The sequence below is a fragment of the Lolium perenne genome, chromosome 4 (assembly GCF_019359855.2).
Source record: "Lolium perenne isolate Kyuss_39 chromosome 4, Kyuss_2.0, whole genome shotgun sequence".
In the NCBI taxonomy this organism is placed as follows: domain Eukaryota; kingdom Viridiplantae; phylum Streptophyta; class Magnoliopsida; order Poales; family Poaceae; genus Lolium; species Lolium perenne.
The window spans coordinates 267,399,738-267,471,826 of record NC_067247.2 but is presented as its reverse complement, the minus strand read 5'-3'; the positions used below and the strand labels follow the sequence as shown (position 1 = coordinate 267,471,826).

At 47.2% G+C, this 72,089-nt stretch overlaps 1 protein-coding gene across 3 annotated transcripts; it reads left to right on the top strand.

Moving 5' to 3' along the window:
* The first annotated feature begins 63,575 nt into the window (after positions 1–63,575).
* LOC127294892 (putative potassium transporter 8) lies at positions 63,576–69,364 on the top strand. Of its 3 annotated transcripts, none has more exons than XM_051324799.1 (10): positions 63,576–63,594; positions 65,017–65,125; positions 65,243–65,477; positions 65,566–65,811; positions 65,911–65,964; positions 66,658–66,918; positions 67,046–67,098; positions 67,195–67,318; positions 67,689–67,943; positions 68,097–69,364. In XM_051324799.1, the coding sequence occupies exons 2-10, from the start codon at positions 65,096–65,098 to the stop codon at positions 69,188–69,190; spliced, it is 2,352 nt and encodes a 783-aa protein (XP_051180759.1). In that variant the 5' UTR covers positions 63,576–63,594; positions 65,017–65,095; the 3' UTR covers positions 69,191–69,364. The 3 variants fall into 3 exon arrangements, with proteins under 3 accessions (XP_051180759.1, XP_051180756.1, XP_051180757.1); XM_051324796.2 differs by lacking the exon at positions 63,576–63,594 and adding an exon at positions 64,606–64,899; XM_051324797.2 differs by lacking the exon at positions 63,576–63,594 and adding an exon at positions 64,606–64,899 and having other exon boundaries at positions 65,014–65,125.
* The last annotated feature ends 2,725 nt before the right edge of the window (positions 69,365–72,089 follow it).

Here is a 72,089-nt window from a genome sequence, read left to right as displayed (position 1 = left end):
GTGGGAACAACATACCAATTGGCGGATATTTTCACTAAGCCTTTGGATGAAGCCCGGTTTGTTAACTTGAGAGGAGAACTTGGTATTCTTGATCCTAAAAACTTAGATTGAATAACTTCTTGCACTATATTCTTGCATTTATCTTGCTATCTAGCTTATAGGCACAACACATATGGGGATAGTCATCTTACCATGTCTTGGTATGATGCATACCTATGTGTGCAACATAAATAGACCCAATGTCATTATATGGACCCAAGCATGTCTCTTCGAGGTCTCATGACATTTGTGCTTTCACATAGGGGGAGGAATCCCCCGCCCCTCATTAAGCCTCAATTGCAACTTGATTTGACTATATAAGGCTCAATGATCTTATTGCAAAAATCACTTAAAAATGACTTATGATTCTTGATATATAATTTGAATCATGCCCATTGTTGCTATTTACATCTTGTTTGGATTTTCACTCCAATGGGTATGCCTAGAGAACTTTGTGTTTCCAACCCCATGTCTATGCTCATCTCATCATCGTCTATCTATCTATATGTACATGTCATCATCTGAGCATTCATACACATTTACAGAAAGAATAGGGGCAAAACGAGGCAAAACGGGACAAAACTGGGCAAAAAATAACTGTGGCCGGTCTCTGGCCCGGTCGGACCGGCCTCTGCGCCGAGCCATCCGGCGCCTGGTCCGGTCAACCGGGCGGCCGACCGACCGTGCGGCTGGTTAAGTGGGAGGAGGTTACCCCTTGGGGGATCTTCTTCCTCATTATCCCCCACCTCCACAACCTCCATGGCCGCCGCCTACACCATCTCCACCACGTCCTAGGCCCTTCCCTCCACTAGATTCTCCCCAAACTTCATCCAATCGTAGATCGGGTTCTCCCAAGCATCTTCACCAAGGGATTTTGTCTTCCTCAAGCCACATTTGGAGATCTTGGGGATTTTGGCCTCAAGCCCTCTCCAAGTGTTCTCCTTGTTTACTTGAGCAAAGAGAATGATGTCTTCGGGTAAATCTTCCTTCCATTCCCTCTCCCTCTCGCTTTTCCTCTCCCATTGCACAATTTTGAGGAAATTTGAGAAAATTAGGGTTAGGGTTCGGGTTAGTAAGTCCTCATGCCATTAGAGTGTCTCACACCACTATACACATTGCTCACTCTATTGCTATAGTCTATGTTCAAGTCTATGAGTTTTTGCATGATTTTGTGGTTGAATTTCTGGGCAAACATCACAAATCACCAGCATCCGGTTTATGGCCCAGTCAACCGGCCTCTCAACCGGCCGTTCCGGCGTGTGGCCCGATCGACCGGATGGGCAACCGGCTCGCCCGGTCTGTCGTCCAGTTGGACTGGCCTGTGCGCCGGATCGCCCAGTTCTTCGCATAATCTCATCGAAACACTTGAATATATGATATGCTTTTTGGCCTCCCTATTTACTGATGACATGTACACTTACCCCACTGCTCTCCTCGCTCTGTTTTGCTGATTCACAAATGATTGGAGTGGTGAGGACCGTGGCACTCGTGCCAAGAGAGGAAGGCCTGCGGAACCTCCAAGTCGCCGCTCTAGCGGCCGCATACCCTCTAAAGCACCTCAGACTACTGCCACTGGCAGCTCCACTCAGGGAAGAACCAAGACAGTTGCCCCTAAGAGGAAAGACAAACAGGCAGCCCAGGAGGATGACCTTACTGAGCAACTTCCAACATTTAATGTTGGCACAATACATGTTGGGGGATGGAGAAGACTTCGAGAGGCCAACCCATATCAGTTTGTGGACCGCACTTACATTCATGGGGATAAGTTTTTCTGGACCAAGACACAGCAAGTGATGTGGTATGAGTACTACAACACCCGTGAGTGCATGAAGAATGGCACCATTGTGATGCCCAAGGTCATAAAGGATGTTCTAACAATGCATGAAGCCACAAAGTATAGCTTTGTGGTTCGGACTTTGAAGCGGATGGGGTTGTTTGATCTCATGTGCTTGACGCCTTCTGATGAGTCCTATTGTCCACTCCTGGTGAGGCAATTTCATAGCACTGTGTTTTTCCATGATGACGCAGCTCGGACTATGACTTGGATGATAGGCCAAGAGAAATATACTTGCAACTATCTTGATTTCTGTGAAGCCATGGGGTTTGGTGGTGGTCGTGCTCGTGGTTTCAAGATACACTCTCAGAACACGTTCAAAAAAGGGGACATTGCCTTCTGTTATCCTCCGGAACCCACAGCTGGTCCTCCCACTATCTCCAGCATGTACTACTCCTACCTTGTTCTCGCCAAGATATTCCATGAGAATCTCATCAGCAAGTCCGGAGATACAAGTGAATGTCGTGCATATCATCTGAACTTGATGTACTACTGCCACCCTGAGCGCCAGAAGACCATTGATGGCTATGATCTCCTCTATTGTGAACCGAGGCGCTCTGTTCGCGAAAGGATGACTCCTAACTATGCTCAGTACGTTCAGCTGCTCATCAACAAGGTTGTGCCAACACCTCTCAATACTCACGGTGAACGAGTCAAGATGGAAGCCGTCAAGATACCTATCCAAGGAGATAAACCGGATGTCCCTTCCATGATGCCTTCTGAGCGCCAGTCTAAGGCAAGTCATGACCCTGCTAGCTCCAGCTCCTCTAGGCGCCCACAACATGGTGTCTCACGGTTCCTCTCCAGCTTATGGCAGATGTGCAAAAACACCAATGATGTTGCACATCCGAGTCTTGCTTTGAACCAAGAGACAAGGAGGCGCCAAAATGAGTTCATGGCTGCACGGAATGCCCCTGTTCCTCCCCCTGGTCCTGAGATGGAGCCTGTGCATGCTTCTAATTGGGAGATGCCTCCCATTACCGATGAGATGCTTCAGAACTTTGATCCCTCCATGTACACTTTTGGTGGTCCTCCTCCTAGGCATAGAAACAATGATGATGAAGACGAGGACCAGTATGATGAAGAGGATGCTGCTGATGATGATGATGATGATGAGGATGATGATGGTGATGGTGATGACCGCTCTCCACCCGCCGGGACCGAGTTCTATTGATGGGAACGCTAGCATCCCTACTTTCTTCTTCGCCTTTTTGGTGTTCCGATGCCAAAGGGGGAGAAGAGAGTAGAGTCTAGGATTACGGGGTCCTTGGTTGCACAAGTCATGGCATGGCTTGACATTTTATTTGCTTCTTATTCGCCTTGTGCTTATTTGGTTGTTTCTTCATTCCAAGAACCATTTGCTACATTAAGTAATTCATGTATGGTCATGTACTTATATGCTTAGATCTCTATGTTGAGATGACTATGTGCTATGCTTATATATCTTGATATTCACATGTCCATTCCATGCTTGTTTCCTAAAGATATTGGGGGAGCTTCTCATATTCCACAAATGGTGCACTTTGCATTCAAACGCAAATTCTCCAAGTGCACACATTATGGGGGAGCTGTCTTAATATCTCATATAGAATCAAGCTTTAAAGCTTATCATAATATCTACATGTGACTCTAGCTCGGTTTGTCATCGTATACCAAAAAGGGGGAGATTGTAAGGGTATTTTACCCTTATACATTATTTTGGTAACTATGACACCGTGCTAGAGTATTTGGACTAATACATGTCTACTAGATGATTCCCAGGTATTAGCCAAAGAGGTATAATGGTGTATCAATGACCCCCCACTTCAATGAAAAGGCAACAAGGTTTTCCAGAGCATGGCCGATCCCTGGCCCGGTCAGACCGGCTGATACGTCCAATTTGCATCACTATTTTATATCATAATTTGTTGTTATTCATTGATATATTTCATATTTGGGGATAATACTTATGTTATTTCATCTATTTTGCATGTTTCATGATTATTGGAGGATCGAGCACCGGAGCCAGGATTCTGCTGGAAAAAGCGCCGTCAGAATGCAATATTTCGGAAGATCAACAGTTGACGAAAATTATACGAAAAATCCTATTTTTCCAGAAGACGAAGTGAGCCAGAAGGGGGAGCCGAGGGGAGCCGAGGTGGGCCCACCCCATAGGCCGGCGCGGCCCAAGGCCTGGCCGCGCCGCCCTGTGAGGAGGGGGCCCACAGCCCCCTCTCGCCTCCTTTTCTTCGCGTATGCCTTCGTCCCGAAAACCTAAGCTCCAGAGGGTACCTCGCGAAGAGTTACAGCGCCTCGCCTCTGTAGGCGGAGAACACCAGAGAGAAAAGAGCTCTCCGGCAGGCTGAGATCCACTGGGGAAATTCCCTCCCGGAGGGGGAAATCGACGCCATCGTCACCGCCATCAAGTTGGACATCATCTCCATCACCATCATCATCATCTTCATCATCATCACCGCCGTCTCCACCGCTGCACATCGTCACCGCTGTAGCAATTTGGGTTTGATCTTGATTGTTTGATAGGGGAAACTCTTGAAGGAGATATGCCCTAGAGGCAATAATAAAGTGGTTATTATTTATATCTTTATGTTTATGATAAATGTTTATATATCATGCTAGAATTGTATTAACCGAAACATTAGTACATGTGTGATATGTAGACAAACAAGAAGTCCCTAGTATGCCTCTTAAACTAGCTTGTTGATTAATGGATGATTAGTTTCATAATCATGAACATTGGATGTTATTAATAACAAGGTTATGTCATTGTGTGAATGATGTAATGGACACACCCAATTAAGCGTAGCATAAGATCTCGTCATTAAGTTATTTGCTATAAGCTTTCGATACATAGTTACCTAGTCCTTATGACCATGAGATCATGTAAATCACTTATACCGGAAAGGTACTTTGATTACACCAAACACCACTGCGTAAATGGGTGGCTATAAAGGTGGGATTAAGTATCCGGAAAGTATGAGTTGAGGCATATGGATCAACAGTGGGATTTGTCCATCCCGATGACGGATAGATATACTCTGGGCCCTCTCGGTGGAATGTCGTCTGATGTCTTGCAAGCATATGAATGAGTTCATAAGAGACCACATACCACGGTACGAGTAAAGAGTACTTGTCAGGAGACGAGGTTGAACAAGGTATAGAGTGATACCGAAGATCAAACCTCGGACAAGTAAAATATCGCGAGACAAAGGGAATTGGTAATGTATGTGAATGGTTCATTCGATCACTAAAGTCATCGTTGAATATGTGGGAGCCATTATGGATCTCCAGATCCCGCTATTGGTTATTGGTCGGAGTGAGTACTCAACCATATCCGCATAGTTCTCGAACCGTAGGGTGACACACTTAAAGTTGGATGTTGAAATGGTAGTACTTGAATATGGAATGGAGTTCGAATATTTGTTCGGAGTCCCGGATGAGATCCCGGACATCACGAGGAGTTCCGGAATGGTCCGGAGAATAAGATTCATATATAGGATGTCATTTTATGTGAAATAAAATGTCGCGGAAGGTTCTATGGAAGGTTCTAGAAGGTTCTAGAAAAGTCCGGAAGAAACCACCAAGGAAGGTGGAGTCCACATGGGACTCCACCTCCATGGCCGGCCAGCCCTAGGTGGGGAGGAGTCCCAAGTGGACTCCCCCATAGGGGGCCGGCCACCCCCCACATGGGAGGTGGAAATCCCACCTTTGGGTGGGAGTCCTAGTTGGGCTAGGTTTCCCCCTCTTATGGAAGGTTTTTTGTTCGGGTCTTATTCGAAGACTTGGACACCAACACTTGGGGATCCACCTATATAATGAGGGGCCAAGGGAGGGGGCCGGCCACCCCAAGACCACAAGCTGGCCGCCCCCCTTGAGTGGCCGGCCACCCCCTCCCAAACCCTAGCCGCCCCCCTCTCCTCCATATAGCCCGCGTAGCTTAGCGAAGCTCCGCCGGACTTCTTCACCGCCACCGACACCACGCCGTCGTGCTGTCGGATTCAAGAGGAGCTACTACTTCCGCTGCCCGCTGGAACGGGGAGGTGGACGTCGTCTTCATCAACAACCGAACGTGTGACCGAGTACGGAGGTGCTGCCCATTCGTGGCGCCGGAACCGATCGTGATCAAGATCTTCTATGCGCTTTTGCAAGCGGCAAGTGATCGTCTACCGCAGCAACAAGAGCCTCATCTTGTAGGCTTTGGAATCTCTTCAAGGGTGAGACTCGATACCCCCTCGTTGCTACCGTCTTCTAGATTGCATCTTGGCTTGGATTGCGTGTTCGCCGTAGGAAAATTTTTGTTTTCTATGCAACGTTATCCTACAGTGGTATCAGAGCCGTGTCTATGCATAGATGGTTGCACGAGTAGAACACAATGGTTTGTGGGCGTTGATGCTCTTGTTATCTTTAGTTTGAGTACTTTGCATCTTTGTGGCATAGTGGGATGAAGCGGCTCGGACTAACTTTACATGACCGCGTTCATGAGACTTGTTCCTCGTTCGACATGCAACTTGTATTGCATAAGAGGCTTTGCGGGTGTCTGTCTCTCCTACTATAGTAAAGATTCAATTTACTCTTCTATTGAAAACATTAGTATCAACGTTGTGGTTCATGTTCGTAGGTAGATTAGATCTCTCTCGAAAACCCTAAACCACGTAAAATATGCAAACCAAATTAGAGACGTCTAACTTGTTTTTGCAGGGTTTGGTGATGTGATATGGCCATAATGTGATGATGAATATGTATGAGATGATCATTATTGTATTGTGGCAACCGGCAGGAGCCTTATGGTTGTCTTTAAATTTCATGTTGAGTAGTATTTCAAAGTAGTTGTAATAGTTGCTACATGGAGGGCAATCATGGAGACGGCGCCATTGACCTTGACGCTACGCCGACGATGATGGAGATCATGCCCGAAGATGATGGAGATCATGTCCGTGCTTTGGAGATGAAGATGAAAGGCGCAAAGACAAAAGGGCCATATCATATCACATATGAACTGCATGTGATGTTAATCCTTTTTATGCATCTTATTTTGCTTAGATCGCGACGGTAGCATTATAAGATGATCCCTCACTAAAATCTCAAGATAATAAAGTGTTCATCCTTAGTAGCACCGTTGCCAAGACTTGTCGTTTCGAAGCATCTCGTGATGATCGGGTGTGATAGAATCAACAAGTGCATACAACGGGTGCAAGACAGTTTGCACATGCGGATACTAAGGTGGCCTTGACGAGCCTAGCATGTACGTACATGGTCTCGGAACACGTGATACCGAAAGGTAGAGCATGAATCATATGGTTGATATGATGAACACTTTGAGTGTTCGCCATTGAAGTCACACCTTTTCTCGTGATGATCGGGCTTAGGTGCGGTGGATTTGGTTCGTGTGATCACTAAGACAATGCGAGGGATATTGTTTTGAGTGGGAGTTCACCTAGATTTTTAATTATGTTGAATTAAAATTTGAACTCAATTTGTCATAAACTTAGTCTAAACTATTGCAAATATATGTTGTAGAGATGGCGTCCCCAATCAATTTTAATCGGTTCTAGAGAAAGAGAAACTTAAGAGCAACGGTAGCAACTTCACCGACTGGTTCCGTCATGTGAGGATTTTCCTCTCTGGCGGAAATCTGCAATTTGTGCTTGATGCACCGCTAGGTGACCCTCCTGCATAAGATGAAACCGATGAAGTAAAAGCTGTTTACGCGACTCGGAAAACTCGGTACTCTCAAGTTCAGTGTGCCATCCTGTGCAGTCTGGAATCCGATCTTCAAAAACGTTTTGAGCACCATGATCCTCATGAGTTGATGAATGAGCTGAAAGCTATATTCGAGACTCATGCGACCGTGGAATGCTATGAAGCATCGAAACATTTCTTCAGCTGTATGATGGAAGAAGGCAGCTCCGTTAGTGAGCACATGCTCGCCATGACCGGCATGCGAAGAAACTCGATGACTTGGGAATAGTGATTCCTAATAGACTGGGGATTAATCGTGTCCTTCAATCACTGCCACCAAGTTACAAGAACTTTGTGATGAACTACAATATGCAGAACATGAACAAGGAGTTACCTGAACTCTTTGGCATGCTAAAAGCTGCTGAGATTGAGATCAAGAAAGAGCACCAAGTGTTGATGGTCAACAAGACCACCAGTTTCAAGAAACAGGGCAAGTCTAAGGGAAAATTCAAGAAGGGTGGCAAGACAGCAGCCACGCCTCCTAAGAAACCCAAGAACGGCCCTAAGCCTGATGCTGAGTGCTATTACTGCAAGGAGAAGGGACACTGGAAGCGTAATTGCTCCAAGTATCTGGCTGATCTGAAAAGCGGCCTTGTCAAGAAGAAGAAAGAAGGTATATCTGATATACATGTTATAGATGTTTATCTCACTGGTTCTCGTTCTAGTACACAGGTATTTGATACTGGTTCGGTTGCTCATATCTGTAACTCGAAACAAGAACTAAAGAATAAACGAAGACTACTGAAAGATGAAGTGACGATGCGCGTTGGAAATGGATCCAAAGTCGATGTGATCGCTGTCGGCACACTTCCTCTACATCTACCTTCGGGATTAGTTTTAAGCCTAAATAATTGTTATTTTGTACCCACGTTGAGCATGAACATTATATCTGGATCTTGTTTAATGCAAGACGGTTATTCATTCAAGTCTGAGAATAATGGTTGTTCTATTTTTATGAATAATATCTTTTATGGTCGAGCACCACAAAAGAATGGCTTATTTCTGTTAGATCTCGATAGTAGTGATACGCATATACATAACATTGATGCTAAGCGAATTAAATTAAATGATAATTCTACTTATATGTGGCACTGTCGTCTTGGTCATATTGGAGTGAAACGCATGAAGAAACTCCATACTGATGGATTACTTGAATCACTTGACTTTGAGTCACTTGATAGATGCGAAGCATGTCTAATGGGAAAAATGACAAAGACTCCATTTTCTGGTATGATGGAGCGAGCTACAGACTTATTGGAAATCATACATACCGATGTATGTGGACCAATGAGTGTAGCATCGCGCGGTGGTTATCGTTATGTTCTAACCTTCACAGATGATCTGAGTAGATATGGGTATATCTATTTCATGAAACATAAATCCGAAACTTTCGAGAAGTTTAAGGAATTTCAAAGTGAAGTAGAAAATCAACGTAACAAGAAGATCAAATTTCTACGATCTGATCGTGGAGGTGAGTATCTGAGTTATGAGTTTGGCATGCATTTAAAGAAATGCGGAATACTTTCACAATTGACACCGCCGGGAACACCTCAACGAAACGGTGTGTCCGAACGTCGTAATCGAACTCTCTTAGATATGGTTCGTAGTATGATGTCTCTTACTGATTTGCCGTTATCATTTTGGAGTTATGCATTAGAGACAGCCGCATTCACTTTAAATAGAGCACCATCAAAATCCGTAGAAACGACACCGTATGAATTATGGTTTAACAAGAAACCTAAGCTGTCGTTCCTGAAAGTTTGGGGTTGCGAAGCCTATGTAAAGAAGTTACAACCGGACAAGCTAGAACCCAAATCAGAGAAATGCGTCTTCATAAGTTACCCTAAGGAAACTATAGGGTACACTTTCTATCACAGATCCGAAGGCAAAATCTTTGTTGCTAAGAACGGAACCTTTCTTGAGAAAGAATTTCTCACTAAAGAAGTGACTGGAAGAAAAGTAGAACTCGATGAGATTGATGAATCTATACTCGTTGATCGAGTAGCGCAAAGATCGAAGTTGTACACTGTACCGCCTACACCGGCAACAGAGGAAGCTAATGATAATGATCATGAAACTTCGAACGAGGAAACTACGAACCTCGCAGATCGACAAGGGAACGTGCCACTCTGATTGGTATGATCCTTGTCTAAATGTCATGATTGTGGATAACAATGATGAGGACCTACTGACGTATGAAGAAGCGATGATGAGCCCAGATTCCAACAAATGGCAAGAAGCCATGAAATCCGAAATGGGATCCATGTATGATAACAAAGTATGGACTTTGGTAGACTTACCTGATAGCCGAAAGGCTGTCGAGAATAAATGGATCTTCAAGAGAAAAACAGATGCTGATGGTAATATTACTATCTATAAAGCTCGACTTGTCGCAAAGGGTTTCCGACAAATTCAAGGAGTTGACTACGATGAGACTTTCTCACCTGTAGCGAAGCTAAAATCTGTGAGGATTTTGTTAGCAATAGCTGCATTTTTCGATTATGAGATTTGGCAGATGGATGTCAAAACGGCGTTCCTTAATGGAGACATTGAGGAAGAGTTGTATATGGTACAACCCAAAGGTTTTGTCGATCCTAAAAATGCTGACAAAGTATGCAAACTTCAGCGTTCAATCTATGGACTGAAGCAAGCATCAAGAAGTTGGAACCGACGCTTTGATAAGGTGATCAAAGACTTCGGGTTTATACAGTGTCATGGAGAGGCCTGTATTTACAAGAAAGTGAGTGGGAGCTCGTAGCATTCCCGATATTATATGTAGATGACATATTATTGATCGGGAATGATATAGAACTATTAAGCGATATTAAAGGTTATTTGAATAATAGTTTTTCAATGAAAGACCTTGGTGAAGCATCGTATATATTAGGCATCAAGATTTATAGAGATAGATCAAGACGCCTAATTGGGCTATCACAGAGTACATATCTGGACAAGATTCTAAAGAAGTTTAGAATGGACGAAAGTAAGAAAGGGTTCTTACCTATGTTACTGTGCAAGGTATTGAGTAAGACTAAAGTACCGGCTACTGCAGAAGAAAGAGAAAGGATGAGTAATATCCCCTATGCCTCGGCAGTAGGATCTATCATGTATGCCATGCTATGTACTAGACCGGATATAGCACATGCTGTTAGTTTGACTAGCAGATATCAAAGTGATCCAGGAATGGAACACTGGACAGCGGTCAAGAATATCCTGAAGTACTTGAAAAGAACTAAGGATATGTTTCTTTGTTATGGAGGTGACCAAGAGCTCGTTGTAAACGGTTACACCGATGCAAGTTGGAACACTGATCCGATGACTCTAAGTCACAATGCAGGTACGTGTTTATATTGAATGGTGCTGCAGATGGTGGGCAAGCTCGAAGCGAGTGCACGGTGGCGAAGTCTTCAACAGAATCGAGTACATAGCGGCTTCGCAGGCTTCATCGAAGCGGTATGGATGAAGAGGTTCATTGTAGAGCTCGGTGTGGTTCCTAGTGCATTGGACCCATTAATCATTTACTGTGATAACATGGGTGCCATGGCCAATGCACAAGAGCCAAGGTCACACAAGAGGCTGAAGCATATCAAGCTGCGTTACCACTCGATTCGCGAGTACATCGAAGATGGAGAAGTAAAGATTTGCAAAGTACACACTGATCTGAATGTAGCAGATCCGTTGACTAAAGCTCTCCCTAGGGCAAAGCATGACCAACACCGAATGCCATGGGTGTTAGGTATATTACAATGTAATCTAGATTATTGACTCTAGTGCAAGTGGGAGGCTGAAGGAGATATGCCCTAGAGGCAATAATAAAGTGGTTATTATTTATATCTTTATGTTTATGATAAATGTTTATATATCATGCTAGAATTGTATTAACCGAAACATTAGTACATGTGTGATATGTAGACAAACAAGAAGTCCCTAGTATGCCTCTTAAACTAGCTTGTTGATTAATGGATGATTAGTTTCATAATCATGAACATTGGATGTTATTAATAACAAGGTTATGTCATTGTGTGAATGATGTAATGGACACACCCAATTAAGAGTAGCATAAGATCTCGTCATTAAGTTATTTGCTATAAGCTTTCGATACATAGTTACCTAGTCCTTATGACCATGAGATCATGTAAATCACTTATACCGGAAAGGTACTTTGATTACACCAAACACCACTGCGTAAATGGGTGGCTATAAAGGTGGGATTAAGTATCCGGAAAGTATGAGTTGAGGCATATGGATCAACGGTGGGATTTGTCCATCCCGATGACGGATAGATATACTACTGGGCCCTCTCGGTGGAATGTCGTCGATGTCTTGCAAGCATATGAATGAGTTCATAAGAGACCACATACCACGGTACGAGTAAAGAGTACTTGTCGGGGAGACGAGGTTGAACAAGGTATAGAGTGATACCGAAGATCAAACCTCGGACAAGTAAAATATCGCGAGACAAAGGGAATTGGTAATGTATGTGAATGGTTCATTCGATCACTAAAGTCATCGTTGAATATGTGGGAGCCATTATGGATCTCCAGATCCCGCTATTGGTTATTGGTCGGAGTGAGTACTCAACCATGTCCGCATAGTTCTCGAACCGTAGGGTGACACACTTAAAGTTGGATGTTGAAATGGTAGTACTTGAATATGGAATGGAGTTTGAATATTTGTTCGGAGTCCCGGATGAGATCCCGGACATCACGAGGAGTTCCGGAATGGTCCGGAGAATAAGATTCATATATAGGATGTCATTTTATGTGAAATAAAATGTCGCGGAAGGTTCTATGGAAGGTTCTAGAAGGTTCTAGAAAAGTCCGGAAGAAACCACCAAGGAAGGTGGAGTCCACATGGGACTCCACCTCCATGGCCAGCCAGCCCTAGGTGGGGAGGAGTCCCAAGTGGACTCCCCCATAGGGGGCCGGCCACCCCCCACATGGGAGGTGGAAATCCCACCTTTGGGTGGGAGTCCTAGTTGGGCTAGGTTTCCCCCTCTTATGGAAGGTTTTTTGTTCGGGTCTTATTCGAAGACTTGGACACCAACACTTGGGGATCCACCTATATAATGAGGGGCCAAGGGAGGGGGCCGGCCACCCCAAGACCACAAGCTGGCCGCCCCCCTTGAGTGGCCGGCCACCCCCTCCCAAACCCTAGCCGCCCCCCTCTCCTCCATATAGCCCGCGTAGCTTAGCGAAGCTCCGCCGGACTTCTTCACCGCCACCGACACCACGCCGTCGTGCTGTCGGATTCAAGAGGAGCTACTACTTCCGCTTCCCGCTGGAACGGGGAGGTGGACGTCGTCTTCATCAACAACCGAACGTGTGACCGAGTACGGAGGTGCTGCCCGTTCGTGGCGCCGGAACCGATCGTGATCAAGATCTTCTACGCGCTTTTGCAAGCGGCAAGTGATCGTCTACCGCAGCAACAAGAGCCTCATCTTGTAGGCTTTGGAATCTCTTCAAGGGTGAGACTCGATACCCCCTCGTTGCTACCGTCTTCTAGATTGCATCTTGGCTTGGATTGCGTGTTCGCCGTAGGAAAATTTTTGTTTTCTATGCAACGTTATCCTACAACTCTCTCGGTGTTGATTTCTACTTGTTATTGATGCTATTGAGTGAAACCGTTGAACCAAGGTTTATGTTCAGATTGTTATTCATCATCATATCACCTCTGATCATGTTCCATATGATGTCTCGTGAGTAGTTCGTTTAGTTCTTGAGGACATGGGTGAAGTCTAAATGTTAGTAGTGAAGTATGGTTGAGTAATATTCAATGTTATGATATTTAAGTTGTGGTGTTATTCTTCTAGTGGTGTCGTGTGAACGTCGACTACATGACACTTCACCTTTATGGGCCTAGGGGAATGCATCTTGTACTCGTTTGCCAATTGCGGGGTTGCCGGAGTGACAGAAACCTAAACCCCCGTTGGTATATCGATGCAGGAGGGATAGCAGGATCTCAGAGTTTAAGGTTGTGGTTAGATTTATCTGTTGCTGCCAAAACCCACCGGCGGGCAGCGACGGGCAACACCGTAGAGCCGGGAACAACCTAGGGCTGCGGCTGGCCGAGGTCCCTCCGAGCGACGGCCCGCAAAGCCTTCTGGTACACACGTCCGATGATGATGCAAGGGCGTGCCACCTGACCTATACCTGGTCAGGAAGGTGATGGAGATGCCTCGCTTAGTTTCCTGCATGGCATACACGTAAACATTAAATACGAGCCTCGATCGGCTCTCAGGTTATCCTGTGAATCGGCTCAGGGAGCCGATCCACCCATGATTCGTACGAGGTGCACGAATATATGGCGGTCCTGCTTGATCAAGATAAAGCTAATGAGATCTACGACGATTTAGGGTTTTCACCGCATAATCGGATCATCCTACTCACGATTAGGCCTCGCGGCCACGCACGGTGATCGTAAGCCGATCCTAGATAGGGCCTAAAAACCAACACGAGGTTGATCCCCGGAACATCCTGCCTAGGACTAGCAAACGACACCCTACGTGCTGCTGGATCCTCCAACCCTTTGTAAGGCCTAACTATTGCAGATATTAAACTAATCCTTGATGAACAAGGAGCAACCGTAACGGATCAGATCTACTAAATAATGATCAAGCGGGGTGCCGCCCCTACACCTAAGATAGGTGTAAGGGCGGCTAGATATGCAAGGGTTGCACTACGATAGCATGTTTATACGAAGAACTATGCTAACCCTAACACATCTATGATAACTACGTTGCTCGCCATCAAAAAGGCTTCAGTATGAGCAACGCATGAACAACGTGGAGCTTGTGCTGCCTAGATCGCAAGATGCGATCTAGGCAGCATGTTGCTTACCGGTAGAAACCCTCAAGACGAAGGAGTTGGCGATGCGCCGAGATTGATTTGGTTGGTTGAACGTTGGTTGTTGTTTATTCCATAAACCCTAGATACATATTTATAGTCCAGGAGACTTTCTAACGTGGGAATAATCCCCACCGTGCACGATACAGACTCTAACTTTTAATCTAAGATACAATCTACCATAATTAAAGATACACGGGCAATCTAGCCCAAACTCTTCGTGCAAGGCCGCTTCAGAGATCTTCCACGTGTGATCTTCCAAGCCCATCTCTCTTACGGCCCACTTCCTGATTTGGCCAAAATCTGGTGATAACACATGCCCCCCTGGTTTTGGCAATGATAATTTCAAAACCACTCTGTTTTTCCTTCGAAGGGTCATGTCGTGGCAGAGCAGACCTGTCGCAGTATTCTTCATCATGATGCCCTGTCTTTCCAGCTTCTCTGCAAAATTCGATAGCTTTGGCATCACTTCCTCGAAAACTGCAATGGTATTAAATTTCCACCAGGCTTCTCATTATTTAACCGTGCCGATTGATTAGCCCACTTCATCCCCTTCCTCTGTTCCAGCGATTGGCACCAAAAAACCCTCTTCCTCTGTAGCGATGCCTTCCTCTTTCTCTGTCTCCTCCGGCCTCTCCCTCCAGTCCTTCTCTTCGAGCGAGCCGGAGTGGAACTCCGACCACGCGCCAGTGGACGACCTGCCTCTGACCGATGGGGAAGAGGACCTCAAGTTCCTCATCGATGGGGAGCTGATAAGCGAAAGTGAAGACGACCTCCATCCTTGGGCGAAACCCACCTCCCCCGACGGGAAGGGGGAAGAAGTAGAGGAAGAGGAAGGAAAAGAGGAGGGCGGCCCCCCTTCCCCCGCTAAGCTTCTGCCGGCCAAGCGATTCCGCGCTTGGGCGGATAGTGAGGACGATGATAATGATGAGGAGGAAAAGGAGGAGGATGAATCCTCCTCCTCCATTGGGTATCCGCTGACCAAGCGCTTCCGCTCCTGGGCGGACAGCGAGGATGATGATGATGACGAGGAAGACGAAGCTCCGGCCAAAGGCTGGGGTAGCAGCGACGAGGAGCTTCCTGGGAGCAGCGCCGACGACATCGACGACGGCGATGATGAGGACAGCGACGACTAGTAGAGTAGGACTAGTAGTAGCAGTGCACTAGGCGCTAGATCCTTCTTTTGAGAGCCATCGGCTCTTTCTTGTAAAGCCGCTCCTTTGAATTAATGAAAATTGTTCTTTCAATTAATCCAATTTCATTCCTTCCGCCCGTCATGCCAAGACTGATAGCAACGTATCGGATTCCTTTTCTTTTGGACGCCCGTGAAGCCGGACTCACATGTCGATTAGCCCGTCAGTCAAGCACTTCTCAAATTCAGGCTGCGATTTGATATCTGACCATAATTTTTCGCAATCCCTTAGTGTAAGGGTATTTCACCCTTATCCATTATTTTGGTAACGATGACACCGTGCTAAAGTATTTGGCCTAATATGTTTATAAGTACAATCTCAGGTATTAGGCAATGAGGCGTAAATGGTGTATCAAAGGAACAAGAAGGCTAAAGGTGACCCCCCATTTCAACAACAATCAAAAAGGGGTTACAGGAGAAATCCGGTCACCTGCCCGGTCCAACCGGGCCAGCAACCGGCCAGTCCGGCGTGGTGGCCGGTCAACCGGGCGGCAACCGGGCTCCAAAGGAGGAGCCAGCAGATCCGGTTTGCGCCCGGTCAACCGGGCTCTCGACCGGCGTGTCCGGTGCTCCGTCCGGTCCACCGGGCGGCAACCGGGCGCCAACCGGCCGCCAACCGGAGGAGCTCCAGGACCAGCAAAAGGCGTCCGGTCACTGGCCCGGTCAGACCGGCCTCTCAGCCGGGCTATCCGGTCTGTGGCCCGGTCGACCGGGTTTGTCGAGGAAAAGCTGAGGTGGCAAGTGGCAAACGGCCATATTTCGAAGAACACTATAAATAGCCCTTCTCCTACCTCTAGACAGTTAGGCACTACACTACAAACTGTTCTTGAGCTCTCTCTCTCATACTCCATTGCTAGAAACACCAAAAGCCTCAGATCTCCCTCCTCCTCCACTCAAACTCAAATCCCTCCGGGGAATCATTAGAGGAGGACCCGATCTACCGTTCTACCAAGCCAAATCTCATTCCCCCTTGTATTCATTGAGAAGCTTGCTTCCTAGGGTTCCTTGGAAACCCTAGGTAGGCAAGAGGAGTCCGAAGCATCCGAGCCGTGGATTTGCTCCGGCAAGATTGTGAAGGTTTGGAGGCTACCTCAAAGTCTACCACAAGTGAGTGAGCTATTCCTTCGTGGGATAGGCTCCGGAGAATAGGGTGAGCCTTCGTGGCGCGGGAATCCTTCGTGGGACCTCCACTCCTCCAAACGTGACGTACCTTGTTGCAAAGCAAGGGAACACGGGAATACATCCTCGTCTCCGCGTGCTATCGGTTATCTCTAACCGAACTCCTTACTTGTGATTTAACTGCCTGTGAGAGCCTTCGTGCTCGAGTTAGTTGTATCCTCATATAGGTTGCTTCACCTAGTTTGCATTAGGCTCATCTTTATATTCCGCAAAGCCTAATATTGCAAAGAAAGAATTAAAATTTGTAGAAACCTATTCACCCCCCCTCTAGGTTTACCATCTCTATACTTTCAATTGGTATCAGAGCCTGGACTCTTATTAAGGGCTTCACCGCCTTAAGAGTGAGATGGATAAACTCTTCGAGGGTCTAGATGAAGACTCTAACCTTTCGGTTAAAGAGATGAAATCTAGATTCTTGGCATATGAGGCCGAGAAGAAGAAAAAGGAGGATGAGCTACAAAACCAAATGGCAGAAATGACTGCCATGCTTAAGAACCTAGCTGCGGGTGGAACTTCTAGTGGGGCTTCGGTCTCTAAGGAGTCCTACCATGATGTTAACTATAACTATCCTAGAAACACTTCACCCATGCCTCATATAAACCATAGTGGGACCGTTCCCCATTACGATGGAACTCACTTTCCACATTGGAAATCTGCTATGGAATCTCATATTCGCAGTAGCAGTGTGGAGCTATGGGAGCTCATTGTTCATGGACATCGGGAGCCACAAGATCCCACTCGGTTGACCTCCACCGAGTTCTACAACCGTCAACTCAATGCATCCGCACGTGACAAGATTAGAAGTGGCATCAACCGCAAGCTTCTTGATCAAGTCGATGACATTGTCTCCGCTAAAGAGTTGTGGGATCGGATCGTAGTACTATAAGAGGGAACCGATTTGATCCAATCAGCTCTCTATGAGACCGCAAAGCAAGAGGCCTACCAATTCATGATTCGAGATGGAGAATCCATATTTGATGCCTATGCTAGGCTTGGTGCTCTGAAAGTAAGGGTCAAGGGACTTGGTGTTGAGAAGTACAATGACGGATTTGAGATGAACGAAGCCTTCATAAAATCCAAGGTCATTGCTATGATTGCCGTCAAACAAGAAGACACCAACCTTGGACTCAACTTGCAAATCATGACCAAGAGTGCCGATCTCAACTCCGATGATCTAGTCTCCTATGTGGCCGCCAATGAAAGCATGGCCAAAGCCGGAAAGAGGCTCAAGGCAATGAACCGTGTTGATGAAGCCTCACACAACCATGAAGCGTCACACAACCTTGCTCTCAAAGCTAGAGCCGACCATGAAAGCAAAGAAGACTATGAGATTGAAGAAGATGAAGAGATGACTTCAACTAGTGACATTGCTACCGACTTTGCTTTCTTTGCCAAGAAGTACAAGGCAAAGTTCCCAATGCTCCTCAATGACAAGAAGAAGAAGAGAACTTGCTACAATTGTGATGAAGATAACCACTTTGCAAATGAGTGCCCTTATGAAAAAAGGGTAGACAAGCCAAAGTTCATCAAAGGGGTCAAGCCAAGATTGAAGCCGAACCCAATCAACGATCGGTACAAGAAGAACAAGGGAAGAGCTTTTGTTGGGGCCGAGTACTTGTCCGATGAAGAAGAGGAAGATGAGGAGAAGGAGGCCGGAGTGGCCGGTTTGGCATACTCTAAGCCCGGGTCACTCTTCACATATGACTACTCCAAAGATTACTCCACGGAGAATGATGTTGGCTCTTCTTTCATGGCAAGAACAACTCAAGATGATGACTCCGATGACTCTCCCTCCTCTCCAATCATTGGCTCTTGTCTTATGGCAAGGAAACCAAGGTAATGGAACCTCCACCTTCCCTATCTAGTGTTCTTGATGATGAAAACGAAGATCAAGAAGAATTAACTATGCTTAAGGAACTATATGATGTTAGATGCACCCTTCGTGGTGAAGCTCTTGTCAAGTTTGATTTCTTGATGGACTCACTCAAAGAAAAGGATGAGTCCATTGAGGAATTAGAATATCAATTGAATGAGAAGGAACGGAGATTCAATCTCCTAAGACAAGAGCTAAAAACCGAAAGGTGCATATCTCAAGGCCTTAAGCAACAAATTGAAACTTATGAACTTGATAAAGTTAAGGACCTAGAAACTATTGATAGGGCTCAATTATTGACCCAAGAGCTCAATGCTTCAAAGAAGGAACTTGAAGTTGCTCATGCTTCTCTCACTAGGGATCTTGACCACCTTGAAAGAGCTAACAAGCTTGTCAAGGATGAGCTCAAGAAACTTGGAGAGAATCATGATCTACTTCAAGAATCCTACAAAAAGGCTCTTGGATCAATGAAGGATCCCATTGATGTTGAAAAGCTTGCTTGTTCCTCCATTTCCTTTACTAGTGAGCATGCTAAACTTGTTGAGGAACATGTTCGTTTACAAGAGGAACTTTCTTTGCATGTTGAGACCAATGCATATCTTGAGTCCTTGGTGACCAAATATGGTCTTGACTATCATCCTAATGAATCTTCTTGTGAGCAAGCATCTATTCTTGAGGAAAATGTTAGGCTAACAAAGGAACTTGCAAAGTTCACCACCGCCAAGAACAAGATGGGATTGGATGACCTCTTGAGTAAGCAAAGGTCAAACAATCAAAAGTATGGACTTGGATATACTCCCAAGTCCCACAAGAAGAACAACTACAAGAAGGAGAAACCCGCTCAAGATAAGAACAAGAAGGTCACTAACAATGGCAAAGCCTCAAAGGGCAAAGCCACTAGTGGTGCCCGCACGGGGCCAAACGATCACTATGCATTATTTGTTGATTATTATGGTGATGTCTATGCTAACTATGTTGGCCCTCCTAATGGCTATGCTTATAGAGAGTACTCAATTTGGGTACCAAAAGATATTGTTGCCATTGCAAAGGAACCCATTAATCGATGGGTTCCTAAATCCTCTACTTGATTTTGTAGGGGTATTCCTCCAGGTGGTCCAAAATGGGTGTTTGATAGTGGATGCACCAATCATATGACCGGAGGAAAAGGTGTGCTTGATCAATTCATTGAAGATATCCACAAGAAGTCAAGCATTACCTTTGGTGACAACTCAAAGGGAAAGGTACTTGGGTATGGCAAGGTAGCAATCTCTAAGGACTTGTGCCTTGAGACGGTTATGCTTGTTGAACACCTTGGCTATAACTTACTTTCTATATATCATCTTGCCGATGCCGGGTACAATTCATATTTCACTAAATATTATGTGCAAGTCTTTAGGAGTGACAATCTCAAATTGGTCCTTGTTGGATTTGTGGAGAACAACCTTTATGTGGTTGACCTCTCGAAAGAGAGCCCCTCCTTCTCCACATGTCTAATGGCGGCCAAGCATGACGAAGGATGGTTGTGGCATCGCCGCCTTGGTCATGTTAACATGAGGAATCTTAAACAACTCCTAAAGGGTGAGCATATTGTGGGACTAACCGGTGTTTCTTTTGAGAAAGATCGTGTTTGTAGTGCATGTGTAGCCGGAAAGCAACTCAAGAAGAAGCATCCCATCAAGAGTATTGTTACCACATCTAGGCCTTTGGAGCTCCTTCATTTGGACCTCTTTGGGCCATCACACTATGATACTCTTGGTGGAAGCAAGTATGGACTTGTCATTGTTGATGATTACTCAAGATACTCTTGGGTCTTTCTCCTTAAGTCTAAGGACGAGACCCATAGAGAGTTCATCACCTTCGCCAAGAAAGCTCAACGTATGTATGAATCCGAGATCAAGGCAATTAGGACCGACAATGGCACCGAGTTCAAGAACTACACTATGCAAGAGTTTGTGGATGATGAGGGCATCAAGCATGAGTTTTCGGCGCCATACACCCCTCAACAAAACGGTGTTGTTGAAAGGAAGAACCGAACTATCATTGAGATGGCAAGAACCATGTTGAGTGAATTCAACTCACCCCACAACTTTTGGGGAGAAGCCATCTCTACGGCCGTCCACTACTCCAACCGGCTCTTCCTCCGTCCCCTCCACAACAAAACCCCATACGAGCTACTTACCGTAACAAGCCTAATGTCATGTATATTCGTGTCTTTGGATGCAAATGCCTTGTTAAGAACAACAAAGGAAAGCTCGGTAAATTTGAAACTAGAACCATAGAGGGTATATTTGTTGGATATGCGGAGAACTCTCACGCCTATAGATACTACAACCGGTCCTCCGGGACTATTGAAGTATCTTGTGACGTGGTGTTCTTGGAGGATAATGGCTCCCAAGTGGAGCAAGTTGTTCCATGTGTGGCAGGTAATGATGTTGATCCATCTAGTGCCATCAAGCATATGGGCATTGGACACATCCGGCCCATGGAGGTTCATAATGATGATCAAGATGATGGAGTAGATGTCTCAAGCACGCCACAAGTAGAGCCTAGCTCAACTCAAGCCGAACCATCAAGTGCAACTCAAGAACCACCCTCCACTCAAGATGAGTCTCAATCCGAAGAACAAGAAGAAGATCCTCATTCCATGGAGCAAGATCATGATGACAATCAAGAGACATCCTCAACTCATGATCAAGCTCAAGTGGTCCCTCATGATCAAGTACTTGCAAGAGATGAATTCATTGATCATGAAGGAACCATTCGGAAGATCAAGGCCGCTACAAGGGCAAGTGACATGAAAGTGGATCAAGTCCTTGGTAGCATCTCAAGAGGAGTGGTAACTCGTAGACACCATGCATTACTTATCACTTATTGTCAACATCATGCTTTTGTGTCTAGTTTTGAACCACTTAAGGTACATGAAGCCTTGGTTGATCCGGATTGGGTAATTGCCATGCAAGAAGAATTGGAGTGTTTCACTCGTAATGAAGTATGGTCTCTAGTTGAGAGACCCAAGGATCATCGCATCAATGTCATTGGGACCAAATGGGTATTCAAGAACAAGCAAGATGAGAATGGCATTGTTATACGAAACAAAGCAAGGTTAGTGGCGCAAGGGTTTGCCCAAATAGAAGGTATGGATTTTGAGGATACCTTTGCGCCGGTAGCCCGTCTTGAAGCTATTCATCTTTTGCTTGCATTTGCATCTTTCCACAATTTCAAATTATATCAAATGGATGTGAAAAGTGCATTTTTGAATGGTCCCCTAAAAGAAACCGCATATGTGGCTCAACCCCCGGGTTTCGAAGACCCATGCCGACCCAACCACGTGTATCTACTCCATAAGGCACTCTACGGTCTCAAGCAAGCTCCACGTGCTTGGTATGAGTTCCTTAGGGATTTCTTACTACATGATGGGTTTTGCATGGGTACGGTCGATTCCACCCTTTTCACCAAGCGGGTTAAAGGGGTGGCCTATTTATATGTCAAATATATGTTGATGATATTATTTTTGGTGGAACTAACCCCAATCATAACAAAGCTTTTGAGCTATTGATGACTAGGAAATTTGAGATGTCCATGATGGGAGAGTTGAAGTTCTTTCTAGGCTTCCAAGTGAGGCAACTTGCAAAAGGCACCTTCATCTCTCAAGAAAAGTATGTGAAGGACATGCTCAAGAAATTCAACATGACCAATGCAAGTCCAATGAAGACACCCATGCCCGTAAAGGGGCAACTTGGTTCATGTGACGGTGAGAAGGATGTGGACATAAAGGTATACCGCTCCATGATAGGATCCTTGCTCTACCTTTGTGCCTCTAGGCCGGATATCATGCTAAGTGTAGGGATGTGTGCTCGTTTTCAATCCGCTCCCAAGGAGAGCCATTTAGTGGCGGTCAAACGGATACTAAGATACCTTGTTCTCACTCCTACTCTCGGGCTATGGTATCCAAAGGGGTCAACCTTTGAACTCATTGGCTATTCGGATTCGATTGGGCCGGTGATAAGGTTGATCGGAAGTCTACCTCCGGGCTTGCCAATTTATTGGCCGGTCATTGGTGAGTTGGTCATCCAAGAAACAAAACTCCACCGCCCTATCCACCGCCGAAGCCGAATACATATCCGCGGCATCTTGTTGCACTCAATTGTTATGGATGAAGCAAACCTTGAAAGACTATGGTGTGTCTCTTGGTACGGTGCCTCTTCTTTGTGACAATGAAAGTGCAATAAAGATTGCCAACAACCCGGTTCAACATTGTCGCACCAAACATATTGACATTCGCCATCACTTCCTACGTGATCATGTTGCCAATAAGGATATTGATCTCACTCATGTGGGAACAACCTACCAATTGGCGGATATTTTCACTAAGCCTTTGGATGAAGCCCGCTTTGTTAACTTGAGAGGAGAACTTGGTATTCTTGATCCTAAAAACTTGGATTGATTAACTTCTTGCACTATATTCTTGCATTTATCTTGCTATCTAGCTTAGAGGCATAGCACATATGGGGATAGTCGTCTTACCATGTCTTGGTATGATGCATACCTATGTGTGCAACATAAATAGACCCAATGTCATTATATGGACCCAAGCATGTCTCTTCGCGGTCACATGACATTTGTGCTTTCACATAGGGGGAGTAATCCCCCGCCCCTCATTGTGCCTTCATTACAACTTGATTTGACTATATAAGGCCAAATGATCTTGTTGCAAAAACTATTTCAAAATGCTCTTATGATTCTTGATATACTTCGAATCATGCCCATTGTAGCTATTTGTATCTTGTTGGCATTTTCATTCCAATGGGTATGCCTAGAGAACTTTGTGTTTTCCAACCCCATGTCTATGCTCATCTCATCATCATCTATCTATCTATATGTACATGTCATCATTTGAACACTTACACACACTTACACACAGCATAGGGGCAAAAACGAGGCAAAATTAGAAAATTCTGGGCTGGCCGGTCGCTGGCCCGGTCGGACCGGGTCCCTGACCGGAAGGTCCGGTGGACCGGGCGGCAACCGGGGTCTGGGCCGGGTCAGCCGGTCACCAGCCCGGTCTGACCGGATATCTGACCGGTCGCGCGGCCCACTATATATTGGGAAGAGATACCCCTTGGGGTCATCTTCCCCATTGTTCCCCAATCCCCAACCTCCATGGCCGGCGCCCTCAACACCTCCACCAAGATCTAGGCACTTCCCACCATAAGAACTTCCCCAAACTTCACCACACCATAGATCGGGTCCATTGGAACATCTCCACCGAAGGATTTGGTCCCTCTCCAACTAGCTTGGGAATTTTTGGAGTTCTTGGTCTTCAAGCCCTACCTTGTGTTCTTCTTGTTCCCTTGATCAAGGAGGACAATGTGTTCGGGTAATGTACTCTCCTTTCCTCCCTAAGTTCTAGTCCTCCTCACACATTGCAAGTTCTTGCCAAAATTTGAGGAAATCTTAGGGTTAGGTTTAGGGTTTGTAAGTCCTCATGCCTTTAGAGTGTCTCTCAACACAAAGCACATTCTCCACTCTATTGCTATAGCATGTACTCAAGTTTTTCGAGTTTTTGCATGAATTTGTGGTAGAAATCTGGGCACAACATCACAAATCGACAGACCCGGTTTCCAGCCCGGTCGACCGGCCGCTCAACCGGCCGGCCCGGTGTGTGGCCCGGTCAACCGGTCGCAAACCGGATCGTCCGGTCTGCTGCCCGGTTTGACCGGCCTGTGCGCCGGGTTGCCCAGTTTTCGCACATTCTCATCACTACACTTGAATATATGCTATGCTTTTTGGATTCTCTCTTATTGATGACATGTACACTTACCCCACTGCTATCCTTGCTATATTTTTCTCATTCACAGGAAGTTGGAGTGGTGAGCCACCACGTGGCAATGTTGCCAAGCGAGGTAGGATGGCTGATCCTCCCCGCCGTTCTAGTAGCCGTGCACCCCCCCAAGCTCAGCAAGGTACTGACACTGGCAGCTCAGCTCGGGGCAGAACCAAGTCTGTTGCTACCAAGCGCAAGGATAAGAATGTTGTACAAGAGGATGATGAGGTAGTACCAACCATCAATGTTGGGGCTGCAAACCGTCTTGAGTGGCAGGAATGGAGGACACTGAATCCGTATCGCTTTGAGAAGCCAACTTACACTCGTTCGGACAAGGCATTCTGGACCAACACACAGGCAGCCCTCTGGGAGGGTTTCTATGATTCTCATGAGTTTATGAAGCATGGTAATATTGTATCACCCAAGGCTATCAATCCTGAAGAACTGGCCTTGCATGAAGCCACCAAGTATCGGTTTGTGGTTCAAACCTTGAGGAGTCTGGGATTGTATGACCTTGTGTGCCTCAAGCCTGATGATACTCAAGATGATCCTATCTTTTGTCCCCTCCTTGTCCGTCAGTTTCACTGCACTGTCTTCTTCCATGATGATGAAGACCGCACCCTCACTTGGATGACCGGCAAGACCAAGTACTCATGCTCCTACTCTCAGTTCCGTGCAGCCATGGGTTGTGGTGATGACAGTGATCCAGGGTACAAGATTCATTCACGGTCCAGGCTCACTAGGGGTGACATCTCTTTCTGCTATCCTCCAAACCCTACGCCTGGACCTCCCACCATCTCTGGGATGTACTACTCCTATTTGGTTCTTGCCAAGCTATTCCGGGAGAACCTCATCAGCAAGTCTGGAGATCACAGTGAAGTCCGGAACTATCACCTCAACTTGATGTACTATTGTCATCCTGACAGGGTGAGGAAGATTGATGGCTGTGATCTTATCTACTGTGAACTGAAGAGGGCAATTATGGACCGCATGACTCCCAACTACGCCCAATATGTTCAGCGGCTCATCAACTACATTGTTCCTGCTCCTCGGAACGTTATTGGTGAGAAAGTCATCATGGATCCATTCAGGTTCCCCATTCAGGAGGCCACTCGTTCAGACGTTCCCTCCATGATGCCCACCACTGAGCGCCGCTCCAAGGCACACCATGATCATGATGCTAGCTCCAGTCACTCTCGGCGCTCCCAGCATGGGGCCGCTCGTTTCTTCACATGCATGTTCCAAATGTGCAAGAGAAGCCATGATGTTGCCCATCAGACCCTTACTATTGTCCAAGAGACACGGAGGCGCCAGACTGAATTCATGGCCTCAAGGAACCACTCTGTTCCTCCTCCTGGCCCTGAGATGGAGCCTGTGATAGCACCTCAGTGGGAGATGCCTCCTCTTACCGATGAGATGCTCCAGAACTTCGACTACTCTGTGTACGCGCATGGTGCTCTCCCTAGGCCTGCTCGTGCTCCTCCTGCTGACTTTGCTGATGATGATGGTGCCGGTGATGATGATGCCGGTGATGATGATGCACGCGAGAGCTCCTCCTCGCTTGGGTTTGGTCACTACTGATGGGTGCGATAGCATCTCTCCTCTTTTCTTCGCCTTTTTGGTGTTCCGATGCCAAAGGGGAGAAGAGAGTAGAGTCTAGACCACGGGGTTCTTTGATCGCCACAAGCCATGGGAGTTGCTTTATTTGGATTTTATATGGCTTGTGCTAGATTACTTTGAGTTTTCCAAGAACCATTTGCTATTCGTGTATGGATATGTATGGATGACTATTATGTGTGCTACTCCATGTTAGGATGATTATGCTATGCTTATATATCTTGATATGCACATCTCCATACCATGCTTGTTTCCTAAAGATATTGGGGGAGCTTCTCATGTTTCTCAAATGGTGCACTTTGCATTCAAACGCAAATTCTCCAAGTGCACACATTATGGGGGAGCTTTCGTAATATCTTATATGGAATCAAGGTTTAGAGCTTATCATAATATCTATTTGTGACTCTAGCTCGGTTTGTCATCGTATACCAAAAAGGGGGAGATTGTAAGGGTATTTCACCCTTATCCATTATTTTGGTAACGATGACACCGTGCTAAAGTATTTGGCCTAATATGTTTATAAGTACAATCTCAGGTATTAGGCAATGAGGCGTAAATGGTGTATCAAAGGAACAAGAAGGCTAAAGGTGACCCCCCATTTCAACAACAATCAAAAAGGGGTTACAGGAGAAATCCGGTCACCTGCCCGGTCCAACCGGGCCAGCAACCGGCCAGTCCGGCGTGGTGGCCGGTCAACCGGGCGGCAACCGGGCTCCAAAGGAGGAGCCAGCAGATCCGGTTTGCGCCCGGTCAACCGGGCTCTCGACCAGCGTGTCCGTGCTCCGTCCGGTCCACCGGCGGCAACCGGCGCCAACCGGCCGCCAACCGGAGGAGCTCCGGGACCAGCAAAAGGCGTCCGGTCAGCCCCGGTCGGACCGGCCTCTCAGCCGGGCTGTCCGGTCTGTGGCCCGGTCGACCGGGTTTGTCGAGGAAAAGCTGAGGTGGCAAGTGGCAAACGGCCATATTTCAAAGAACACTATAAATAGCCCTTCTCCTACCTCTAGACAGTTAGGCACTACACTACAAACTGTTCCTGAGCTCTCTCTCTCATACTCCATTGCTAGAAACACCAAAAGCCTCAGATCTCCCTCCTCCTCCACTCAAACTCAAATCCCTCCGGGGAATCATTAGAGGAGGACCCGATCTACCGTTCTACCAAGCCAAATCTCATTCCCCCTTGTATTCATTGAGAAGCTTGCTTCCTAGGGTTCCTTGGAAACCCTAGGTAGGCAAGAGGAGTCCGGAAGCATCCGGGCTGTGGATTTGCTCCGGGCAAGATTGTGAAGGTTTGGAGGCTACCTCAAAGTCTACCACAAGTGAGTGAGCTATTCCTTCGTGGGATAGGCTCCGGAGAATAGGGTGAGCCTTCGTGGCGCGGGGAATTCTTCGTGGGACCTCCACTCCTCCAAACGTGACGTACCTTGTTGCAAAGCAAGGGAACACGGGAATACATCCTCGTCTCCGCGTGCTATCGGTTATCTCTAACCGAACTCCTTACTTGTGATTTAACTGCCTGTGAGAGCCTTCGTGCTCGAGTTAGTTGTATCCTCATATAGGTTGCTTCACCTAGTTTGCATTAGGCTCATCTTTATATTCCGCAAAGCCTAATATTGCAAAGAAAGAATTAAAATTTGTAGAAACCTATTCACCCCCCCCCTCTAGGTTTACCATCTCTATACTTTCACTTAGCCGATGACTACTCATCGGCTATTTTGAGAATCCAGTCCCTTTCCTTTTCTTGCAGCGACAGGACGGTCCAAAACCTGTAAAGCCGACGGCCTCTTTTTCCGGTTCCTCTCCGTAGCTTTAGCAGTTTTCCTTTGCAACACCTGAACTGCTTTCAGAGAAGATCACGGTGCAGGGTCAGTCGATGCGACTCCAATCGGCTCCCAAAACAGAACATCTACCAAGTTAGCTGCCCCCCGAGCCTTAATCAAGGCGAGAATGCCGGCGAGGATGCACAGATCGTTGATCAGCTTTATTCCACTGAACGTCGATGTTGATGTGAACTTTGAGCACATAGCCAGTAGGTCTTGGTCTTGTGTAACTGTACTAGAGTCGATGGCTGCGCATCGGCTTCGTTTCTTAATTCTAAAGTCGATGCCCTTGCATCGGCTGTAAAAAAAATTTTACTGGCCGATTTTTCCTAATCGGCTCCCAGTGTTTCACTGCACACATGTTTACACATGTTTATCTGCACATGTTCATCTGACTATATGCCCCCCGAGCCGAATCTGCCAGATGACTGCAGATATCGGCTTTTGTGGTTAGCCAGGGCACTGCACTTGCACGTCGGCTCCGCGAGGATTCGTGCTGACTTTCATCCGCCGACGTGGCCGCTGCCCAGTAGCTCGATGCTGAACACAAGCAGAACATGTGGTGAAGATAATTTTGGCCGATTGCTGGAATCGGCCTCCATATCGATTGAAGCGCTGACTGAAGGTTCTGTAATGCTCCTTCATAATTTTTTGGGGCCGATCACAAGGATCAGCCTCGCCACGTTTGCTCATCGCTTTGCTTCAGCTACTCGGTCAGGCTGGTGGATAAAACCAGCCCAACCTCTGACTTGATGCGCTTGCCGTCGTCCACCTTGAGTGCATGTGCATCGTGTAATCGTGGAGCACTAAGCTCCGTCGGAAGGACGAGCACCATGTTTGTACCAGCCGATGTTTCATCATCGGCTTTCCTTTGCTTGGGGCGCCACTCCATTTTCCGTGGACGACCCTCTTCGTCCAGGGTTCGCTGAACTTTCGCAGCCAGATCAGGTCGTGCCTTCCTTAACGTATGCAAGTATACCCTTTCGGCTTCCTCCAGACCGCGTAAACGCTGAACCCTGCGCTTTTGTGAACGGCTGAGTCCATCAGGGCACCACCTTGGCCGGTGGTACCTGTCTTCTTCTTCTTGTCCCTCGTCTTCTGAATCCTTGAGATCTGCCCACCGAGGGGACTCAGCGTGTTTGCTTTGTGGCGGGAGAGGCCCTAAGCGCCTGAACACAGACACGTTGGCTGCCTTTTTCTTCTTCTGGTTGCATTCTGGGCAATTGCCGATTGTGGGCAATCGGCTCATTCCTGAATCCCAGCAGTGTCTGAAGAAGGGGCAGTCCCAGTGCCTGTCGTTGTCGGCTTGCTCCCTTGATTTTTCTGTGGCACGGCGCTCGTGCTCCTCCTCATCGCGATCATGCCGACGATATCTTCTGGCTTCTCTAGCCAGACGATCTCTTTCATCATCATCGCTGGATCGTCGGCGTTGGTCATACTGACTCACATATTTGTTGAGGAGGTGATCAGAGAGGGGTCGCTGATATCTCATGTTCTTTACTTCTCCCTCTGTGACGTAGCGCTTGCCATCATGACGGAGCCGATCGCGTGGAGCGGCCTCCTCTGTGTCCTTGCTACGAGAGCAGCTGCCCTCGTCTCCATCTTTGCCAGAGTGGTGCCCAGGTCCTACCATGTTGATGCTGAAAGAGGGTCCTGGCTGGCAACCTTCAGGGTAAGTGCATTCCACCATGTTAACGGCGGGGAAGCGCTGGGTGTCGACCTTCATGGCGTACTGGTTGAAAATCAGACGCCCTTTTTCTATCGCCGCTTGGATGTGCTGACGCCATACCTGCCGATCGTTGGTGGCATGGGAGAGCGAGTTATGCCATTTGCAGTATGGCTTTCCGTTCAGCTCTTGCACCGTGGGGAATTTGAGACCTTCGGGAATCGTCAACTGCTTCTCCTTGAGCAGGAGGTCGAAGATTTGCTCAGTTTTGGTCACGTCAAAATCAAACCCCCGGGGCGGGCCTGGTGGCTTTACCCATTTGCAGGACACGGGGGTTCCTCCCCGAGTCCATTCAGCCACTGCTACCTCTTGATCTCCCGCAGAAACTTCGTCTTCCTCTGCATCGACCAGGACTACTGCACGCTTGAATTTGTCCTGGTACAGGTCCGGGTGGCGCTGTTCATATGCCGACAGTTTCTGAACCATGTGCGCCAGTGAGGGATAGTCTGCTTGGGAGGCCATGTCCTTAAGCGGTGTTGCGAGGCCCGCTACTGCCAACTCGACTGCTTCCTTTTCAGTTATACGAACCGAATAACATCGGTTCCTAAGATTCCTGAAGCGCTGGATGTATTCTGTCACAGTTTCTCCACGCTTCTGACGTAATTGTGCTAGATCGGCAATGCCGGATTCGGAAGCCTCTGAATGGTACTGCATATGGAACTGTTCTTCCAACTGCTTCCAAGTCCGGATGGAGTCTGGTGGCAACGAGGTGTACCACCCGAAAGCCGATCCCGTGAGGGACTGTGAGAAGAGCCTCACGCGTAGCTGATCCGACACTGAGGCCGGTCCTAGTTGTGCCAAATATCGGCCTACGTGCTCGATGGAGCTGGAACCATCTGATCCACTAAATTTGGAGAAATCAGGGAGCCGATATTTAGGTGGTAGCGGGATCATCTCGTAGTCGTCGGGGTACGGCTTGGAATAGCCGATTGCCCTCCTTTTCGGCACCATGCCGAACTGATCTCTCAGTATGGTACTGATCTGATCCGCTGTGCTGGCTGCAGGAGTTGAACTCTGAAGATTCGCTGGGTGGCGTACTTAGCCAGCCATATTTGCTTTTCCAGCTCTGAGCCAACTGCAGGAGCTGAGCTCTGGAGGTTCGTCGGGGTGGTGTACTTAGTTAGCCACGTCTGCTTCTCGAGATCTGTTGCTGGCGTCCCTCCTGCTTTCCCAGAAGTCCCTGATGTTGTGGCCTGGTTTGTGAGCGCCCAGTTACCGCAATCTGGCACATACGTGCACGTGTACTCGTGAGGGATCTCCTTAGGTGCCTCAGGCAAGAACTGGTAGTCACTAGGGTCACCACCGATCTTGTAGACGACGAATGCCGGTGAAGCCGGCACTTCTGGTGCTGCCAACGCAAACGGCAGCGGTGGACGGGACTGGAGTGGCAACTCTCCTTGATGCGTCCCGAGAGCTGGTCCTGACGGCGAGTACTGGTGCCTCATGATCTCCTGGATCACGCGAAGAGCGACACGCTCCAACGTGTTGACCAGGTTCTCAGAGTGGCGGTGTAGCGAGTGAGCCACCAAGTAGTTGATCTCCTGCCGCAGGGACCTGGTGCGTTCTTCCGACGGGGCAGAGAGGTCTATCCCATCTAGTGCACCATTAGGCGAGAACCCCTTCCACCTGATGCCATGTGAACGGGTTCTGTGGAAAGAGCAGATGAGGTCGGCTTTGAGGATGACTTTGATCTTGTCATACTTCTTCTTGAGCTCGTCGGTCAGATCCTCGTACGTGACTGGCGTGCCGTCCGCCATCTCAGATGTAGATGGCGATGTGGTTGATGTAGAAGCTTGTCCCACCGGGCGTGCCAGAATGTGTTGCTGCCAAAACCCACCGGCGGGCAGCGACGGGCAACACCGTAGAGCCGGGAACAACCTAGGGCTGCGGCTGGCCGAGGTCCCTCCGAGCGACGGCCCGCAAAGCCTTCTGGTGCACACGTCCGATGCTGATGCAAGGGCGTGCCACCTGACCTATACCTGGTCAGGAAGGTGATGGAGATGCCTCGCTTAGTTTCCTGCATGGCATACACGTAAACATTAAATACGAGCCTCGATCGGCTCTCAGGTTATCCTGTGAATCGGCTCAGGGAGCCGATCCACCCATGATTCGTACGAGGTGCACGAATATATGGCGGTCCTGCTTGATCAAGATAAAGCTAATGAGATCTACGACGATTTAGGGTTTTCACCGCATAATCGGATCATCCTACTCACGATTAGGCCTCGCGGCCACGCACGGTGATCGTAAGCCGATCCTAGATAGGGCCTAAAAACCAACACGAGGTTGATCCCCGGAACATCCTGCCTAGGACTAGCAAACGACACCCTACGTGCCGCTGGATCCTCCAACCCTTTGTAAGGCCTAACTATTGCAGATATTAAACTAATCCTTGATGAACAAGGAGCAACCGTAACGGATCAGATCTACTAAATAATGATCAAGCGGGGTGCCGCCCCTACACCTAAGATAGGTGTAAGGGCGGCTAGATATGCAAGGGTTGCACTACGATAGCATGTTTATACGAAGAACTATGCTAACCCTAACACATCTATGATAACTACGTTGCTCGCCATCAAAAAGGCTTCAGTACGAGCAACGCATGAACAACGTGGAGCTTGTGCTGCCTAGATCGCAAGATGCGATCTAGGCAGCATGTTGCTTACCGGTAGAAACCCTCGAGACGAAGGAGTTGGTGATGCGCCGAGATTGATTTGGTTGGTTGAACGTTGGTTGTTGTTTATTCCATAAACCCTAGATACATATTTATAGTCCAGGAGACTTTCTAACGTGGGAATAATCCCCACCGTGCACGATACAGACTCTAACTTTTAATCTAAGATACAATCTACCATAATTAAAGATACACGGGCAATCTAGCCCAAACTCTTCGTGCAAGGCCGCTTCAGAGATCTTCCACGTGTGATCTTCCAAGCCCATCTCTCTTACGGCCCACTTCCTGATTTGGCCAAAATCTGGTGATAACATTATCTTAATTACTTTCTTGTAGTTGCGGATGCTTGCAAGGGGTATAATCACAAGTATGTATTAGTCCTAGGAAGGGCGGTACATTAGCACAGGTTCACCCACACAACACTTATAAAAACAATGAAGATTAATTAGTCGTATGTAGCGAAAGCACTAGACTAAAATCCCGTGTGTCCTCGAGAACGTTTGGTCATTATAAGTAAACAAACCGGCTTGTCCTTTGTGCTAAAAAGGATTGGGCCACTCGCTACAATTGTTACTCTCGCACTTTACTTACTCGTACTTTATTCATCTGCAACATCAAAACCCCCTGAATACTTGTCTGTGAGCATTAAAGTGAATCCTTCATCGAAACTGCTTGTCAACACCTTCTGCTCCTCGTTGGGATCGACATTCTTACTTATCGAAGATACTACGATACACCCCCTATACTTGTGGGTCATCAAGACTATTTTCTGGCGCCGTTACCGGGGAGTGAAGCGCTATTGGTAAGTGGAATTGGTAAGAGAAATTTCTACTGTTTGTGCTGATTTTATTTCTGCCTGCTGCCATAATTCATTATGGAGAGATCTTCTCTTGAGTTTTTATTTGGAAAATCTACTACTACTGCAAAGGTAGTGGATGAGGCGCCAGGTGAGGAAGAGATACCATACAAAATACCTATGAAAATTATTGAACGTGTAGTGGATAACCGTTATACGGGGGATGGAACTGTCCACGCTGGAGATCATTTACTGTTCTTACATGAATTATGCGGTTTATTCAAGTGTGCAGGTATTGCTATGGATGAAGTGAGGAAGAAATTATTCTCTATATCGCTGTCTGGTAAAGCGGCGCATTGGTATAAATTACTGGATAATGGGGATTCTCTTGAATGGAATGATATTGTGCCCCGGTTTTATTCTAAGTTCTATCCTCCAAGTGAAATTCACAAGGATCGGAATCGTATATATAATTTTTGGCCTCATGATGGAGAGAGTATTGCCCAAGCGTGGGAGAGATTGAAGTCTTTAATGCTCAAATGCCCCATTCATGAGCTTCCTGGTAATGTTATTATTGATAATTTCTATGCAAGACTTTCTTTTGAAGACAAGACCTTGCTGGATACCTCTTGTTCTGGATCATTTACGCGCAACAAAGAAGAGTTTAAAAGGGACCTTCTTAATCGGATCCAGGAAAATACTGAAGGATGGGAGAACGACAAAGATAGAGAATCAGGTATAAATTATGATTATAAATGCATTGAAGCTTTTATGGATACTGATAAATTTCGTAATATGAGTGCTACTTATGGTCTTGATTCTCAAGTTGCTGCAAATCTTTATAAAGCTTTTGCCTCTCATTATGAATTGCCTAAGAAGAATTTTGATAAGTATCATGAACCATATAAAGATAAAATTGATTCATCTATTAATAAATGCGTTGTAGTTGAAACTGTTGATCATGTTATTCCTGAAGCTTATATTGAAAAAACTCCTTTCCCTGCTAAAATGAAGGAGTACTCTGTTATAAATAGTGCGGTTCATAAAAGTGAAAAGAAACCTATAGAACCTGAAGAACAAATAAAAGTTGAACCTGCTGTTGCAATAGTTAAAGATCTTGTGACTGAAAATGTGGAGGATGGTCATATTATTTTCTGTGAAGATGCTTCTAATATTGTTTCACATCCTAATAAGTCTAAGCAAGCTAGTGTTCCTATGCTATCTGTTAGAATTGGAGATCATTGTTATTATGGTTTATGTGATATTGGTGCAAGTATTAGTGCTATTCCTTATGAGCTTTACACGGAGATTATGCACGAAATTGGTTCTTGTGAACTTGAAGATATTGATGTGGTTATTCGGCTGGCTAATAGAGAAACTATTTCTCCAATTGGTATTGTTCGAGATGTGGAAGTTCTATGCGGTAAGATTAAATATCCTGCTGACTTTTTGGTACTTGGTTCTGCTGCTAGTAAATATTGTCCTATCATTTTTGGTAGACCTTTTCTAAATACTTGTGGAGCTATTATAGATTGCAAGAAAGAGAAAATTTTGACTAAATTTGCTGGTGAATCTTATGAGTTTAACTTCTCTAAATTTACCAAAACTCCTTATAAAGCTGATTTGCCTAATAACGATTTTAAAGTTGAACAGTGTGCATCTATTGTTCTTGCTCCTAATAATCCCTTGCAGCAACATTTGGAGAATAGTGAGAGTGAAGTTTTTAGGGAAGAAAGAGATGAGCTTGATGAAATTTTCCTTCGTCAACCTATTCTTAAGCATGATTTACCGGTGGAAGATCTGGGTACAACACCACCACCAAAGGAAGATCATGTCTTTGATTTAAAACCATCACTAGTAGGAAAAGCCTCATCAGTGGCGCACGAAAATTCGATTCTGTGGCGCATGGAGGGTGCGCCACAGAAACCTCGCCACAAAAATAAGCTTTCTGTGGCGCATCTGGCCGTGCGCCACAGAATTAAGGTTTTTGTGGCGCACTCGGGCCGGTGCGCCACGTAAATAAGTAGTTACGTGGCGCATGTGATATAGCTGCGCCACGTAAATAGGTGCGCCACAGAATTATTTTTTGGTGCGCCACGTAACTATCTACAGTATACTCGATTTTGTGCTCCCTGGTGTATTATACAGGTTTTATACTGGTTTTATACACAGTATACAGGTTATATACTGATATAATATAGACAGATATAATATGGACATATATAATCATCACATCATCATCACATTACTTAGAGCCCGATCGAGTTATACATATAGCTCCATACAACTCATAATCCATGCAAATTAAGAAAGTTCTCATCATCTCTAGATACAAACGAAGTGACACCGGCCGCCGCCTACACTAGGATGAAATAGAGTACCGCCGCGACGATGGTGAGCAAGAGCGAGAGCACAAGGAAGGCCTTCATCTTGCTCTTGTTCGCTTGGTGCACCCTCCACTTGGCAACCGCCTCGTGTCTAGTCGGGTACCCTTTGTAGCGATTGCCGCTGAACTTGTGCACTGTTTCTTGCACTGCTCCCTCTCCTCGTACACTCCTGGAACCCGCCCCTCGAACACGACGTAGTACGTCATCTCTATGGACACAAGGCATATTAGTATATAACGCAATGGAAAGAGTTAGAGGGTTCACATGCATACATATTCACAAGAATTAAAGCAAGGAAATAATAATAAACCTAAAAGAAATATAGCATCGGTATCACATAAGTAATATGGTTCAACGATAATGACTACAATAGAAATTGAAGTCCAACAACGACGACCACCGTTTCGAGCAAATTAAGCAAGTTTAGTTTACAACACGGTACAAATTGTCTATCGATTCAAAGTAATGCTAGCTAGGCACACCGGCCTCGGTCAACGAGACGTCTTCTTGAGCGGCTCCGGGAACGGCTTGTACAAGTCCTTCGTCGTCCACGTCCTTCCATCACCCTGCCTATGTAGGCGTTCTTCGATATCCCTCTTAGGCAACGCTCTGGCTACGTGTAAGAGCCCCGATCCGTTGGATACATCTTGTAAGATAATTTCCGAGAGCTTTACTTGGATGCGATGGAAGTCTTCTCTAAGATCATCATCACTGATTTCCCCGACATTTTAATGGGGTCTCGCTTACTAGGTGGCAGAGACATCATCTCTGCATCCTCGACAAACCCTTTAAGGTGATGGAGGACATAGAAGGCCTCCTTAATGCTGCCACTGGCTGCTTGATACAAGGGAAGTTGATCACGTGCTTGAACCCGATCTTTTAGTGTCCGGCCTGATATATTGCCCATTCTTGTCGAAGGTGCCTCCACTTTTGGAGTAGCCAAGGATAGCCTCATCGAGAACACCCCTTATTCTCGTGTAGTCTTTCTTCGTCGTCGTACTCGACGAGTCGAAATCTTGGGCTAGTGACCACTTTGGATCTAGGATGATGAGTGTGCGATTTGTCCCTGCTCAACACATGCAATTGAAATGGAATGTTGGAAATGATCGGCAATGGAAGAAATATATAAGAAAGCATAAGTTACGACGGCCGTGAGCGGATGTGTACTTACTCGGGAAAGACAGGCAGAAGAATGGTGTTGCTCTCTTTGTGCATGAGCATGAAGTTATGGAGGTACCGCACCGCCTTGTTCCGTGTACTTGAGCCATCCTGGAGCTGGCTATCGCGCATGTAGTAGGGATCCGCTACCGCGATGTGGCGGGTCTCTCTCTGTTGATCTTCATCTGAAGATTGATCGCGTATAGGCGCACCAAGTTATAGTCGAGCCGTTTCGAGTGAAATAGATTGAAGACGTCCTCGAACGCTATGAAGAAGATATCCGCGGGGTCTTCATTGACGAAGCTCTGGTCGGACGGCACCTTGACCGAGAACACCGGGTAATTTGGATCCTTTTCTTTAAGAAGGACGCTCTCTTGATAATGAATAGAGTGCTGCAAAGGGAGCATTTGTCCACTTGCGAGGTGTTCCATGTCCGGAGGCAGTATAGGTTTACCAGCCTCATGACACCGGGGCAAGCCATCCGGGGTAGGTGGTACCATGTCGTCGGCCCGGATCCTCTTAGGAGCAGGCTGGCTCGAAGATGCGCCCTTCTTGGGTCCTCTCTTCCTTCCCTTCTTCACCTGACCTACTGGGGGTGCTTGTGGTGCTGATGGTGGTGCTTCGGGTGCTGGTGGTGCTTGAGGTTCTTGGGGTTGATTTGGGTGGCTCCCCGATGATCGTCTTACGCAGCGTGTTAGGGCTGAAAACGGTAGCAGGCTTGACTTGAGCTGGATTGCCAGCCTCCGGAGGAGTGTCTTGAGAAAGACCCGTGAAGACCAGGCGCTGCTTCGTGACTGTAGGGGGACGAGTAAGTTGATCGCCGTGTGTGCGGAAGGCTTGTTCATCCATAGGAGGCATGTACATATCTTGGCTGCAGGCGCCAGTGTTGATGTAGGCATCGATGTCATCATCATCATCTACATCGTTGCCATCAAGTGGCGCCATGTCCTGGACCTTAGGTGGTGGCGGTTGCGATGCCGCCGCTTGGCGTACCGCGTGTCTAGTAGACGGTCGTTGCGGTAGCGCTCCCAACAACTGTTTGTGTCGTCTGGTGGTGACGGTGATCGTCGGTTCCTTCCGGGTGGCGGCGGCGACCGCCGGTTCCTTCAGGGTAGTGGGGGCGGCGACCGCCGGTCCCTTCAGGGTAGTGGGGGCGGCGACCGCCGTTTCCTTAAGGGTGTCGTCGGCGCTGGCGATCTTGGGCCGGATGATAGGGGAGGTGGCGCTGGTGCTTTTCTTACCACTCGGAAGACCCCCCCCCCCCAGACGAATCTGGTTCTTCGGCCATGTCATAAGCCATGAGGTGCAATCCCCAAGGGGGAAAACGTCGCCTTCGTGCGTGCCGGAGGTTGAAAGGGGGGGAGGGCGTAGCGGTACTCCGGCACTACCATTACCAACTTGACCTTCGCCACGTCTTTCGCCAATGTAGTGCCGTGCATAACGCGGGAAGCCATGACATAGCCGCTAGCAACTTCCACCAACTCGCCGCCGGGCTCCACCGTTTGCAGAAGTATGCATTGTTCATCCTGAGTCAGGGGCGCCATGTTGGGCATCGTGAGATGGCAGTCACGAAAGGCATATATAGTTAAAGAAGATGACGCGAAGGAGTAACTAATGAGTTTACCTCCTTGATGGCGTCGATCTCGGCTACTGTCGATACAAGGGCGGCGGTTGGGGGCGTCGATGCGACCCGTTGGAGCTGCGGCGGCGGTTGGAGCTGCGGCGGCGTTTGGTGGAGCCCCCGACGCCGGCGTCGGGTTGCGCGGCACCGTCGGCGACACGTGGAAGCTTGAGTTGCTGCCGCTAATGCTGGGCACATGTATCGGCCCCACTTGACCTCCCGCATTCCAAGCAGCTAACCCCTCCATCAACCCAGGGGGGATGATCTGCCGGATCTTCTCGTCCAACAACTTGTTCATCATCTCCGTGTTCTCCAGAGGCTTTTCGGCCACCAGCTTCTCTAGTGACTCCACCTTCTTCTTCAGCTCCTGAACCTCGGATTTATCCTTTGCCGATGACCTCCTCTCCAGCTTTCTCGTCTTGGCATCCGATCCGTAGTACTCAGATAGCTTCATACTTGTGCCAAAGCCGGACACACGGCCACCCGACGTCGGTGGCTTGTCTAGCTCCCTCTCCTTGTATTTGTTCATCGCCCTGTTGAAAGGCGTGTCCCACGGTTCCGTCGACCCCTGGGACGACGGGCCAGCCTTCGTCAACTCTTCATCCTTCAGACAAAGGAACTTAAGGTTAGCCCATTTGGCTTCATTGCCTAATAAGATGAGCGAAATAATATAGAACTATCCTTACCAGGTACTTCTCGAAATCCTTCACGTCTTCGTGATCCGTAATAAATTCCCCCGTCTTCCAGTCTAAGTAGTAGCGGGACCGGACAAAGTTCCTAGCCTGTTCATCCTGGATTTTGTGCCAGGGGTTTTCTTTCCCCAGACGTACCATCTCGGCATCCTCCTTGTCCCAAGTGGGCTGTTTTTCTCGGTAACCGCCGCTTCCGCAATGGTGGGTCCCTAAGTTCAAATCCCGCATTTTCTTCCCCCAGGCGGTCCATTTTTTAACATCGTCACTCTCTAAGTAAGACTTGAATGCATTAAAGTCTTGTAAGGAGAGCGACGGTTCTTTGGTACTTATCCTCTCCCAGCTTTCACCGGCGTCGATCTTTTTCTTCAGCCGGTTCTTCCAGCTGCTCAAGGCGGTGCTCATCTTCGTGAGAGCTAAAGAGTCCACCTTCTTATTGAACGGCTCCGGGAACGTGTATCGTTGGTGAAGCTTCTGGAGGAGGGATTGGACGATAGCCTCGTTCTCCTTGCTTCTGAGGTCTTGAGTTAGGATCGGCACGGTTTCACGGACGATGCACCCTAGTTGCATGCCGTACCCTTTGGCAACCCACGAAGGCTCCATCGGTTGGCCACTTGGGGAGACTACCGTGACAACATCGGTGACGTTGGCGAGCACTTGCGGCCTCCGATCCCTCCTCGCCCTCCTCGCCGTCCTCTTCTTCTTACCCTCCTGAGGGTTGCCGCCGCTATCACCTTCCGTGCGGTTGGCCGCGTTCTCTTCACCGGTCGTCTCTTCACCGGTCTGGGCGGCGTCGTCCCAGGTATCTTCATCGTCGCCGGTGTCGGCGGTGGCCCCCCGGCCCTCTCCCTCGGAGGTAGTGTCCCGGCCCTCTTCCTCATCGTCGGGCGACTCGGCGGCGGCCTTCCGGGGCTGCTCGTAGTCCTCCCAGAAGTCCTTGTTGGCCTCTCTCGCTTCTTCGTTCTGGCTCCTGGGCTTAGAAGTGTTGCCCGACATGTTTATTTTTGCACTTCATTAAAAAGAGGCAACAAGTTAGTACAAAAGTGAACCAAAAAATTCGGCATGACCTTTGCTATTTTTTCTACGTAGGAGTGCCCATTTCTCAACCGAAACGGAAGTTAATCAACGCTTCGGGAGAAATGGGCAACTCAATGAAATCCCTGCAAAAATATCCACCATATACACCATATATCCACCATATACACCATATATCCACCATATCCACCATATCAGTTAGTACTACAAACCGAAACCCGGAGCACTACAACAAATTAACACGGAGTACTACAAACCGTAAACCTGGAGCACTACAACACCATATAGTTCCTATTTTTTTTAACCTGGAGCCGTACAACAAATTAACCTGAAGCATCTACAATACATCAAACAAAACCTGGAGCATCGGTACAGAGGCATTATTAACCTAGAGCATCAATACAACGAGATATTATTAACCTGGAGCATCTACAACAAATTAACCTGGAGAATCTACAATACATCAAACAAAACCTGGAGCAATCACCTGGAGCACTACAACAAACCTGGAGCATCTTTTTAACCAACTGTTAGCATATTTAGTGCAGCCAAGGCAGTAGCTAATGACTTAGAAAAATGACTTCAATAGTAGGCAGTAGCATTTCATTCAAAATCAACTAGGCAGTATCATTTCATCATTAGCTTGTTCATTTTTTCATTTGTATTAAAAAACCTATTGCATTGTATTAAAAAACCTACTGCATTGTTCATTTTATTGAACCATGTACATCAACAGTAGTAGCAGCTTCATTTTAATTTTCATTTAAACAAACTTCATTCTTTTTCGGAGAGAACTTCAAGAACTTTATTAGCTCTACCGCATTTTCTCAACGAACACAGTTCATATATACTATATATATACTTGTATATATACTGCAACCATCTATGCATTTAATCATGTATTTAATTAGTGGTCATATGTGAACTAAAACCATCTATTTAATCAGTGGCCAAAGGTGAACTAAAACCATCTACATTCAAAACATTACCTAGCAGTAGTAAATTTGTATCTACATTCACTAACTACATTCAAAACCTAAATCAACCAATTCACTAACTACATTCACTAACCAATTTGTATCTGCCAATTCACTAACTACATTCAAAACCTAAATCAACCAATTATTTGTATCTACATTTCTCTCGCCAATTCGAATTTAGAAAATGAGCATGAGCTATTGCTAACATAGCATTACCTACCAATAGCTAGCATAGCATTACCCAATGATAGCAAATTTAAATCACCAAATTATATCAACTAAATAAACCTACTGCTGCTACTTTATCAACTAATTAAAATTGTCCTAAAATTGTATAATTGTTTACTGCAAAACACAAGAGACCAATTAATTGTTTACTGCAAAACCAATTAGCTCTAGTGCAAGCAATGAATTAAAAAAAACAGCAACCAATGAATTAAAAAAATAGCAAGAACTTTCTACATCTAGCTATGGAGCCCCTGAATTTCATCACATAGAAAGAATATAATGCCATAACCAAGAAATTAGCTACTGTTAGGATCATGGCAATTCTTTGATGGCTTGGATGGCTTGGATCATGGCAATGCAAACAACAAGAACATGAGACAATACAAAATCTGACCAATGTTGCCCTTCTTCTCCGAAATTCGGGCACAAGACAGTGGGGAGGGGGACAAGGGAGTGGGGAGGGGGAGAGGGAGTCTCACCGAACGGCGGCGGTGGCAGGGCGCGGTGGTGATGGCGTTGTACGTCCTCCTCCTCTGCGGCGGCGGCTCGGGCTGCGCGTCCTCCTCCTCGATCTGCGGTGGCGGCTCGGGCTTGGGCGTCCTGCTCGGCGGTGGCGTGCCCGTCCTCCTCCTCCTCCTCGGCGGCAGCAGCGCTAGGTGGCGGCGTGGCGGTCCTCCTCCCTCCTCCTCTGCGGCTCGGGCTCGCGCGTCCTCCTCCTCGATCTGCGGTGGCGGCTCGGGCTTGGGCGTCCTGCTCGGCGGTGGCGTGGCCGTCCTCCTCCTCCTCCTCCTCCTCGGCGGCAGCGGCGCTTGGCGGTGGTGGTGGTTGCGATGGCGCTAGGGTTGTCGGGGAAGGAAAGCTGCTGTTGTGAGTGTGGGGAAGAAAGGGTCGATCGATATTTCACCAAGTGTCTAAATTACGTGGCGCACCCCTCCATGTGCGCCACGGGAATTAAGCATTCTGTGGCGCACCGGCTCGACGTGCGCCACAGAATCCCTTAATTCTGTGGCGCACCTAAAGGCGTGCGCCACGTAATTTAGGCACTTAGCAAAACAAAATGGTTTACCGCTGTGTACCGACAGCTACTTAGCACTAGCCCAAAGTGGTTAAGGTCAATGTTAGCCCATTAGTACCCAGGTTCGAACCCTGGCTGCCACACAATTTTTCTTCCTTTTTTTCACATTTTAGTTACATTTCAATAAATAACACAACATTATTTAGTAATTAGTAGAGTATTATAAATTAATTGTCTCATACAAACATGTACGTTCTTGTTTCTCTCACACACACATGGATGTACTTGTCTAACACACACTCACACACACATGTGATAGACCAAAAAAGATCTTCTTCGTCCGGCTTCGAGCTCTAGCTAGCGTCTCTTCGCAATCTTCTTGCCCTTTCGGTTGTTGGCGGTTGAATACTTTATGCCGGCCACCTTGAGATTTCTTCGCGTGAACGGACAACCTTTAGAGGGTAGGGAGGTCTTCCTTCTTACTTTACTAGTAGTAGGCATGTCGAAGTGCCTGTCGAATTCCTCCTCAATCTTCGGGTCACCGTTCTTGTCCAAGTCTTCCTCGTTGGCGTCTCCTTGCATTCCTATGATGCTCCTCTTGCCCCTCCCGACGACAACACGGCTAGGCCTCGACGGATCGGTGATGAAGAAGCATTGGTCAACTTGGCTACCGAGTACCCATGGCTCATTTTTCGCGGATGCGTTCTTCGATTTTGCATCGGGTATAACCATGGTTGTGAAATATCGGCCTTCTTTTTCGACCTTCTTGGCCCATCTCACACGAAACATTGGCACCGTCTCTCCACAAAAAGTAATTGAGCTCCCATATCTCCTCGATCCTTCCAAAAATCTTTCATTGACATTAGTCTCATCATCGGCGTATGACAAGCATAGTTACTCCGAGTTTTGATTTTCACTATTTCTCGTCCTTCTCCTCGGTGTAGAATCTGTAACCGTTGATGTCGTACCCCTGATAGGTCCTTACGTTATGCGCGGGTCCCTGTGATAAGGTGTATATGAGTTTTTCATCTTCGGTAGAAGGCGTATTTCTCTGTGCTTCAAGCAGTTGTGTTTGCTTGAACCAACGCGTGAAGCTGGAGTTGTGCTCTTTGGTTACGTCTCCCATCTTCCTCGGCCGGCCCATATCGATGTAATTCTGCTCGACCATGCTTTTGTGCTCTTGCACGAAAGGTTCGATCAGTTTTAAGTGTTGTAGCGCGACCCGGTGAGCCCTGTCAAAGTCGTCGCGTCGATTTTCAATGCCGACATGGACTGAGCGGTAGCCCTCGCGGTGACCGACTCCAGCGAGCCTCCCGAGGTGTGTCCTGGGGGGTAGACCAACATGATCCTCGTCGTCCTCGGTGCTTAGATAATTCGGCAGAAGGAGATGCACTCGTAGGTTAGAAACCCCTTGGCCATGCTTGCGTCTCGGACGGGCCCTATTGCGAACGTATCCTTTCATGACACCGTTACGCCTTTCGAAAGGCATCATGTTGTGGAGGAACGTTGGGCCGAGCTGCTTGATGTCTTCAACGACATGGAGAAGGAGATGGACGCATATATCACGTAATGCAAAGGGAAGTAAATCTCGAGCTCACATAGTATCACCACGATCTCATCCTGTAGCATCTTGAGCTGCCTCACGCCGATCGACTTCCTGGTGATAACGTCAAAAAAAGTTGCATAGGCCAAACAGCGTATCACGGACGTGCTCGTCCATTATGCCTCGGATCGCAACGGGAAGTATCTGCGTCATTAGCACGTGGCAATCGTGAGACTTTATCCCGGTGAACCTCTTCTTCGCTACGTCCAGATATCTCGCTTATATTCCCCGAGTAACCGTGAGGAACTTTCACTCCTAGGAGGCACCTGAAAAACTGCTCGAGCTCCTCCGGACTCGTTGTGAAGCAGCAGCGGGAAGCTGCACCGCGTTCTTCTTAGCCCTTTTCCGGCGACGTTGAGTCCCTTCCGGCTGATCATCCTCTTCATCATCCTCGTCGATATCGGGGCTTGAAGATCTTTCCCGATGCCAAAATGTTTAAGATCGTATCTTGCTTTCGGTCCATCCTTGGACTTTTCTGAGTTGCAAAGAGTGCCAAGCGGACTCTCGGTAACGTTCTTCGTAATGTGCATGACATCGAGGCTGTGGGGCGTGTGGAGGACCTTCCGCACTCCAAGTCGTGGAAAACAGACCTCGCTTTCCATACACCGAGCAGCGGCTCGCCGGTCGCTTCTTTCCCGGCGCTGGGCACTCCTTCCAATTTTTCGAAGATCATCGATTTCGCGCCGCTCCTCGGGCGTGGGGTCCATCGGGCTCATCTTTACCATTGAACATATCACCGCGTTTTCTCCACGGGTGATCCAAGCGAAGCCACCTTCGAGCACCTGGGTAGACGGTTTTCGAGGACCCGGGATCCCTTGGTAGTTGTAGATGCGGGGTATCGTCCATGCACTTCACACAGCCGTTGAATCCGTGGCCCACCTCTGCCGATACCTATGCGTCACCAGGATAGTCCGTGACCGTCGTGATCAACGCGGCTCTCATATCGAAATAAGTTCTAGTGTAGGCGTCCCACGTACGGGGTGGCGTCTTCCACAACGTGTCTAACTCCTCTTTCAGCAGCCCGAGATACAAATGCATGTCGACGCCTGGTTGTTTCGGCCCCTGAATGAGAATACTCAGGTGTATGTACCTTTGCTTGGTGCACAGCCACGGGTAGGTTGTAAGGCCATACAAACACGGGCCAGGTGCTATGCGTGCTACTGCAGTTGCCGAACGGATTGAGTCCATCGGTGCTCATACCCAGCCTGATGTTCCTTGCGTCGCCCCGAACCTAGGGAAGGCGATGTCCAATGTTTGCCACTGTTCAGCGTCTGAAGGGTGTGTCAGCATATAGCCCATCTCCGGATCTTCTTCGGGCTTCTGCCTTTCCGCGTGCCATTGCATGAGCTTTGCTTCCTTAGGGTCCACGAAATACCGCTGCAGACGGGGAGTGATAGGAAAGTACCATACCACCTTTCGAGGTACCTTCTTGTTCCCAACCTTGTACCGTCCGTGGCCACACACCGGACATGTGGTTCTGTCCTTGTACTCGCACCTATAAATCACACAATCATTAATGCAGGCGTGGTATTTTTCGTGCGGTAGGTCAAGGGGACACACGACTTTCTTGGCCTCCTCGGTACTACTTGGCAATGTGTTCCCCTCAGGAGACGATCGTGCCGAGAATTTTAAGTTCTTGCTGAAGCTGGAATCGGTCCACTTGTTCTGCGTCTTCATCTGCAGGTAATCAAGCGTTACATGCAAGCGCGTATCCTGCGGACGACACCCAGGAAAGATCGGAGTCATCCCGTCTTTCTCCATTTGCGACAGCTTGGCTCTCTCTCTAGCTGCAACTCTATCGTTGCTCGTCTCCTGGAGGAGAAGATCTTGAACATGAGAGTCCCGCAAGGCCGAAATTAGCGGGGTCGCGCCGGAATCTTCTTCTTCATCATGATGATGTTCTCCGCCGGCATCTTCTTCTTCATGATGATCTTCTCCGCCGACTTCTTCTTCATGATGATAGTCCCCGTCGGCATGATGATAGTCTTCTTCATGATGATAGTCATCTCGCTCGACATGGTCTTCATGCGCACCATTTGATGGGGCCGGCCGCGCCTGGTTGTCTTGCATGAAACCGCGCCTCAGCAGGTGCTCCTCCAGTTGTCCGGAATCAGGGTTGATCCAGCGCTCGAGTTTGCATGATCGACACGGACATCTTATCTGGCGCCTATTGTTCCGAATCATGTCCTCCTTCGCGTCTATCTTGTATCTAGAGATTCGAGCGGAACTCATCGAGAGGACCATGCTTGCCTGCAAATGGTATACATATAACTATAAATTAGAACCGCACCAAATGCACACACATGCATGGGCCGTACCTCTCCTCAAGGTATTACATGGAGCGGAAAAATTCGGCATGACCTCTCCTCAAAGTAGGACATATGGGTAGTGCAAAACTTGCCGAAACGGAAATGAATCAACATTTCGGCAAACATCCATGCACCACACCGACACACACAAGCGCTTCACCTGCAACAAGCATCCATACACACGACGGCCACACAAGATCAACAAGCATATGCATGTCTCCTCCAAGCATATGTATGTCTCCTCCAACTACTCACCTTCTAGATTCGATACCGAGACGAGACCGCGATCGATGAGTTCGAGAGGAGGAGAGAGTATGGAGAGCCTTCTCCTCAACTCCAATTAAGTATCAACCAAAGTAAGTGCAATAAATACCCAAGCAAGTGAAAAGTAGAGTCAAAATGGTATGAGAGAGAAGGGGGGACGAGCTAGATGGAGGAAGAAGAATGACTTGTGTAGTGTGGTAGGTGGGAGGTTGGCTCACTTTTGTAGATCTGGTTCGCTAATTCTGTGGCGCACCTGAACAAATGCGCCACAGAATACCTTATTTCTGTGGCGCACGAGCCAAGCTGCGCCACAGAATAGCTTATTTTTGTGGCGCACCGTGGCTGTGCGCCACAGAATAGCTTATTTTTGTGGCGCACCGTGGCCGTGCGCCACAGAATATCTTATTTTTGTGGCGCACTGCAGTACATGCGCCATAGAAATAGTAAAACCAATGATTGGGGGTGTCAGCTGGTGGGGCCCACCTAGTTTTTGTGGCGCAGGGTTCTTTGGTGCGCCACAAAATTAAGCTATTTTTGTGGCGCACCTTGCCTGGTGCGCCACAAAAAAAGTTTCTGTGGCGCATATTTAGTGGTGCGCCACAGAACTAAGCTTTTGCCTATAAGGGTTTTCCTACTAGTGCATTGCCTGATAATCTTAAATATGCTCATATTGATGATAAGAAAATATATCATGTTATTATTAGTTCTAAGCTTTCAGAGTTTGAAGAAGAAAGGTTATTGGAAATATTAAAGAAACACCGAGGTGCTATTGGCTACACTCTTGATGACTTGAAGGGGATTTCTCCCTCTATTTGCCAACACGCCATTAATATGGAAGATGATGCGAAGCCTGTTGTTGAACCTCAGCGTCGTCTAATTCCTAAGATGAAGGATGTGGTAAGAAATGAGGTATTAAGACTTCTTGAAGCTGGTATTATATATCCTATTGCTGATAGTAGATGGGTTAGTCCTGTGCATTGTGTTCCTAAGAAAGGAGGAATGACTGTTGTGCCTAATGATAATGATGAGCTCATACCTCAAAGAGTAGTTGTAGGGTATAGAATGTGCATTGATTATCGTAAAGTTAATAAGGTTACTAAAAAAGATCATTACCCTTTGCCTTTTATTGATCAAATGTTAGAAAGGTTATCTAAAAATACTCACTTTTGTTTTCTTGATGGTTATTCTGGATTTTCACAAATTGCTGTTAAAACTAAGGATCAAGAGAAAACCACTTTTACTTGTCCCTATGGAACTTATGCTTATAGACGTATGCCTTTTGGTTTATGTAATGCCCCTGCTACTTTTCAAAGATGCATGTCTGCTATTTTTCATGGCTTTTGCGAGAGTATTGTAGAGGTATTCATGGATGATTTTTCTGTCTATGTGAATTCTTTTGATAATTGCTTGCGGAACCTTGATAAAGTTTTGCAGAGATGTGAAGAAACTAACCTTGTTCTTAATTGGGAGAAATGCCACTTTATGGTTAATGAAGGAATTGTATTGGGACATAAAATTTCCGAGAGAGGTATTGAAGTTGATAGAGCTAAAGTTGAAGCAATTGAGAAGATGCCCTATCCTAGGGATGTTAAAGGTATTCGTAGTGTTCTTGGTCACGCTGGGTTTTATAGGAGGTTTATTAAAGATTTCTCCAAGATTTCAAAGCCTCTTACTAATCTTCTTCAAAAAGATGTACCTTTTGTTTTTGATGATGATTGTAAGGAAGCTTTTGAAACTCTAAAGAAAGCTTTAACAACTGCTCCTATAGTTGAACCTCCTGATTGGAATTTACCATTTGAAATTATGTGTGATGCTAGTGATTTTGCTGTAGGCGCTGTTCCTGGACAGCGAGTAAATAAAAAATTAAATGTTATTCATTATGCTAGTAAAACCCTTGATGCTGCTCAAAGAAATTATGCTACTACTGAAAAAGAATTGTTAGATGTAGTCTTTGCTTGTGATAAGTTTAGATCTTATATTGTTGATTCAAAAGTTACTATACATACTGATCATGGTGCAATTAGATACCTTATGCAAAATAAAGATGCTAAGCCAAGACTTATTAGATGGGTGCTTCTGTTGCAAGAATTTGATTTACATATTGTAGATAGAAAAGGTGCTGATAATCCTGTTGCTGATAATTTGTCTAGATTGGAAAATATTGCTTATGATCCTGTTCCTGTTAATGATAGTTTTCCAGATGAACAATTGGCTGTAATAAAGGTGAGCTCGTGAGACAGTCCTTGGTATGCTGATTATGCTAACTTTATTGTTTCCAAGTACTTGCCTCCAACCTTTTCAGCTCAGCAAAGGAGGAAATTCTTTTATGACTTGAGGCATTATTTCTGGGATGACCCACACTTATATAAAGAAGGAGTGGATGGTATCCTGCGAAGATGTGTTCCCGAATATGAACAACAAGAGATATTGAGTAAATGTCATGGTAGTGCTTATGGAGGACGTCACGCCGGAGATAGAACCGCGCAAAAGGTTCTACAATCAGGTTTTTATTGGCCAACTCTCTTCAAAGATGCAAGGAAGTTTATCTTATCTTGTGATGAATGTCAAAGGGTTGGTAATATCTCTAGACGCAATGAAATGCCTATGAATTATACTCTTGTTATTGAACCGTTCGATTGTTGGGGATTTGACTTCATGGGACCTTTTCCCTCTTCAGAAGGTAACACTCATATACTTGTTGATGTTGATTATGTTACTAAATGGGTGGAAGCCATTCCTACAAAAAGTGCTGATGGTGAGACCTCTTTAAGAATGCTTTTAGATATTATTTTTCCTAGATTTGGAGTTCCTAGATATATTATGACTGATGGAGGTTCTCATTTTATTCATGGTGATTTTAGAAAAACTCTTGCTAAATATGGTATTAATCATAGAATTGCTTCCGCTTATCATCCTCAAACTAGTGGGCAAGTAGAATTATCAAATAGAGAGATTAAATCTATCTTGGAAAAGACTGTTAATAAAACTAGAAAGAATTGGGCTAGTAAATTGAAGGATGCACTATGGGCTTATAGAACTGCTTATAAAAATCCCATGGGAATGTCACCTTATAAAATGGTTTATGGGAAAGCTTGTCATTTACCTTTAGAACTAGAGCATAAAGCTTATTGGGCAGTTAGAGAATTAAATAAAGATCCTAAAATTGCCGGTAATAAGAGGTTGCTGCAATTGAGTTCTCTAGATGAATGGAGAAGTGAAGCTTATGAAAATGCTAAACTCTTTAAAGAGAAAGTTAAAAAATGGCATGATAGAAGGATTATCAAAAGAGAATTTAATATTGGGGATAAAGTCCTATTGTATCGGTCTCGTCTCAGATTCTTTGCAGGGAAATTACTCTCGAAATGGGAAGGACCATATGTTGTTGAGGAGGTGTATCGTTCAGGAGCAATTAAAATTAGCTCTCTCCAAGGCAATGCCACACAAGTGGTGAATGGACAAAGACTCAAGCATTATATCTCAGGTGATTCTTACAATGTAGATGTTGATGTTATTCGAGTGGAAACACCGGAGGCCTTCATCAAAGGACAAATTGACAGTCCGCCAGAACTCGACTTTGAATAGGTAACAGCACTGGTAATAAAAAGTTCGCAATTTACTTTCTGAACAATGTTTTTGCTGTTTTTGGAAAATATGAAAAATTACGAGATCGAAACGGAGTGGAGGAGACGCACGAGAGCGTGCCCCCATAGGCCAGCGCGGCCAGGCCTTGGCCCGCGCCGCCCTATGAGCTGGCCGCCTCGTCGCTCCTTTCCAACTCTGGTTCGACCTGGTACTTTCCTTTTGACATAAAAATTCCTGGTATATAATCCCCCGGACCCCTGGAGGTCCGTATATCGTTTTCTCGACGTGTTTTGTTTCAAGCTGTTTCTGCCAGGATTTGCTTTGGATCTAGAGCCATCATGTCTTCGTCGGAAACTCCGAAGGACAGATCCTGCAAGGACGTTGACAACTTGTACATGGAGGAGCTGAGGATGCACCCCAAGGAGTTGCTGCTCGTTGAGGGAGAACTGCAGATCAAGGATGTCCAGGGTCCTAAAGGAGAAGGAAGCTTGGAAGACGGGATGGAGAAGCTAGAACAAGAGGTCTTCAAATACAAGAAGATGGCTGAGCGTGAGGTGGACATCTTCCACAAGATTGTGTCTGAACTTATTGATGCACACGAGAAGGAGATTGCAAAGCTATGGGGCGACATCCTCTCACTTCACGACACCACCAACAAACTCCAAGCTCAACTCTATGACGTTCAGAATCAGAACTGTGAGTATGAAAACATGTTTAAACACATAAGCCATGCTGCTAGTTTCAGGATTCCCGAGACCAAGATGTCATTTGTTGATGGAGAGCCTCTTCCTTGGAAGTCTGATGACGGGGATTCATCACCACCATCGCCAAAGGAGTAATTCATCATCGGTATTGGCATCCCCTTGGTTTGTTCCAAGCTTGGGGGAGTGCCGCGGTATCACATCATCACTACCTTTTACTTTTTATTATCAAGTAGTGTCATATCACGAGTAGGGAAGTTATCATATAAGATGAGTTGCAGTGTGGAAGTATCTCTTCTTTAGTTGATTGTCTATGTATCCCTTGGTGTGAGTTATCGTTATGGAATATTAATGAGAAGTCTTATCATTTACATATTGCACATCTTATTTTAGTTTGCAATCTCTATTATATGATTGATCTTGTTATTAGTTTTGGTATCACTTTGGGAGCATTGAATAAATCTATTTGGTTTTGGCAAACTTAGCATTGGTCAATAGCAACAACACTTTGAAGTTTAAGTAGAAAAGAGAAATACATGTAGTTGTTTCATTATCTTTCTTTCTTGTTAGCTCATAGTTTATTATTCTGAAGTTAAAACTGTTTGTGCTTGCAAGGAAGATGCATGATTGTTTCTATCACATGTATATTTGTTTGTTTCCCTCGACTCTTATGCTTGCTAATTAACCTTGCTAGCCAAAGACCTGTACTGAGAGGGAATACTTCTCGTGCATCCAAACCTTAACCCAAACCTATGTCATATGTGTCCACCATAACTACCTACTACATGGTATTTCCTGCCATTCCAAGTAAATACTTCGTGTGCTACCTTTAAACAATTCAAAATTTACTATCTCTTATTTGTGTCAATGTTTTATAGCTCATGAGGAAGTATGTGGTGTTTTATCTTTCAATCTTGTTGGGCAACTTTCACCAATGTACTAGTGGCTTCATCCACTTATCCAATAACTTTGCAAAAAGAGCTGGCAATGGGATTCCCAGTCCCAAATTAATTAACCTAAATAGACACTCCTCCATGGTATGTGATTGATGAACGGCACCCGAAGGATTCGGTTAGCCATGGCTTGTGTAAGCAAAGGTTGGGGGGAGTGTCATCATAATAAAACTAAAATAAAAAGGCACTCCTTCATGGTATGAGATTGTTGGCAGGCACCCGAGGATTCGGTTAGCCATGGTTTGTGAAAGAAAGGTTGGAAGGAGTGCCACACAAAATAAAAATAAAATGGGAGCCGCTCTTTGAAGGTTTGTCTGGCAAGGGGGTTAGAGTACCCGCTACCAGTCGTTGACAACAACAAACACCTCTCAAAATGTTATTTTTATTCTCTTTATATGATTTCGAAACTGAAAAAGCTCTAGCACATGATTTAATCCCTGCTTCCCTCTGCGAAGGGCCTGTCTTTTACTTTATGTTGAGTCAGTAAACCTATTTCCTTCCATCTTAAGCAAGCATTTGAGTTGTTGTGATCAAACCATTATATTGTGATTTGCTTCATCATGTCTTTTATTCTTCCTTGTTTAGTATAAGTTTTATCTAAATGAGTATAGCTTTGCAAGTTATCAATGATCATGAGGAGACTATTATGATTGAGTATGCAAGTTGTGCCATATAAACCTTAACATGAGAGAGCTGCTCGGTAAGATAAGTATAACCTGTTAATTGTTCTCTGACCAAGAACAAAGTTTGCCATCACCAATTATGATCTCTTATGCACCTTCATTTGTGATTACCTTATACTTGTTTCAAGTTGAATTATATGAGGAAGATGTTTACTAGAATGTCTTGTGTGAATGAATATGATGCTTCTTGTCCGTATTTTATTTATCGACTCTTCACTCCATAAACATGTGGTCCTGTTTACCGAGTTCAGTTTCGCTTGGGGACAAGCGAAGTCTAAGCTTGGGGGGAGTTGATACGTCCAATTTGCATCACTATTTTATATCATAATTTGCTGTTATTCATTGATATATTTCATATTTGGGGATAATACTTATGTTATTTCATCTATTTTGCATGTTTCATGATTATTGGAGGATCGAGCACCGGAGCCAGGATTCTGCTGGAAAAAGCGTCGTCAGAATGCAATATTTCGGAAGATCAACAGTTGACGGAAATTATACGAAAAATCCTATTTTTCCAGAAGACGAAGTGAGCCAGAAGGGGGAGCCGAGGGGAGCCGAGGTGGGCCCACCCCATAGGCCAGCGCGGCCCAAGGCCTGGCCGCGTCGCCCTGTGAGGAGGGGGCCAACAGCCCCCTCTCGCCTCCTTTTCTTCGCGTATGCCTTCGTCCCGAAAACCTAAGCTCCAGAGGGTACCTCGCGAAGAGTTACAGCCGCCTCTGCGGGGCGGAGAACACCAGAGAGAAAAGAGCTCTCCGGCAGGCTGAGATCCGCCGGGGAAATTCCCTCCCGGAGGGGGATATCGATGCCATCGTCACCGCCATCAAGTTGGACATCATCTCCATCACCATCATCATCATCTTCATCATCATCACCGCCGTCTCCACCGCTGCACATCGTCACCGTTGTAGCAATTTGGGTTTGATCTTGATTGTTTGATAGGGGAAACTCTCCCGGTGTTGATTTCTACTTGTTATTGATGCTATTGAGTGAAACCGTTGAACCAAGGTTTATGTTCAGATTGTTATTCATCATCATATCACCTCTGATCATGTTCCATATGATGTCTCGTGAGTAGTTCGTTTAGTTCTTGAGGACATGGGTGAAGTCTAAATGTTAGTAGTGAAGTATGGTTGAGTAATATTCAATGTTATGATATTTAAGTTGTGGTGTTATTCTTCTAGTGGTGTCGTGTGAACGTCGACTACACGACACTTCACCTTTATGGGCCTAGGGGAATGTATCTTGTACTCGTTTGCCAATTACGGGGTTGCCGGAGTGACAGAAACCTAAACCCCCGTTGGTATATCGATGCAGGAGGGATAGCAGGATCTCAGAGTTTAAGTCTGTGGTTAGATTTATCTTAATTACTTTCTTGTAGTTGCGGATGCTTGCAAGGGGTATAATCACAAGTATGTATTAGTCCTAGGAAGGGCGGTACATTAGCACAGGTTCACCCACACAACACTTATCAAAACAATGAAGATTAATTAGCCGTATGTAGCGAAAGCACTAGACTAAAATCCCGTGTGTCCTCGAGAACGTTTGGTCATTATAAGTAAACAAACCGGCTTGTCCTTTGTGCTAAAAAGGATTGGGCCACTCGCTGCAATTGTTACTCTCGCACTTTACTTACTCGTACTTTATTCATCTGCAACATCAAAACCCCCTGAATACTTGTCTGTGAGCATTACAGTGAATCCTTCATCGAAACTGCTTGTCAACACCTTCTGCTCCTCGTTGGGATCGACATTCTTACTTACCGAAGATACTACGATACACCCCCTATACTTGTGGGTCATCACCGGCCCTGGCACCGGCCAACCCGGCGCCGACCGGCCTCAGGACTGGTGCCAACCGGGTGGTGTCCAGTAAGGTTGGGCATTGGTCCGGTCAGGGCCCGGTCGCCAGCCCAGTTTGGACCGGACGCTCCGGTCACAGGTCTGGTCGGACCGGATGCCTGACCGGCTACCCCGGCGCCCAACCGGGCCTGGCGCTTGTGCCAACCGGGCATGGTCTAGTACGCGAAGAAGTTGCTCCGGTCAAGACCCGGTCCCTGCTCCGGTTGAAACCGGCGAGTCCGGTCGGTGGCCCGGTCTGACAGGCCCGTGCGCCGGCCTGTCCAGCGCCAAATCCGGTCGACCGGGTTCCTCGAGGAATCTGCCGACGTGGCAAGTGAGCAACGGCCAGAATTCAAGAAACACTATAAATACCCCTTCTCCTACCTCTGAAGGGGTAGGCACTACACTACAAGCTGTTCTTGAGCTCTCTCTCTCATACTCCATTGCTAGAAACACCAAAAGCCTCATATCTCCTTCCTCCTCCACCCAAATCTCATTCCCCCTTGTATTCATCAAGAAGCTTGCTCTCTAGGGTTCCTTGGAAACCCTAGGTGGGCAAGAGTGGTCCGAAAGCATCCGGGCTGTGGATTTGCTCCTGACAAGATTGTGAAGGTTTGGAGGCTACCTCAAAGTCTACCACAAGTGAGTGAGCTATTCCTTCGTGGGATAGGCTCCGGAGAATAGGGTGAGCCTTGGTGGCGTGGGGAATCCTTCGTGGGACCACCACCCCTCCAAACGTGATCTACCTTCTTGCAAAGGAAGGGAACACGGGAATACATCCTCGTCTCCGCGTGCTATCGGTTATCTCTAACCGAACTCCTTACTTGTGATATAACTGCCTGTGAGAGCCTTCGTGCTTGAGTTACTTGTATCCTCATATAGGTTGTTTCACCTAGTTTGCATTAGGCTCATCTTTATATCCCGCAAAGCCTAATATTGCAAAGAAAGAATTAAAATCTGTAGAAACCTATTCACCCATCTAGGTTTACCATCTCTGAACTTCTAGACGCCCTGCTCCGCCAACGCCGATGCCCTACGCCGGTGATCGAATCCTCTCCTAGATCTCGCCAACGCCACAAAGATGTGACATTGATTCGATCGCTTTGTTTTCGTTTTTAGGGTGTTTTGTGACAAATCACGTGGACAGCTGGGCACTCGTCCCAGCTTTTTTTTAAAAATAGCCAAAAAAATACTGGTAGCGGACCGAACGAGAGCACACGACTAGTAACTTATTGGCATCGTGCCGGTGCGCACGTGACTCGTACCTAACATACTAGTCACATATCGGGTACGAGACTAGTAAGGGCATCTCCAACGGGGCGACCCATCCCACGCCCGCGCGTCCGGATGGGTCCAGCCGGACAAAAAAGCGGCCCAACGTGGCGACGCACCGCAAATGCGGATGGCCGCGGCGTACGGAACGACGCAAACCCGGCCCAAATATGGGCTAGGTTTGAGTGGCCGCGGATGGCACGCGGCGTCCGGTCGCGTCCGGCCGCTTGGCTGCTCGTCTCCCTTGGGCCCACCTATCGGTGACCGGGGAGGGTTATTAAATATGGACTGGAGGGATATGTCCCTCCAGTCCACTCCCCTTTCCGCTGTCCACTCCCCGAGCGCAACCTCCGCCATGGCCCCGAAGCGAGGTTCGCTCCCGGAGCCAACGACGAGGAGGCGAGCAGCAGCCGCCGTCCTCCGCCGGCGCTGCGGGCCGGAGGAAACCGCGGCGGCCACCACATCGGAGAGGCCGCCCGCGGCGGCGCGACATTAGCGCAACCGCCGCCGCTACTGCTCGAGCCGAAGCCAGAGTCCTCGGAGGAGGACCCCGACCTCCGCGCCGCTCTGCTCATCTCGGCGGCGGAGGAGGAAGCGAAATGGCCGCACCTCCAAGCGGCCATTCGCACCTCCGCGATGGAGAAAGAGGCCCGACGGGCGGTGGAGGAAGCCGAGGCCCTAGGAGTTGTACGCCCGGGCCCGCCGGGCGCGACGGGAGGAGGAGGAAGCGGTGCGGCGGCGGGAGGCCAGGCGCCGCGCGGAGGAGGAGCGGCGCGAGGAGCAGATGCGGCAGGAGGCCAGGCGCCGCACGGAGGAGGAGCGGCGCCAGAAGGCCAGGCGCCGCGCATGGCAGGAGAGGGAGCAACACCTCAGGGAGGAGGCGCAGCTCCATGCTGCCGCGCCGCCGCTTCCTCGGGTGGCTCCGGACCCCCATTCCGCATGGGAGGAGGCCCTGTGGTCTCCGTGGCCGGAGTCCCCGACGCGGTCGAGCCACAACAGTGCCTCGCCGCCCGGGGACATCGTCGACGCCGACACCGATGCCGACGACGCCCACAGGGACTAGGCGGCGCACCGGCGGCCACCGCGTCGTCGACCAAACCCTAGCTTAGGTTTTTATTTATTTTGTTTTAAATTTGAAAGCCCATATAGAGGGCTTCTTTTGTTAGTTTATTTGCCCAAAATAGGGCTATGTACAAATGCGCCCAAAATAGGGCATATGCTTAATGAAATTTAGTTCGAATTAACAGTTTTAAATTTTGTTTTTGTTTTTATTCGAATTTACGCTGCGTTCGCGCGTTGAGCGCAGCGTGCGACCCAAACGGACACGCGGACGCGAGACGCTGTCCGGGTGTCCGCGCGGCCACCCAAATGGCCCAAAACGCACGGCCCAGCGCGTCCGTTTGGGTCCCATGGTTGGAGATGCCCTAAGACCTTACCACTAACGAGCTACCAGTGGCAGGTTAGGGCCCGCGATTGGTAGCAAAAAATGGCACGCGACTGGTAGGCTTTTCCCCACTAGTGAAAACATCTCTAACTCCAGGATGGCACCCGTCGACGTACAACCCACCTAAATCGCTAGAAGTGGCGAGTGGACGACATGACATGACTGGACCCGAGGATAGTGTCCCCAAAAGAGACGTCGGCTCCATTGTATATTGCACCCTAGACGCCCACGCTCTAAGTGGCGGCCAACTTTGACTCCAATTACCAACATGGGGCTCCACGAGTAAACTGGACATCGCTTCCAACAAGGGGATGATGACGCTGTAGCGCCGCCACTGTCTGAACCAGCAGAACGGATCCAGGATTTCCCTCATTGCATGGTAGGGGCCATGGTGGAAAGGCCTAGACGACATCTTCAAGAAGGTGATGATGCCCGTAGCCGTTGTCGTAGTCGTGCAAAAGCACAATGATTTCTGTCGGCTTCCATAAACCCCACAGTTCACCAAGGTAACCAGGCATCAACAGTCGGAGATGCCACTCACAGAGGCTAGCACTTGACACTAGGGCGACAACCGCCTCTACCTTCACCCCAGCAGCCCATCACTTGACACTAGGGCGACACCCCCCTCCAGCTTGACCATCCTCCCTGTCGCCACCATCATCCTCTCCGGTTCGAGTTCGGCTTCACCATCCACTTGGGGGAAAAGGTTGCGCCTCCCCGTGATTTTTGTGTCGGTGATCTATGGGCAAGAACTCCATGAGCTCGTACCGCGATTTCTTGGCGGCTCAACCGGCCCGGGCAAGATGTACCTCTACAACAGCTGGAGGCGGTTCGCCCACGCACACACCATTGAATTCGGGCATGCACTTCCTCGTCTTCAAGTTTGATGGGCACACCATTCTCACCGTCAAGGTCTTCGACTAGGGTCTCATACTATGTTTTGATATCAATTTGCTTCAAGCAAACTATGAATGTAACCCATGAACGTAGCTAATATTTTTAAAATACTTTAAGCAAATTAGGTCGGGGTATGGACCTAATGGATCGCGCGCCACTGGAAGCACTGGCTCGGTAGGCTGAACCGTGATTTAAACTTTATTCACAACGCGACCCAAACAAATATAACCACATCATTTGAATCACTGCCTTTGAGTCGCTCCGATAGTGGGGATGTCCAGCAAGAGGAAAAGCTAGGTGGTGCACGCCTTTTAGGTGCTCGGAATAAACAATAGCGTGCACGTACGCCCATCCATCCAGACGGACTGGGATCAGGTGACATGCACACAGCATGTCACCGGTGAACAGTGCCGTAACATGCACTCTGGACCGTTGGATCAAAATTGAGCGAACCAGATTAATTACTGCAGCGCATCACTGTAGATGACACTGTAGCACATGCACTGTAACAAGTCGCTGCAGACGATCCCTGTAGCATGATCATGTTTATGTTCATCTGTCCATCAATTTTTGATCCAACGGCAAAAAACTAGACGCATGTTACAAGCACTGTTCACCGGTGATATGCTGTGTGCATGTCACCTGATCCCAGTCCCATCCAGACCGTGTTTGTCCGCTGGTTCTCCGTCCTAGGCGCAGACGCGACGCGAGTACCGGGCGTACTCGTGTTTTCCGGCGCTGAAGTTGAAGGTTGAAACTGTCAGGGAACAGCAGGAGCTCGATCCCCACGCTCATACTACAAGAGCATCGCCTAATGAAAAATCAGGGCTCGGCTAAACAATTGCGTCGGCGTGCGGACAGACCACAACACCTCCCTCGGTAGTATCTTCCCCATCTTTTCTCCCCGACCGTGCACCGCGTCACGGCCTCACGGGTCACCACCACCCGTCTTAAGAATTCTCACCACCCTGCAGGCTAGGCCTGCAGCTGCAGGGCAATCAGATAACGGCGATTTGCACAAAAATAACCCTTTTGTCAAACTATAGCACAGACTGACCCCCCGGCGAAACTATTTCACGGATCTAACCCTTTTGTGTGGCGCCCCCCTCACGGGCGCCACACATGCCCATGTGGCGCCCCTGGCCCTGGCGCCACACACCCATCCGACGTGGCCCGTCGACGCTGAGCTGGTGACCCCGATCCGACGTGGCAGCACGAGTGGCGCCGCTGTCGCCGGCGCCACACTTTGAAAGTGTGGCGCCCGTGGCAAGGGCGCCACACATCCACTTAAGTTTGGCCGCGCGCGCCCAGCCCAGCCCGACCAGTTCTTTCTTTCTTTCTCTGTTCTTCTCCTCCCTCTCCCCCCATCCCGGTTCTCTCTCTCCTCCCTCTCCCCCCCACCAAATCCACCACCAAATCGTCAGATCTGTCCGTGGAGATCGTTCCCCATCCATTTGTCAAGGTAATCTCCTTCAAATCTTCTCCATTCATCCACTAATTTCATAGATCGGGCTAAATTTGGACATGAACCCTAGACATGTTTTTTTTCTTTTGTGCACTCTATATTGTATTGTTTGTGTTGGAGATGGTAGCCTCATGTATGCATGTGTTTGAACCATAGATTTGTAGAAATCTACATATGAAATTTCACATGTATGTGTATGAACTCTATGTATGTATGTGTATGTATGTGTATGAACCCACATGTATGCCTAGTATTTGTGATATAGTAACTCATATTTGTTAGTGGAATGGATCGTAATATGGTTCAAAAATGTAAACATGTAGGATGGCCGGTCCCGGTGGACGGGGAAGGGGCCGCCATGATCTGGCGCCCCGGGCCGGGGAAGGGGCCGCCGCGGTGGAGCAGCAAGGGCCCCACGGTCACCGTCACCTGCATCCTCCTCGTCTTCGCATGAGGAACGCTGCTTCGAGTTCCTCCTCCGCATCGACAACGACCCACTCGGCATCAAGCGGCTACCGGACAAGTTCGCCGAGTTCGTCGACGGCCACGAGCCGGCGCACTTGCAGCTACGGGAGGCTAGCTGCAACTTCTGCCGCTGGTCCGTGGAGGTCCTGTTCGACGGGCAGGGCAAGATGTACCTGCACACGGGGTGGGACAAGTTCGCCCGTGACCTCCACCTCGAGCCCGGCTGCCAGCTCACCTTCCTGTACGAGGGGGACGGCGAGATGATCGTCAAGGTGTTCGACGACACCGCCTGCCGTGTGCACTACCCCCACACCGGCGAATCCGGCTCCGACACCGATAGTTAGATCGTCGAGTGTTGTCAACTCTATCTTCGTTGCTTCGTGTTGTTTGAATGCTATCTTAAATTGTATGAAACTATGTGCTACGATGTTAGGTATGATGATGTTATGTCCATGATGTGTGTACAAAATGGCTGTTGATATGATGTGTGTATGACATAGCTTTTGACATGATGACAGTTTTGTTGGAATATGGTAGGATTTTTCATGGTTTTAACACATGTCAATGTGTGGCGCCCTTCCCACTGGCGCCACATTGCACAGTGTGGCGCCCGTGGCATCGGCCTTCAGCTTGGCATTCCTCCTCTTGTGGAACAATATGTATTCGTCATACTGTTTTTGCATACGCTCATCTTCCTCCTTCTTCTTAGCTATCTCCTCCCGCCTCTTCCTCTCTAGTTCTTCCTTCTCCTTCTTCCGCACCGTCCTTACCGCCTCCTCCCAAGCGGACTCCTCCTTCTCATTGCCCTCCCATGCTCCCTTCCCCTTGGTGGGTTGAGTTGCCATACCTGTAAACCAAATTGAAAAACCAAAGTTAGTCATGGAATATGAAAATAGAAAGTACAATGCAATTAGTAACTTGGAGACACATACGGATAAGGCCCCGCTAGGTATCGTAGCATACTAGCACCGCGACGGCCACCTCTACTAAGCCCTATGTGAATCCTTTGTTGCCTTGGAGCTTGTCGCCATTGTGGTTGATGCCTTGAGGCTTGTTGCCTTGGAGCTTGTTGCGTAGGAGCTTGTTGTCGTTGGGCTTGTGTGTTTGGAGCTTGTTGCCGTTGGGCTTGTGTGCTTGGGGTTTGTTGGCGTTGGGCTTGTGTGCTTGGAGCTTGTTGGCGTTGGGTTTGTTGGCGTTGGGCTTGTTGTTCTCAATCTCTACCAATGCAAAAGCCAATGGTACTAAACGGTTGCTCGCATCACTTGCTATTGCCACCAATAGTGTGCCCTTGTACTGACCGGTCAAGAAGGTACCATCCACGGCTATGACGGGCCTACAATGTTCGAATGCCCTCGTGCATTGCTCGAATGACCAAAATGCACGGTGAAATACCCTCACTCTTTTACCATCATGCAAAGTCATTTTGGTTGCGGAAGGCTCCACCACATGCACCATGCCCGGGTTAGTTGCGGCCATCGCTAACAACAACCTAGGGATACGGTTGTATGCTTCCTCCCAATCACCGTACAACATCTTGAATGCGGCTTGTTTGGCCTTCCATGCCTTCCCGTACTTGACGTCGTATGCAAAGGTGGATTTGACCGTATCTTGCACGGACCTAATGCTCATGATAGGAAGTGATGAGATCTCCGCCGAGAGCTTGTATGCAATGAACTCGGATGTGAGTTGACGGTGGTCCGGCTGTGCATCCTTGCCATCAAGCTTCGGCCCCCGGCACATGTGAGTGGCTACACAACTTGTTATGTGCCAAGAGGGCCCTTTTTTGAAAGGTCGTGCACGGACAACCCATGGGCACCTTTTATCCACACATTTTAGCGTGTACCGCTTCTTCAAGTCCGAGTGAACAACGATGTAAGGGCGATGATGCTTAATGGAGAACTCCTTCAACCATATCTTCAATTCCAAGAATGTATCAAACGTTAGCCCTTTAGAGATCATAGCCGTCCTACCATCCACATCTCTCTTGGATTGTGGCCTAGCTCCAAGAAGTAAACTTTTGCCACCATCAACCACGGCTCCATCCGCAAGACTAACATCACGGAACAATGGTACCCGGATATCCCGTCCGGTTACCTTCTTGAAGATCTCGGCTTCCTTAGCCGTGAAGCCATCCTCGTCAACCTCCTCTTCGGGTCCATCATCATCCGAGTCCGACGCATAGCATCGGGAATAAGGAATGGAGTGGTCCATCTCCTCTTGCGTCCAATATTTATCCAAATCACCGATATTGTTGCAATTCATCTCGAAACCATCATCACCATCGTCATGCTCATCATACTCATTATCCAACGGAGGTTGTTGGGCAATGGGAGATTGGACAATGGGAGATTGGGTGGCCTCTTCTTGGCTCATGGGTGGAGGAGTCCTCTCTCGAACGGGGGAGGAGGGCCGGTTAAGGTCAAGCTCGATACAAGCCTCAACCGTCTTGGTTGCAAACAACTCCAAAGCCTTATCTTGTGACCCGGCCACCGTCTCCTTGTAAATGAACCAACGTTGCTCGGAGTTGATACGCATTATCTTCCAACGGGTGTGCATTCCAAACCCCACATTATGCCTTCCCTCTAGCTCAACACCATCATTTGGCTCATTCCAATTCAACTCAACCCTAACTTGTGCTACCACCTCCGCAAAGCTAGGGCTAACGTCAAACACCAAGTCAACCTCTTCCGGGTCCGGCTCTATGTTTCCCTTCAAGAAAGCATCCTTCTCCACATGATGAACATGGACAATTCTATCCATCCCCCTAGCATAATATGAACAACACATACATACATGTGTTCATTAGTTACCATAATCAACATAATCTACCCATACAAACTAGCACACTACCATTTCTTCTACTTCAACAACCCTAACATCCAACCAAATCCATCTCCACCCTCAAATCAACCAAATCCACATCTAGGGTTTCATATATACATTGGAGCAAATACACAAAATCAATGGATGAAAAGAGGGGAAACGGAGGAGATTACCTCAAGCAACGAGTTGGGAACGATCTCCACGGACAGATCTGACGATTTGGTGGTTGATTTGGTGGGGGGGAGAGAGGGGGAGAGAAAAAACCGGGCGCCTTTGAGGAAAGAACAAGAACAGAGGGAGGAGAAAGAAGAACTGGTCGAGGGCCGAGGCGCGCGCGGCCAAACTTAAGTGGATGTGTGGCGCCCTTGCCACGGCGCGCCACACTTTCAAAGTGTGGCGCCGGCGGCTGGCGCCACTCGTCTTTGCCACGTCGGATCGGGGTCACCGGCTCGGCGTCGGCAGACCACGTCGGATGGGTGTGTGGCGCCAGGGCCAGGGGCGCCACATGGGCATGTGTGGCGCCCGTGAGGGGGGCGCCACACAAAAGGGTTAGATCCGTGAAATAGTTTCGCCGGAGGGTCAGTCTGTGCTATAGTTTGACAAAAGGGTTATTTTTGTGCAAATCGCCTCAGATAACTAATTGGTCAAATTCCGTCGTAGCATATACAGCAGCCAGCTGCCGCATACGTACGTGGCTAGTCCTAGTCGCAATGCCCATAGCATATTGTCGCTGCGAGCACCTACACTACACTTGTGTGATCTTCCCCCGTTTATCTGGAGCATATTTTTTGGGAGCATACGGGCACTGCGAGGAGATAGGTGGAGTAGCACCGTGGTCCGTGGGAGGCTAGTACTAGCTCGTCTGTTGGAGGTGCTGCGTCGGACGCCAACGTTTCTTCTTCTTCCTCGTCGCGTACGGGGCGTCGTCGTCGTCTCGTGGTCTGGCTAGTGGCGTTCCACTTCCACATCTGGCTACTAGGGTTCGACATAAATGCCGGGAGATCTCTTCCGCTATGGAGAAGATCAGGTACGCCAGATTTCTTTCCTCGGAATTTATTCGCCCATCTCATCAGAGTACTGCTGCAACTACCAACTCGCTCCATCGTTCCGGGTTTAAATGCTAAAGGTGGTGGCTATGGCTCTGCAAGTCTGCCTGTCCTGAGCCGCTCCTTAATTCCCCGCTTTATTTTCTTCCTCCAGACTTGAAACGCGTTTCACTCCGTTACCGTACACTCTTTGGTGCTAGCAATAAAAGAAACCCGTATCTCTTCCTTTTAGGAATGAGCATCGTATCCGCATCAAAAGATTTGAACTTCTCGATCTGCTTCATCTAAATGTGAGGTGGTCGAGTCGAGCTAACAAAGCCAAGATCACATATCTAGGCGCTAGCTTTGTTTTGCCGTCTCACGTACATCGGTACTCTGCCTAAGCACGTAGGTAGTTAGTTCCTATGTGCTGTGTTTGCTGTAAGAAGTGGCTGATTCGTCCAGCAGCATCGGCGATGGCGACCCCGCCCATCCAATCCTTGCCTCCCCGAGAAGCGGACAGGAATCCCGGAGCGGCAACTACAGAGCGACTGCAGATTAGGACAGCGATAACCACCGCTACTACAACTAGTTCCGCGCATTGATCTTTGACGGCAACAAAACGGGTAGAGGACTTCCGTCTTTGGTTTCTCCAGGATTATTGCGACACGCTGCTGATCAATCCATCCATCCATCCATGGGCCTGCATTGCTTGCTCCACAGTAAAGTGGGGAGGAGGAGGAGGGCGACCCGCTGGTACACATGCGTTTGTCCCTAGCTTCCATCACATGGCTTCGTTCAACCAAGCTCTCCCACTATCTACTGCTCACAATTTTGGGTTGATTCAGGCCACACACTGACAGAGCCCCCTTCGCGCATCTCCATCCATGGATTCCCGTAGTTGATAGGTAGATGTGACATTGAAAGTGAGTACTTTTGTCCCTCGACCTCGCCTCCTTCCCTCCGGTTTCCTTGCTGCCTGTAGCACTCGGCGGCATTGCTGTAGGTGTTTCTTGGCTCTTGGTTGTTGGCATTAGAAGGAGGGAGTGATTGGGAGTGGAGTGGCAGTGATGGGTCTGCAGCTCCTCCGGGAACACGTGGCCTTCCCATCTCGGTAATAACCCCGTCCCTCCGGCGAGACGTAGCAGGGCTCCACCATCTTTTCACCGTGGCATGTGCCTTTCGCTTTTCCTGGTCGGCTAGCAAGCTGGTCCTCCTCTCTATCCATCCATCCCCTTCCATCATTCCTCCCCGTTTCTGCGAGCTCAAAATCCTTCTTGCACTCATCTCCTCTCTTTTGTTTCGAGGTATCCAACTTCTTTCCTTCATTTCGCTTCTGTATTTCTGGGCAAACAGATTTGCTTTGGATTTTCGTAACGGCAGTGTGTCTAAGATTAGCCCCGTGCTTCTCTGTTTTCTAGCAGCAAGAGATTACTAAGCTGAGCGTGCTGTTATGTGTGGAGGAGGTTGGCTGGCTGGCTGATTGATTGATTTCTCAGAGCAATGGATCTCGAGTTCGGGAGATCCCCGCAGGTGCGTGCCTTCTATCCCCTAAACCGCTGCGCAATCTATGGAGCAGAGCAGACCTGTAGAGTGTGCTCTTCTTCTTTATCAGATAAAGTAAAGCAAGGTTTGTGCTTCTTCTTGCAGCGGGACTCATGGAAGACCACCATGCTCCTGGCCTACCAGAGCCTCGGGGTGGTCTACGGGGACCTCAGCATCTCCCCGCTCTACGTCTTCAAGAGCACCTTCGCCGAGGACATCCAGCACTCGGACACCAACGAGGAGATCTTCGGCGTCCTCTCATTCGTCTTCTGGACGCTCACGCTCATCCCGCTCATCAAGTACGTCTCCATTGTGCTCCGGGCAGACGACAATGGCGAGGGTACGCATACCTGCGCGGCCACGAATCAGCTCCGCAAGTTTCACCCACTGTATTTGATTTGCTGGCTAACTATCTGATTTGTCTGCAGGAGGCACTTTCGCCCTCTACTCTCTGATCTGCCGCCACGCCAATGTGAGCCTCCTGCCCAACAGGCAGATTGCGGACGAGGAGCTCTCCACCTACAAGCTGGAGCGCAACCCTGAGACCGCCGACAAGACCCGCGTCAAGGTGTGGCTCGAGAAGCACAAGAACCTGCACACCGCGCTCCTTGTCATGGTCTTGATCGGCACCTGCATGGTCATTGGGGACGGCGTCCTCACGCCGGCTATATCTGGTACCCCAGCCTTCTTTCCTCAGCCTGCTTGGCTGTTTTTAATTCATCAATAATGGCTGGTTCCTAACTAAGGATTCTGTCTTCCATCTATGTTGACAGTGTTTTCGGCAGTCTCAGGGCTTGAGTTCTCCTTGTCCAAACAGCACCATGAATGTGAGTTTCTTTTTATTTGGGGGAATTTCCTCTTAATATCATTCTTATACTGTTGCCAAAGAACATAGTATATACTATTGGTCAAAACTCCGCTACATCAGTTATTATCAATTTCTTGTTTGCATTGGCATTGAATACTCATGAACTTCCCTTTGAGATGTTTCGTCCTGGACATAGGAGTATTCCCAAAGAACTGTATCCCATTTTTATCTATTAATTATTATTTCCCCAAACAGAATCTACTTGGCATTTTAAAATCGACAAGGGGGACAAATGTTTACCCTCGGCATTGGGAAGTATGGATATAACGTAGGAGAGCAGCATTGTCCATCTTGCATTCTGGATCTTAGTACGGGTGTAACATATAGGTGTGTAACGTATGATAGCAAACTGATTTATCATATATCCCAGTAATGTTCGACGGCAATATGGATAAATGGGTAAATCAGACTTCTTTTTCTTGCTAGAGGCCTAAAGCATAATTTAATTTCTATGCTGGTACCAATGCCAACTTGAAATTTGTCACCTCCAAAATATTATTTTTTCCTTGGGAATATGCATAAGCCATGTGCATAACTTCGTTCAAAAGAATATAACAATTAAAAAACTTCCTTCGGCTGATATTTCCTCATCCCCCGAGTTCCGATTTAAACCTATTTGGTGGCTCTGATGATTGATCACTTTTACATGCAGATGCTGTCATACCCATAACCTGCGTCATATTGGCATTTCTGTTTGCGCTCCAGCATTTTGGTACACATCGGGTTGGATTCATCTTTGCCCCGATAGTACTAGCCTGGCTACTCTGCATGAGTGCTCTTGGTCTTTATAATATCATTTATTGGAATCCTCATGTCTACCAAGCTCTGAATCCTTATTACATGTTCAAGTTCTTAAAGAAGACTAGAAAATATGGCTGGATGTCACTTGGTGGAATTTTGTTATGCATGACAGGTATGATGCGATATGCTTATAAATATCTGTGTCATGGACATTAACAAGATTTAGAAGTTCCTTTCTTCTGTTCGTATTGACTGCATAATAAGCAGAAGTTAACTATCTAGCTTGCATGACGGTGCAGGATCTGAAGCAATGTTTGCGGATCTTGGGCACTTCTCATACAGTGCAATCCAGGTAATTTGTTTATCCTGGATGGGAATTCCTCTACATATAATATTTTTATTAATATTTATTCATTTTTAATGTGCTGATCATTTGGTTTTATCACAGCTTGCTTTCACTGCTTTAGTTTACCCGGCGTTGATTCTGGCATACATGGGTCAGGCTGCGTACTTATCAAAGCATCATGACTTCTATTCAAACTCCCAAGTTGGATTTTACATTGCAGTTCCAGGTAATGTATCGGCACTGCAGCTCATCTAACTTACAACAGAAACTAGTATGTACAAGACATCACAGTTTGGATTACTGAAGTTGAAACTTAGTTTTCTAAATCTACCATACTGAATTCTCATCCACCACCTTCGTATGATGATTAGTACTCCTAGTTTTTTTTTGGTCTGAATATATCTTTCTTCTTATAATCTAACTTGTAGTATATACTCCACACTCCACCCTGTCTAACCCAGTGAAGATGTATATCACAACATATAAATTTTTGTCTGATCGAGTGATAGCTCATCTAATATTTCCTACGCCATAAATATAAAATTACCATTTGAATCCATGTGAATTTATAGTTTTCTGTTTAATGCAAACTTCAGACAAGGTGAGATGGCCTGTTCTTGTACTGGCAATTCTGGCTTCAGTGGTTGGAAGCCAAGCTATCATCAGCGGAACATTCTCAATTATCAATCAGAGCCAGTCTCTAAGTTGCTTCCCTCGGGTAAAAGTTGTACACACATCTGAGAAAATTCATGGCCAGATATATATCCCTGAGATCAATTGGCTGCTCATGATCCTCTGCATTGCTGTGACTGTTGGATTTCGAGACACAAAGCACATGGGAAATGCATCCGGTAAGATAACCTTCTCACATAGAGTGTTTAATTTTTACCACTTTTTTGCCAATACAATCTGATTGGAGTTCCTTCATTCATGTATGTGGCTACTAGTATTTTCAGAGTCTTCGATAGCCTTGCAACTTTCTGAACCTTGTGCTGTTTGTGCAGGACTAGCAGTGATCACAGTGATGCTGGTTACCACATTCCTCACATCCCTTGTCATCATGGTGTGCTGGCACAAGCCACCGCTTGTGGCCCTGGCTTTCCTTGTCTTCTTTGGCTCCGTTGAGGCGCTCTACTTCTCAGCATCGCTCATTAAGTTTCTCGAGGGCGCATGGCTCCCGATCCTTCTGGCCCTCATCCTCATGGCAGTCATGCTAGTCTGGCACTTCACGACCATCAAGAAATATGAGTTTGACCTGCAGAACAAGGTCACCCTGGAGTGGCTTCTCGCCCTTGGTGACAAGCTTGGCATGGTCCGCGTACCAGGCATCGGCCTTGTCTATACTGATCTCACCTCAGGTGTCCCCGCCAACTTCTCTCGCTTTGTCACAAACCTCCCGGCATTCCATAACGTCTTGGTCCTCGTATGCGTCAAGTCGGTGCCAGTGCCATACGTGTTTCCCAAGGAGCGGTACCTCGTCGGTCGAGTTGGTCCCCCGGGCCACCGGTCGTACCGGTGCATTGTGCGGTATGGCTACCGTGATGTTCACCAGGACGTCGACTCATTCGAGACCGAGCTGATCGAGAGCCTGGCAAGGTTCATAAAGCTCGACGCCTCGTACCGGTGCAGTGAGGCCAGCGAGCAGCAGCTGGAGGAGTGGGAGCCGGGGCTGTCCGTGATCGGAAGCAACCCGCTCCGAGACCAAGCGAGCTACGACTTGCAAGACAGTGTCCAGCACTCGGCCGCGTCCGTGGAGATGATGGCCCCTGCCGACAGCCCCCGTGGAACAGGAGTGGAACTTGCTGCGCATGCCAACTCGGCGAAGCAGGTGAGGTTCTTCATAGACAGCCTCGTGGCGAGCCCTGATGCAGACAAGCACGTGACGGAGGAGCTGGAGGCACTGTCGGCGGCAAGGGAGGCCGGCACGGCGTTCATCCTGGGGCACTCGCATGTTCAGTGCAAGCCCGGGTCGTCGGTGGTGAAGAAGCTGACGGTGGTCGGGTACAACTTCCTTCGGCGCAACTGCCGTGGCCCGGATGTGGTGCTGCGGGTGCCACCGGCGTCGCTCCTGGAGGTCGGCATGGTATATGTGCTATGAAACGACATGTTTCTTCTTAGTTTTTGCCTGTGTTTTTGAATCCTGATACAGTGAGTACTTTATACACACGTTCCTGTATCATAAATCTGCTGACCTGCTGTGTAGGTAACTTGTCAGTGATGTTGTAACGCCCCCTAGATTATTTTGCATCCGGCTGTATAGTTTATAACTTCAGATTCTTGCTTGTGCTGCCCAAGTGCTCATGTACCTTAACGTGTTTCGTCAGTTAGGCTCTAAATTTCTTACCACATGTACATTGTCATCTCAACCTCAAAATGACAATTGAGTGAACGGTGTTAACATGTTTAATTAGTTTCTACAAGCCTCTTTGATTCACATGTGATTACAAAAACACATGAATGGAAAACAAAGAATTCTTTCAAAGAAGTTGGGTTGATGATTTTTTTGAATCTAAAATATGGTGTAATGCAAGGATTTGGTGCTTGTTTGGTTGCCAGTCTCTTCCTCGATGGTGAATCTTGAAGAGAAAGCAATTTTTGCGAAGTGCTTGCACCTGCTACAATGCCATCTTTATCAATGCCGAACTGCAACCCTGCTCAATAACTCAAAAAAAAATACAGGCTATATCTGCAGAGGAGCCAATCCATTTGAATTCAAAACAAGCTTAATTTCTTAGCTTCCATAAAGCCCAGCAAAAAGCTGCCAAACCCACCACATGAAGGTTTGTTTTACCAGGCAACGCTTTTCCAATCCATCTAAAATATTGAGTAAAATTTCTACCCCTCTCTTCCAAAGCTGAGAACACTCCACATATATTTAGCCACAGGACAAATAAAAAAAAGATGATGTATACTTTCCAGATCATCATAAAGTCTGCATTTAAAATCTTCTTGCCACCCTCATTTGTGCATATTATCCTTTGTTGCAATAGCACTGTGTGCTAGATCAACCACAACCAAATTTTAATGTTTGGTGGTATTCTTGCCTTCCATAAATATTTAAAGTTTCCATTTCTCAGATTTTCATTCAATTTTTATATACACACTTAACTGAAAAAACTCCAAATTTATTTAACTTCCAATTTGGACTGTCTTTATCCACATCAAGAGAACAAGGTAAAATACAATCCATCATTTTCCTTTGTCGATCCCTGTCACCTGCATCCAACCATCTCCTAGAAGTAAACACCCAATTTCTTCTAGCAGCCTCCTATTTTTATCTCGTTACAAATATCATATAACTCAGTAAAAATACTCTTAATGGGATTTATTGTGCACCAAGCATCATCCCAAAAACTTATTTGCTAACCTGATCCTATCCTCATGCATCTATTGTTCATATATAACAGTTTAATTTTAAGCAAATTATTCCAGCAAGGAGAATCGAATTACCTATGATCCGCAAAAGCAATAGGCCTGTAATGAACATATTTTCCCTAAATTAAACTTTGCCATAAACCCTCTTCATTTTCTAAGTTCCACCACCATTTGCACAATAAGCTTGTCTTCATTTCCTCAAGGTTTTTAATACCCAAACCCCCGAAAAGTCATTTTGGATCCTAGGCACCAGTGCTCTCGTTGTATTAAAAAATTTGAAAAGTATATTTATACTACCTCCATCCCAAATCTTAAGGATTATTTTTTTAAAAGTCAAACCAAGGAAAGTTTAACCAAATTTTTAGAACAATCTATCAAGAAATATAATATTTTGTAGATACCATACGAAAATATATTTCATGATCTATTTAACCATATTAATTTTTTATTTTGCATGTTAATGATTTTTGGTAAAAGCTTAGTCAAACTTGACATAGTTTGACTTCCTAAAAACAATATAAGCCTTAAGCTTTTGATGGAGGTAGTATGTTTAAAAAAATGTAAAAAAAATTCTAAAATGAGTTGATGATGTATCCCACTAACGTATAAAATATTAATTACAAATATTTTGTTTTCTGAGCTACACAAAAATGACAAAATCTGATTTCTTTTGGAGATTTGAATCACTATACTGAGATCCACATATTTGTTATTTTTGGGTAGCCTAAAATACACATTATTTTTACACATTTGTGGAATACAATACTAGCAACATCAACATTTATTTTCAGAATTTTTTTCTGAAAGTTAGAAAAATATGATTTTCAATTACTTTTTTAAAAAAGGGGCCACTGATGCTCATGTGCACAAAATCTCTGACCCCCAAACCCGCCTTATCTTTCGGTCTACAAATAGAAGTCCACATAAGGGCATCTCCAACGGCCGGACACATTTCGGACGTCCGAAATGTCCGGTTGTGTCCGTTTGCGTCGGCCCGCGGATGCCATGCGGCCCAGAGTGAGCGTTTGCGTCGGGGGTACCTCTAGCGGTGCGGACGCATTTTTTTTAGCGAAGACAACGTCAAGGTTGTTAATGGCGTTTTACGTCCCGTTGAGGCCTGCCGCCGGCGATTACCGGTTCCCGCGCGACGACGGTCGTTCCCGTGCTTGCACAATACATTGGCAAGTTTCGCCGGCGTTTCGCCCGCGGGAAGCAACCTGCGCGGCAACGCCTGTTCCCGCCCCAATGTGGCTATATATGGTGGACACCAGCGGGGGTGACGGGCACACCTCAAGCTAAACCCTAGCATCCATCCATGGCCGAGTGTCAACACCCGGATTTTTAAGTCCAGATGCCTGTCATGCCATACATCGCAATCCCAGGAATATTGTTGTTGCGAGACATAACAGTTGAATATCATAAGTCATCATTCATTACATACCATAGTCGTCTTACAGATAGGGATCACATGATCCAATATTACATAAATAGTTGATCTATTGATCAACGGACACAAAGTTCATAGTTTCATAGCGGAAACGTAAGTAGAAGGGACTCTTGAGTCCACAGGCCAACGTCTGACGTTAGAAGATTCCTAGTTGTCGTAGACGTCCTGGTTGCCG

Excerpts from the sequence above, each read along its gene's own strand:
- LOC127294892 (XM_051324799.1), top strand. The coding sequence starts at position 65,096 with ATGGATCTCGAGTTCGGGAGATCCCCGCAG. Across the intron at positions 66,919-67,045 it reads AATTTTGTTATGCATGACAG|GATCTGAAGCAATGTTTGCG; the intron begins GTATGATGCGAT and ends ATGACGGTGCAG. Across the intron at positions 67,944-68,096 it reads GCACATGGGAAATGCATCCG|GACTAGCAGTGATCACAGTG; the intron begins GTAAGATAACCT and ends CTGTTTGTGCAG.